At 44.5% G+C, this 71,621-nt stretch overlaps 2 protein-coding genes across 8 annotated transcripts in view; one reads left to right on the forward strand and one right to left on the reverse strand.

Annotated features, from left to right (window-relative positions):
• Nucleotides 1-7,134: 7,134 nt before the first annotated feature.
• plcb3 (phospholipase C, beta 3 (phosphatidylinositol-specific)) lies at nucleotides 7,135-46,567 on the forward strand. Of its 4 annotated transcripts, XR_011603582.1 has the most exons (36): nucleotides 7,135-7,668; nucleotides 16,944-16,967; nucleotides 18,149-18,235; nucleotides 31,297-31,365; nucleotides 33,255-33,392; nucleotides 33,670-33,749; nucleotides 33,834-33,887; nucleotides 34,160-34,232; nucleotides 35,599-35,699; nucleotides 35,891-36,057; nucleotides 36,950-37,096; nucleotides 37,216-37,373; nucleotides 37,581-37,663; nucleotides 37,761-37,845; nucleotides 38,548-38,695; nucleotides 38,848-38,949; nucleotides 39,039-39,112; nucleotides 39,200-39,296; nucleotides 39,547-39,631; nucleotides 39,851-39,975; nucleotides 40,241-40,395; nucleotides 40,483-40,644; nucleotides 40,734-40,833; nucleotides 41,011-41,115; nucleotides 41,572-41,666; nucleotides 41,837-41,978; nucleotides 42,436-42,477; nucleotides 42,666-42,775; nucleotides 42,907-43,016; nucleotides 43,202-43,361; nucleotides 43,677-43,753; nucleotides 43,973-44,062; nucleotides 44,161-44,218; nucleotides 44,497-44,583; nucleotides 45,117-46,463; nucleotides 46,546-46,567. XR_011603582.1 is itself a non-coding variant. In XM_070993574.1 (35 exons), the coding sequence occupies exons 1-35, from the start codon at nucleotides 7,570-7,572 to the stop codon at nucleotides 45,435-45,437; spliced, it is 3,810 nt and encodes a 1,269-aa protein (XP_070849675.1). In that variant the 5' UTR covers nucleotides 7,135-7,569; the 3' UTR covers nucleotides 45,438-46,469. The 4 variants fall into 4 exon arrangements, 3 of the variants coding, with proteins under 3 accessions (XP_070849675.1, XP_070849677.1, XP_070849676.1); XM_070993574.1 differs by lacking the exon at nucleotides 46,546-46,567 and having other exon boundaries at nucleotides 45,117-46,469; XM_070993576.1 differs by lacking the exons at nucleotides 42,436-42,477; nucleotides 46,546-46,567 and having other exon boundaries at nucleotides 45,117-46,469.
• A 14,908-nt stretch (nucleotides 46,568-61,475) lies between these two features.
• The window catches only part of LOC139351108 (sodium/calcium exchanger 1-like), a 104,679-nt gene continuing 94,533 nt past the window's right edge, over nucleotides 61,476-71,621 (reverse strand). For all 4 annotated transcript variants that reach the window (XM_070992795.1, XM_070992793.1, XM_070992794.1 and 1 more), the window contains exons 12-16: nucleotides 69,526-69,632; nucleotides 67,656-67,780; nucleotides 66,126-66,225; nucleotides 65,540-65,812; nucleotides 61,476-63,018 (exon numbers count right to left, since the gene is read on the reverse strand). In XM_070992795.1, the coding sequence (XP_070848896.1) occupies nucleotides 62,639-63,018; nucleotides 65,540-65,812; nucleotides 66,126-66,225; nucleotides 67,656-67,780; nucleotides 69,526-69,632 (985 nt within the window). In that variant the 3' untranslated portion in view covers nucleotides 61,476-62,638. The remainder of the gene's footprint in view (nucleotides 63,019-65,539; nucleotides 65,813-66,125; nucleotides 66,226-67,655; nucleotides 67,781-69,525; nucleotides 69,633-71,621) is intronic.

Here is a 71,621-nt window from a genome sequence, read left to right on the forward strand (position 1 = left end):
TGCAGCACTCTGTCCTCAGAGTATTTACACACATTTCCAGTTTGCCTGGGGCCCCAACTCCTTCAAATACCATTTGCATGCTGGTTTGACTATACCTCACAGCCGTTAAAATACCTTGTCTGGATTGTGTGAACTGCACACAGGACAAATTTTCACACCTAGATTTCACAGCTTGAGAAAAGATAGTTCACAATCTCCAAAAACGGTTACATACGTAATGTTTGTGAAATTGAGCTTTTCTGTTCTAAGATCACACGGGTTATTATAAGCAGCTAGTTTGGGATCAGTATTGGAATTCAAATTTTAGGTTTCATCCTTAAGCTCCAGCACACATAAGACCACTGTAGTTATTCCATTAACAGGAAACCAGTCCCATTTTTCACAGTCTGCCCATTGTGTTATAACAGCAGGGAACCCCACACCCCCACCAGGCTGCTTAATAACAAGAGTTTTAATAATAATAAGAGTGTGAAGTGAAGGGGGAGGTACAGCGAGGGAGAGTGAATTCATAGGGTCTGTCTCTCTCCCTCCTCTGAGTGAGTATGTGGGTGTTCACATCTGTCAACATGCTCATATTGGTGGATGAGTGTGCGTGTGTGTGTGTGTGTGTGTGTGTGTGTGTGTGTGTGTGTGTGTGTGTGTGTGTGTGTGTGTGTGTGTGTGTGTGTGTGTGTGTGTGTGTGTGTGTGTCTGTGGTACCGGCCCAAGCAGCCATTTCACAGACAACCATGGCAACAAGACATAAAAAATCTGAATTATTCAGTGAGCATGTCTGAAACTTACAGTTGAGTAAGCACAGACAGGCTAATACACACTCGCTCACACGCACACACACATACAGTGACCTAAACATTCAGGTGTGTTTGTATATAAAAACAGTCACACAACGCACAAAGTCACAGTTACACAAAAGCACATGGCACAGACTAATGTGTCGCCAGGTAAAAGAGTAAAATGCATACATAACGCCAGCTGAGTGGACTTGTAGGCCTCGTCGGTGACATTCGGGTCTTTCGGCTTCATGTCAGACAGACGCAGACCTCTGGAGAGGGAGGTCAGTGTAGTGTTAGCATGTAATATTCAAGCTGTGGTGGCCTCGGGGAGAGGGACAACGGTATGAGTATGCCGTGTGAGAAAATGTCATGTCATGAGCTCAAGTAATCTCACTAAGAAGCCCCAGCTTGCAAATGGCTGAGCTTATGAGATTCCATAGTGAATATCCTGGATTTAAGCGGTGTGGGAGACCTATAGGTGACACAGATCCTCTATGGCCTAACGCTGTACTTGTGTTGCTGTTTGACAAGCTGTTGTCCTGAGCCGTCCGTGTTGACACCGTCCCTATGTCCCTCTTCTTCTGTAATTTTGCCAACGCAAAACTTCAGAGCCCCTCAAAACCTTCACTGTAGTGCACCAAAAGGCATGGATTTCACTTCTCCACTTTATTTTTTTCAAAAGTGGGTTTTGAATGATAAAAAGGCCTCAGTGGTGGAAAAAGTATTCAGACGCTCTAAGAAGAGAAGGGGCAGTGACATAACAAGGAGTCCCGCTGAGACACTGACATGTTTTTTAATGTCATATAGTTGTCAAATAAATGTAGAGCAGCAAAAGGTACTAATCAAAGTAGCAGAAGAGGACAGGAAATGAATACAGTCAGAACATTACCAGAGGACACTCATTCTGGAGTCTGCTCCCGCTCTCACTTCCTCCTCTGTCATGTGACCGTACAGTATTTTCACCACATGCAGTAAAAAACACGGCTGCACACTGTAAACCGGCCTTTCACTTACTATTTATTGATGTGGTTACGCGGACTCCTGGAGCTTCATTTGAGGAACTGCGCTCAGACTCAGACATCTCCCCTTCGCTTCCAACAAGGAGCTGCGAGTTCAGTTAGATCCCCGTCATTTGTATTCACTGTGTGTGATAACAAATCTGTTTCTTGTTATTTGTCTTTTCCATAAGTAAGGCTGTGCTTCAAAGTCTTGCTTCACATACATGCATACATACATTTTACCTTGATTCACTTGTGCAAATACACTCACACTCCAGCAGGTTGCTGTGACTGACCAGTGTGCACACACACACAGATATTCACACAGTACTGCAGCAGAGGTGTGCTTCCCACACACACATTCCTAACTGTTGCACAATCCAGCCAGCACGCTGCAGCGGGGAGGGAAGGGCGGTGTTGCCTTGCAGCCACTAGATGGCAATATAGGATTATACTGCAGCCATGTGGAGCCTGGCCAGGTAACAGTGAAAATCTTGGGTTCCGTCCCCCATGTGGAGAATTTTGAGGCTTGACAGCTGGAGCTGGACTCATTTGGACAGAGTGGACTGTAATGAATGGAACGGTCGTAAAAGTAAACTTTAGTCCTCGGCCGTATCCATCTGCATTGTCTGTGAATGCCTCTTCTGGGGAAAAACAGTAATCAGCACTTCGCTCACACGCCCACATGAGTGCTTTTCTCCAAAACACAGCGACAATAACGGTGCAATGTTATGGAGACAGATGGGTCCGGTCTCCAGTGAACCATCGGCCACTTCAGGCCAAACTCTCACCAGCGTGCAGAGAGTAATCTCTAATCTGATCAAGGTTTTTTTTTTTTTTTTGTTACTGTTGACTGAGTCAGGCCTTTCTTATTAAAAGCAAAGAGTGTGTGCTGTGCATGCTTGTGTGTGTGTGTGTGTGAAGAGGGGGCAGTGTGTGGAGAGACAGTGAATATGCCTGTGTGTCTTTATACAATGTGTCTTTGTGAGTCCTTGGCTTTGCGTTGGAGAGAAAGTTCTGGCTGTTACGAGAGAGAGAGAAAGACAGAGCGAGAGAGGAGAGTGGTTGGGGGTCCTCTCCTTCTCCACAATGTCTTTTCCACATGTCTCTGCCCCTCGCTTTGTTCCATTTTTAACCTCTATTGTTCCCTGTTTATCACTTTTCATAACCCTCTTTATTAACAGGCCGTTATGAGTTCTCCTCTTTTTTCTGACAGCCTGCACTTACTCCAAACTCTTCCTCCTTCCCTTGTACCCCGTTTTCCTTTACTCCCTTCTTTTCATTCCAACACTTGCATCTCACTCTGTGAAACAGAGAATAGGAAAGATTAAATGTCTTGGCCTGCTTACTAACTGAACACAAAATCAAAAGTAAATGCCTGACAGTGATTAGATCTTGCATTCGTTCCAGTTACATTTCCCATGAATGCAAACTATCCCTTTCCTTCTCCTCCCTCTCCCCTCTGTCCACCTCTTTTCTCTCTCTATCTCTGTTATTAGGTGATACTTTTGCTCTGCTTGTTTGTCCTCTTGTGCTCCAGCTCCTCTCTTTGCTTCCTCTCTTGCTCTTTTGTGGTCCGATGAAGGACACCACAGCTGTGTGAGAAATGTTTATTTATATAGCACATCTCACTCTAGGCAAACAAAATGTGCTTTACATTAAAATGCAATCAGCAGCAAGTAACATGTGCAAAGCTAAGCAAGCAGGCTGCACTAGTGGGACACAGCAGTGCTTTGAGCTAAATGCTAATGTCAGTAAGAGAACATGCTCATAATGCTAGCATGCTGATGTTTGGCAGGCGTAATGTTTATCATGTTCTCAATCTTACTTTAGCATGTTAGCATGCTAACACTTGACCTGCTGGTGGCACTAGAGGAAAACTTAAGGGTTCACTTCAGTTGTTACAATTCATCCTGAGGAGGGCATTCATGTCTAAACCAAATTTCCTGGCAATCCATCCGGTGGTTCTGACTTTTGTGTCACCAAAACCAAAAATGTTAACTTGCTGATGGTGCTGCAGGAAAAGTCAGGGGGTCATTAAAGTCATTAGACCTCATCCTGTGGAAACCATGAATTTTAGTAGGAAAAACAAAGGTGCAACTCCATCAAGTGGACGCTTTGATTTTTCACAGTGAGAAGTGAGAAGTTTGGCCTCGAAGAGGTTCAACCTCTAAGGAGCCTGAATGTGTACCAAATGTCATGGCAAACTATCTATGGTTGTCAAAAATGTCCACCTTATGTGGGTCATTAGGATTAGGACCATGAGTGTCTACCACATTTCATGGCAATCCATCTAGTTGTCGAGGTATTTCAGTCTGGAACAGAAGTGTGGACTGACTGACCAAAGCTAAAAACAATACCTCATGCACTTTCCATGCAGCCAAAGTTGTGACAGATCTCATTTCATACTTGTTCTAGTGAGCAGGAGCAAAGCACCCTGACCAGAGGTAGATCTTTTTCTAGCCTGTGGTAGAAAACCACCTCCTGTGAATATGATTTGACTAGACAGCAGTCAGATATGAACAGGGAAGCCAAAACATTTAGTAGAAATATGAAGTTGACTCTAGAGAGAAAAACAGAAAAAAAAACAACTCTGCTCATCCACATTTACTCTTGTTACAGTGCAAAATATGTTGCTGCCTAAGCCCGTATCTATACAGACGAACAGCATGCACACTGTGTCCCGCTGACCAATGGGAGCTGGACACCTGTTGGAACGAGAGAGAGGAAAACACAAAGGTGGAGAGAGGGAGTTTTTCATCTCCTAAAGAGAGAATGTATTTGTAAAACCAGAGAGAGAGAAGGGGAGAGGGAGGAGGCGCTCTATTGACACCACAGGTGCCTGCACTTCAGAAAGCAGCGTTTGGCTAAACAGAAGTTTGTGTGTGTGAGAGACGAGAGATAGTCTGCATGAAAGTGTGTATGCACCACAGAAACACAATATCCCTGCTTATGCATGCGTGCTGCGCTGTTGAAAGAATGCATATGCATGTGTCCATTGTGTGGTTGTTTGTTGTCATTTGAGAGGTCAGGTGTGTGTGTGTGTGTGATGGTTCAAGATCAGATTAATCAACATGTCTACTTGGAACGAGTTACTGCTCGGATACACACACACACACACACACACACACACACACACACACACACACACACACACACACACACACACACACACACACACACACACACACACACAGCTCAGATATACAAAGAGACACAACCACCTCATAGCCAATCTGTCTAGCTGCTGAATTGTTAAACAATGTATCTTCCACTGGATGTGAGCACCTCTTCAGGGTCGTGTAACACTGCCGCCAGCCAGTTCTGCACACAAATATGGAATTGTGCGTTCATGATGGATTATTATGCTGGCTATGGTTTTGGTGAAGGAATAACACAGTGCCAGTCAGTCACTCAGTCAGTCACTCAGTCAGCAGGCTGCAGCATAGCAGACATTCCTGCCGGGTGTAGTTAGGGAGTTGGAGAATGGCAGCAGTTGCCAAAAAAATCTGTTGCTCCGTAGCGATTTTTTATGAGAAGTCCAAGTTGTAATGTTGCTTGGCAGCAGGATTTGGACGGGATTGGACTTCAACTGTGCAGCCTCCTTTCCTCCCTTGCTTCTTAAAACATGATACGCTGCCACTGATCTGGAGGAGGCAGGGGAAAGTTACCTGATGGCACTCAGCGGCTTGAATTACATTACTTCCAAATCCTCTAAATTATTTCCTGCTTACATAATGCAGATTTAATATCATCATTTGGAAAATATACCCTGAGTGACACAAACACTTAGCCCCTTTTGCTTCAAAATGATCTTGAAGATGATTATGTATTTCTACATTATACTTTTGCTGCCTGCAGTGAACTACAGGACATTACGTGTGCATGTGATATTGAACAGAAATGGACCTTAAATCCATTTAAATACTTTCTGTGTCATGGTTCCCAACCTTTTTGGCTTGTGGCCCCTTAAAGGAACAATTGACATTTCATATATTTAGTTGCTTGACAAGAGACAGATAAGAAGATCTATGCTGCTGAACACAAAGCAGGAGGCAGTTAGCGCAAAAAACAGACCTCTAAAGCTCTCTAATTAACACACTTATCTTGTCCCTTATGCTAAGCTAAGCTAACTGGATGCTGACTGTAGCTTCATGTCATCGTCTGTTCTTCGCAACAAAGTGAACAAGCAGACGTGGAAAGAACATTTACTCAATTTGGCCTACTGTTAAGTATAATTTTGAGGCGATTACTACTTTTTTTGTTTCTTCAAACTTCTGCTTCATCATATTTCAAAGAGAAATATTGTACTTTTTAATCCACTCCACTTCACATTTATTTGACATCTTAAATTACTGATGCTATTGAACTAACCACCACTTCTAGTCTTTAGGTTAAACTATGCTAATTAGCTTCATATTTAGCATGGTACAGACATGAGAGTTGTATTGATCTTGTAATTCTCTCATGAAGAAAGTCAGTCATCAAAGTATTCCTTTAAAACAAAGCTGCATTTTCTTGTGGCCCCTCATCACACGCTTTATGTGAACATTACAGAGAGTGAGTTTTCCTCACAGATTTCAGATCTGTTCTGCTGAAGGTTGTAATACTCACAGATTTTACACACCAAGCTCAGTATGGGCAGTAACATGTTGTCTGTGAAACAGCTGTATAATGTCCTCTGTGGCTCCAGAGGAGCTTTCCAAAGTGTTTTCAAAGCTCAGTTATGTCACCGGGGTTATCTTCTACTCCAAACAGAAAGCCTGTTTTACAAAGTGACAAAAGACAGGGATTTACAAGGAATGGAGGGTTTAATGAAAGGCACTTTAAAGTTGCACTGTGGGACGTGTGGGATCCAGCATTTTTTGGGGGCCTTGACTTGAGACTGAGGACCAGGATAGACAGGATATCTGAGCCTGTGCTGCTTTGATTGTGACGATTATTAACTTTATGGAGGAATGATGCAGCTTTAAGTTCTGGCAGACAGCATCTGGAGAGATTTGGATGAAGTGAGCATAAAACATGTAAACTTTTAGCAATGATCACCACCATTAAGATGATTAGTGTTATTTCAGAAAAGCATACACACCATGAGGTTCACATCAGTGCAGGCGTACTGTAAATTTTAGGACTCTCAGGCAGATCTGAATTAAAACACACCCCTTTTACCCCCACCCTCACTCATCTCTCATTCAACTCAGCGCTATCTGACGCCGTCCTTCTTCCTCTCCTCTCTGAATCGCCTCTTTTTTTCGCCACAGAAAACATGCGGGGAGGAGAGGAGGAGGAGAAAAGAAGAAACGCGTCGGAGGCGTCAAGAGAGAGAGGAAGCGGAGAAAGTTGGTAGAGGCGCGAGAGGAGAGGAGAGGAGAAGGGTCGAGCCGATGGGAGGAAGGAAGGAAAGGATCTTTCTGCGGGCTCAAGTGTGTGATTAAAGGATTCTGCGTAAAGAAACAAACACATGAATCAAAGGCGGTAATAAAGAGGAGCTGCAGGCGCGTCGCGGCGTGGACGCGGACAAGACAGCGCGCTCAAACAGCCAAGTTCTGTTCCTCTGTCTGGATTTTACTCCTCATGTTCCTCAGACTCTCCGTGAGGTTCAGCAACTTTTAAGGTCTGAAAAAAACTTTCCCTCCCCTCTCTCCCCCCTCACCCTCACCCCAAGTATCTGTCTCCCCGGAAAGAGAAGTAGAAGCTGGTGGAGGTGGAGGAAGGACGAGCGTTTTGTTCCTCCCGAGGAGTCCAGCTCGAAGTAGCCGGGGTTTAGGCGTTGGCACCCGGGCAGGGAGTCCCTCGCCATGGCCGGGGCCAAGCCGGGAGTCCACGCGCTGCAGCTCAAACCCGTGTCCGTCCACGAAACGCTGAAGAAGGGGGGCAAGTTCATCAAATGGGACGAGGTGAGACTGGTGTTTGACGTGGGTTTGGTTCGGGGCTGCTCTTGTGTGCGTCGCTGTTGAAGCAAAGTGAATCAGGTTGTTCAAGAAGTGCTCCTGATGTGATCGGCTCTGACTGAAAGACCAGACATGACACATGACAGCCTGTTTGTGACAGTGGGCCCAATGTTGCGAGGTGACACACGAGGCTGGCGTGAGTGTGTGTGTCGGACAGATAGAGCCACGGATCGTGTGTGTAAGTGGGGTGCAGGTGCGTGCATGACCCCTCAATCCAGCCGTGCACAGAAGCCCCACAATGATCTGCGAGTGTGTGTCAATCAGATACTCCGGTCGAAAATTCCCCCATAGTCGCCAGCAGGCAGCAGTGCTTGAATGTGTGTGTTGTGTTGAATTCCCGTCGAGCCGGTTTTGCTCGGGCTCAGGTTCAGTTCAGACGCCCTCTTTTCTCCACCTTTTGCTCCGATTTCTGTCTCTTCCTGTTTTTCCGCCAGCGCGTTAGAGGAGAGGGCACCTGTCTGAGTGAAGTCGCCTCAGGTTGAGGGTCTGAAGCTGCAAATCACACTGAAATGTCAGCTTTTACAATTCACTTAAAACTTGATGAACGTGTCCATTGTGTTTTTACTTTCGCCGAATCTTTAAATCATGTCAACAGAAAGGATTGAATTATTTTTTCCGCTCTATTTTTTTCTTCCGCGTATTTCTGCAGCGGCGTGTCTGGCAACCCTGACATGCGCCTGCCCGTGTCAATGACCGGAATAATTCTAATTGTGTGTGTGTGTGTGTGTGTGGGAGTTGTCTAAGACAGACTGCAGGGCCGCTCTGCAGTCTTCACCACAGAAAAAAGTAGGCGTGTGTGTCCATGTGTCTGAACGCCCATCAATGATTAACCGAGTTGCTGACTGATCCGCTCTTACTGTAGGCCTGTGTCTTCCATTTGGAGTCCACAATTACATGCAAGTGTGTGTGTGTGTGTTTGAGGATCATTGGGATCTAGCAATGAAAGGTCCATAGTTGCAGCAGGGCTGATATCATAAGTGTACTTTGCAAATATGAGATCAGGTGCGGCATTGATACGTGTGCATATACACACACACGCATGCATGCAAAGAAAAATGGACAACACACGGACACGCATCACACACATTGTAATGATGATGTGTGTGTGTGTGCCTGCCTGCATGTGTCTGGCCTCTGAAGAAGGGTCTTGTCACGCAAACAGTGGAGACCATGTCCTTTTGATTTCCTTTCTTTCTCTGCCTGTCTCTTTCACACACTAACTCACTGTCTCTGTTTCTCTCTCAAAGGGAATTCCCAGGAAATGGTATGCTGGTGATTAAGTGTGTGAACACTCCAAAACATGTGCATGCTTTCCCCTTGTCTATCTTTCATCCCCTCTTCCCCTCTGTTTGCTGTTTCCCACTAAAATCAACAAATGAATGATGTAGAATAAATGGAGAGAGAGCGAGGACACCCCGGCATGTGGCGGAGAGGAGAGAGGGAGAAGAAAAATGGCAGTATTTGGGGACAAGATGTCAAAAATGCTCCATTGTTAAACATCAGCATCACACATTGAGACCGTGGTTTAGATGGTGTGGATTCAAACCAGTTAGTTTTCTCAGATTAAGTCTCGAGAACTCAAGGAAAAAGAAATGTTTCAGGGTTTAATCAGAGCAAGTTATTCAGACAATTTTGGGATCCTGACTAATAAGATTCCATCAATTCTGATTGCATATGTTGCAAAAACCTGCAGAGTGCAGTTGAGGTCAGTTAGCGAGGTGGAAAGATGGTGTCATCCAGGTGGTGCTGAAACGATCACTTATATGATTGTCGGTAAATAGAAACCAAACTCTGAGCAGTTCTTAAATATCATTGATTGATCATAAACATTCAATCGGTGATAAAAGGAACAGTGAGTTGCAGCCCTGCAGTTATCCAGTCTTAATCCCATTTAATGAGACAGGCTTCACATCATCTAATAATCCTGTTTCCATTGTCACAAAACTTGTCCCAAACTTGTCAGAAACTCACTGAAGAAACCGCTTCCCTGTTTGGTCCCAAGAGGCAATCCAGCAAATATCTTGCCAAACGCACAATATTTAGGAGCATAAAGGCAATTCGAATTAAGCGTGACTCGATCTGGCTCTGTTGCACAGGAAACTAAGGAGACGCACCCCGAAAGGTGCTGCAGGAATAACTGAACTACCAGTAGCAACTGGTTTTGTTCCCACATCAAGTTGCTTGGAATATATTAAGGTTAATATTTAAGATTTATCGGTAACCTGGACATGATGAGAAGTCCGGCTCGAGTCTAATAAAAGAGCGCTCCCAAGGTAGAGCTCAGGAATAATGGTCTTCTGGGGACACATGGTTTATTTTAGTTTCTGTCTGGGTTCTAACAGGGAAGCTGACCAACAGGCCACTCTCCCAAAAACTTAGTGTATTCCTTTAAGGCCTTTGCAAAGTGAGAAAATAATTAGGACACACACACACACACACACACACACACACACACACACACACACACACACACACACAGTGCCCGAGGGCAGTGCAGTATGTTTACATGAAAACCCTTCTCCCACCCCCCTCCCCATCACTTTGTCCTCCCTCCACACGGCTCATTTCTTCTTCTTCTTCTGTCTTTTTTCCTCGCACCCCTTCATCCTCACTTTTTCTTTCTTTTTCTTTCCAATCCTGCACGCATTTGTCGCTGAGCTGCTGCTGTCGTCTACTGAAGGCCCATCAAGTGACACACACACACACACACACACACACACACACACACACACACACACACACACACACACACACACTGACTCATGGGAGGGGGTGGGGGGGTGGGGGTGGAGGAGGAATGCATTCCAAATTGACCATCTTTCTTCTGTGTTTCAGTTTGTGTACACACGTGTGTGTGTGTGCGGGAGAGTGTGTGTGTGGTTGTTTTGTTCTGGGTGTGTGTGTTTCACGTTGAATGACTTCCTGTTCGAGCTTGTTGTAAGGCTCCAGAGCCAAACCATTTTCCTCCCTCCCTCCCTCCTTCCCTCCGTCTGCTGGTGCTCCTCCCTCTGCAGCCCGGCCACAATTCAATTTAACTGAATTCCAACTGGAATTCAGTTAAAATTCCTCCCAAACAACCAATTAAACAAACAGAGACAGACAGCGTGTCTACAGAACAGCGCGGCTCATCGTGGAGCGCCTTGATGTGAATCTCAAAAGTACACCAAAGTCAAAGAAATGATCGTCTTTAGGCTGAACATCTGCCCCCTTTTGCAGGTTGCTCCCAGCTTTCATTCAGCTGGTTTCTATGTGCACCTGGTATTCAAATTCACTTCCACGGTGCCACTTCCCTCTACATCATGTGCCTCTGCATATATATTCTTTGAAAACAGGCGGTGTTTTGCTCAAACAAAGCCTTTATGCTAGGGTGCGAGCACTCCTTCGTGTTTTCCTTGCTCCCGTGGGAAAAGTGCACTGGTTTTGGAGTCGATTTGTTTATGTCCACATTGCACAATTAAGAAGTAAACCGAGGCTTATAAACAGAGTCACACGGGATCAGTAGTCGCCCATTAATTGGACAGAGTCTTGGGATCCTTTTTGAGATTAGAGGTTTTGGCTCCAGTTCCATATGGCTGTAACTGGAGCGACGCATGATGTGCCATAAAATGCTGCATTTCGAGGTTGCTTCCTGCAATCCTGGATTCTTTTGTCAGACCTTCCAGACCGCACCGCAGTTCACTTGGAGGAACTCAGACCTATAATACTGGCAACAGCTGAGGACGCCAAAGACACGTCACTGCAGCTGTTGTCCTCTGTGTTTATCAGTGCTGTGTTGTCAAACCAAACCGACTGCTGACACTTGTTGCCTGATCACAAATATCCTGACAAAGCATTTTTGGATTTCTTGTTTTCACCACCCTCATCTACTTTAAAGACGCCCTCTTCAGTGCCTGCATGCAGGATTTCTGAGTGATCCATGCATGAAAGCTGAAAACAGCCAAATGTAGTTCTGGACAACCTTAGAATGGGGTTTGGATGATTTTCAGCACCCCTGAGTCGATTTAAAACTAAATGCTGCAGGTGCTAACGCAGGTTGTAAAAGGAACCGTTCAGTGCAGCAGCGGCTTAGCTTAGCATAAGGAGAAAGGCTCATTTCACAGCAACAATAACTCCCTTTCTTCAAGCATATGCATGGTCAATTGAAGACAAATCTCCCTATTTATTCCTTTATATCTTGTCTCCTGGACATCAGACTCTGACGTGTGTTTTTTTTCTAAAGCAGATACACATTTTCTCAGCTGTTTTTGTGATGGACGGACTGTTTTGACTGACGTAGTAATAGTTTTCCACAAAAATGTCTACTTTTTTCCCCCAAATTTCTCCCCACCTCCACCGTCCACATGACTGTGCATTTCCTTCAACTATTGCTAAAAAAACGTGATTCAAACCATCAGTTGAACCTTGTTACAAAGTTCCTTCCTGTATGTTTGGTCCCCTGCCTGTTGGGACTCGTCGAGCAGCTCCTTTTCATCCTCTGCTTGGCTTTGGCTGATTTCTTAGTAAACACTTTATATCATGCCGTGGAATGTTTTTACGGTGCCACAGCACTGATAAAACAATACCCAGGGCAGTGGCCTCGAATGATCCTTGCTCTCCTGAAGGGAGATGAATAAGAAAGATATTTTCAGAGCATCCTAACTGCATTATGTTGCGTCAGCCTTCACCGCCTCACTGGCTTTGTGATGTGTTGAAAGTCCTAACACAAGGCGAGATGGTTTCATAACGGCTTTGAAGGCATTTTACACCTGAGATGTTACAATATTCCAAACTTTAGAAACATCTGTTTTGTAAGCAGAGGCGTCGCGTCATCCCGACCTTATTATGGCGTCCGCTTTAGTGCCAGCCGCTTTCAGAAAGTGGATGTTTGAGTGCATCAGGCAGATGAACGGAAGCTACAAATTGTCATTATGTCATTATGAGATAGCGATGGGGCAAATGTTTAGGAGATGGAGAAAGAGGAGGAGGAAACGCAGGCTTGTGTGAAGGTCTACGCCATGCTGAGAAACACTGCTGACATCCTGACAGAGTGGTGAGAAACAAGGGAGGGAGGGAGGGAGGGAGGGAGGGAGGGAGGGAGGGAGGGAGGTGGAAGGTCAACCACAGCCACATGTGAAGTGTGGGGTGGACATCTGGATGGCTCCATCTCTTCTCCTGCTCTTTCGCTCTGTTCAGACCTTTACCTCCACCCACGATGCGTGCAACCTCGCTGTGTGTTTGTATCTCGCGTGTGATCTCTTCCCCATTCATTCTTCTCATCTTCCCATCAATCTCTCTTCCTCCTTCCATTAGTCTCCGTCTGCTTCCTGTCCTCTTGGTTTTCGTTTCCTCTCCGTCCACTTCTGTCTTTCTATCTGGCCTTCACTTTTGATCTCTTCCTGAAAATGTTTGGCTGTGAATTGTCTGCGTCTCAAGGCTTTGACAACGCTGCAGCATCTCGGCAGAGTTGCTACAGGTCTTGTTTCTCATCACACGCTGAGTCGCTTTTTGTCGCTCTCGTGTGAAAACCATGAATCTCCAAAACTTTCTGTGAAAAGCTGGAAAAAGAGGATGAAGCTTATTCATGCAGCCCTACCACAGCAGTGGCTGTGGAGGACTTCAGTGCGGGAGAATTTGATCCTGCTGACTCGGGGAGGAGGACGAGGAGGAGGAATCTGAGAAGAAATCTTGCCACTTTATTTAGCTTGATGAAACCTGTATACACTGGGGTACTGTTCAGTAGCTAGAACATGGCACTACAACTGACTGCCAGGGTTTGTGGTTCATTTCCTGAGTAGATGTTGGATCAGATGAGGATTAAATGACCCCTGTGGGGAAAATAGGTGGAGCAGCACCTGTGGTAATAGGGCATAAAGAGAGTGCTGAGAGTAGTCCAATAAAATCACACTTGCAAAGAGCCTGACCCTCAAATGCATGTTTTCAGAAATAAATCTACCATGACACTAAATATTAACTTGACTGACCTGCACGTTTATATTCTGTTCTATAGCTTATTTTCCCTCCCTGGCCTCACCCCTCCCTCTTCCCTCTGCTCTCTGGTGGGTCCAAAGGTTACCTACTGTCATCAACTTTTGCCATGTTGCCAAAGCAGCGGCTCAAACACACTCGCACTAAGTGCACAATGACCCTCTTTCTCACACACTCCCGGAAGCTGTCGCTGAACACACACACACACACACACACACACACACACACACACACACACACACACACACACACACACACACACACACACACACACACAGCGCAGCAGACCAAAGGTGCACTCGGAGCAGCCACTTTTATCAGTTTCTCTCTAATGGCTTTCGCCTGACTTGCACTGTGCAACACACACATGCATTTATTTAGACAGTATGTAGGCAGAATGGTATTACATGAGAGGTAGAAAAGGTGTGTGTTTGTCTTACTGCATGTGTATTCCCTTAGAGATCGTGATTTGTCAAGAGGGGCTCATTAGCTGGTGTTCATGTAAGACCTCAGACTCAGAGGGTGGTCCATACACTTTGTGTGTGTGTGCGTTTGACATTACAGTCAGTTAATGAAGGTGTTCGTCAGAGGGTCAGGGCATCTGGAGGGGGTCTGGAGAAGTAGAAGTTGGCTTCAGTCAATTAAGGAGGAAAAAAGGAATCAAAGTGTCGGAGAGAGCGTGAACTGAAGGGACGACTGGCGCAGAGAGAGGTAGACGTGACGGAAGGAAAAGAAAGGAGGGAAGCAAGGCTTTAGAGGGTTTCTACATCTGGTGGATAATTAGGGAGTGGGGTGAGGTGCAATTATAAACCTACCACCCACTCAGACAGAAAACACACCATAGGGTGCATGTTTGTGGTAAACAAGGTGTGCATGTGTGTGTGCAGGGCATGCACTAATGATTAGGATGCTAGGGCACTTTTATAGAGCAGTCACAGTGACCTTGAACAGGAAACCATGGACTGAGGCAATAAATGATGTTCAGAGATATACAGTTTATAATGATATAAAACAAGGGAAAGCAGCAAATCCTCACAAAAATCCCATCTTTTTAAGCTGCGACTGAGAATGTGTGCGATTTAAACAGGGATCGAAGGATCGTGTGGAGAGATTGGATGAATTGTGAAAGAGAAGTCAGAGAGGAGTGTGACAGATAAGCATGTATGTAGAGGCAGCGCTCGAAAGCAACTGCCAGGTATGTAAATCTCAGCTGGCGTGACACGCAAATATATCAGACGACACTGGTGTGTGTGTGTGTGTGCATGCTCAGCCTCTTGTCAGTGTGGCTTGAAGCTATGTGGGAGATGCTGTTATAATTGCTGGTCACATGAGCCCATAGATCACATTCCTATGGGTCAGTGAGTGGATGTGCGTTTGTGTGTCTGCTCCCAATGGAATTCCCCATCTACTGCGTGTCGGTAGCTGGACATATATCCAGTTGAAGTGTTGTCAAGAGAGAAAGAAAGAAATTGGAAGAAGAGTATGAATGATGACAAAAACTGAGAAAACTGATTTATAAGGAATAGACCCTGTGTCTGAATGAAAACACTGACAAACGTCCACTGATCTGTTGGTATTAAAGGGTGGTCCTGCAGCATTTCTGCAGCTATTGAGTTATTAAAAGTCATATCGTCACACTGTAATGCAACAATACATATGTGATGACCTCTTTCGTCAATATCAAATGCACTAGAACAGTGTTTCTCAACTGGTGGGTGCTGTTTTCAGCGGGTTGTGGGCCTTTGCCTGGGCAAAAAAAAAAAAAAAGTTAGGAAAAAAATCCTGTGCTTTTATTTTGAAGGGGATTTTTTATGCAGCAGAGTGCCGTCTATTCATGCCGGGGCTTGTCATTAAGGGGTGATGCTGGGTCCAGAAACCAGACCAGTTGAGAACCACTGCACTGGAACACAAGTGTTGAATCTCAAGTGAGTCCTGACGCACTGACCGGCTATTTATCCAAGACCAAACATGCGGTATGAATGGGTCAAACTGGTGTTGAAAACCTATTTGTTACACACACACACACACACACACACACACACACACACACACACACACACACAGTTAACTCAGGTTTTATGTGTTAAAGTCATACTTCTTCCTCCTCTGTTTGTTTCAGCTGACTTCATGATCATGATGGATGCTCTTCTCTCCCCTGTTCTACTGTACATAGTTCGTTTACATTGAATAAGTGTGTGCAAGGGCACCGTATGCTCAGTTCTACTCAAGGAAGAATTGCTCTCTGCAGAATAGTCATGCCTTTCGTGATGTATTCATCCAACATGACAACGATCTGTTTTTTATAGATTGTAATGTGGCCTAGCGGGGGATATGGAGCTTGAAACAGCTGTAAAAATGTAACACGAGGTTTCTTATACTGCTCCACTTACAAGCTGTCAACACCGTTTTTAGATTTAAATCAGTTGAATGGTTGGATGGAAACTTCGCTACCTTGGTGGGTCCTTAATCTCTCTGACTTTGGAAGTGGAGCGGAGCATTTTCTAAAATGGATTAAAGTTGAATTTATCAGAGGAGCATGCACAATGTGCAAACACTGATCTCATTTGCCTCTGTGGCCCAAGCCAGGCATTATGATTTGCAGGAGATGCATTTAACAGGAGGCATGTTTGTCTCATAAGGATGGAGGGTTGTCAGCACTGTTTGCAGACTGTACCGTCTTCACCTTCTGTTATCTCTGAAAATCAATCAGAGCAAATGAAAGGTAAACAAGCAGAAGCTGCACGATGACGGCTGCAGACTGCAAGTTAAAGCAAGTGTTCAGCAAAAGAGAGCATCTGACATCAGGTCACAGCCTTGAGATGGTAATCACAGCATAAAATTGGAGTTGTACAGTTTTCCTCTGGTCCCAGTGAGTAAACACAGGTCACAAGTTCAGCCTCTTATAGCCCGGAGTCAGCTTCACTTTTGAGGTTAAACTCAAAGTTAAGCTGTCATTCTGTTACTACATACAGAGCGAAGCATCTCCTTGTATTAAAGCACTTTCCTAATCGCCTAAGTCTGATTTAGGGAGGCCCACTTTACAATTTACTGGTGCTTATTAAGGTCTCATGATGTGGTTGGATTTCATGCTCCTGACCTTTTTGTTTCTCTTTCTCTTCTGACCTTCACCCTTTCTTCTAATCCCACCGTCCATCTTACTCTTTCTGAAACTCCCCTCTCTCTCCTCCTCTCTGCTCTTTCGGTCCTCATCCCAATCTAAACATCTACCTCTCCTTCTAACTCCCTGTCTCCGTTAGCCGACCTTGGAGCCTAAACTCAAGGTATGTTTAGTTCAAAATGTGCTAAGAATGTGCATTTCCTGGCAGTGGGACAGGAGTCAGAGCTACGGAGACTTCTGTAAGGAATAGTTTAGAGTAGTTTTGTTGTGGTCAAGACGTAAACACCAAGCCTCACTAATGAACACGCTCTAGCTCATGTGCTTGCGCTGGGTGGGGTTATGCGCCAGACTCTTTCTTGGCCGGTGCAGCGACTCCTGAAATCATCATCAGTCATTTTTTTTCTTTTTCTGCCAGTGTCAACCTCCATGCTAAGCTAAGCTAACCTCATGGGAACGTTCTCTGTTGGTTGCCGGGCAGATCTTTCTCTCTGCCTCATCTGACGCAGGCGATGATGCCGATATCGATGCTGATGATGACATGTGTGCATGAGTCATCGGTCACTGCAAAAAAAAAAACAAACAATCTGGATCATCATCATTGTTTCCCAGGATGTCTGGATGGTATGTTTGTGTGCTGGGCCAGAGTGCGACCGCTGACCGCTGTAATTACAGAGCCAGTAGCTGCATGTGTGTACGTGCGTGGTCGTGGCAATCTTGCGCACGACTCCATAATGATGACGCTAATGACATGTTGATGTAGGCTTCCTGCGGCATCATTATGCTGCACATGAACGAGATCGTCATGCTGGCCAAACTGCGTGGTTTCCAGCGTCGAAACAGCTGTCGCACAACGCAAGCAAACAATATCCCTGTCTGTCTGTCTGTCCACAATCCCATAATGGCAAGAAACCATAAAACAGCAGGTACAGCCGCTGCAGCCATAAACAGCTATTTCATATCGCACAGCCTTCATATATTGCGGTGAGACTTGCGTAAAGTAGAGATAGGAGCTGCTGCATGGCTCTCCGATACACCAGAAGTTGTTTTCTTAAATACAGCAAAGTAGGTCACAGGGCCCCGCAAGGACCCCGCTGGACATAGCAAGAAGACGAGTGGTATACAAGGTGACCGGCAGAACGGAGCCCGTGCCTCATTTAGACTCCACTTTCAATAGAACAGTGTTATCATGACCATTAGAACTGATGGTCCTCTCAGAGCTTGAAGTACACCTTCTCTCTACTTGCAGCCATGTGGAGTGTGTTAGTGTGTGTGTGTCTGAAGGAGAGGTGGATATTGTTGTTGCATGCTCATCCCTCTAACTTCTCTATTTCTGTTGTCGTCTAGGAGCCCAACAGCGGGCCCCCCACCCTGGTAACCCTGAAAGTTGACCCAGATGGATTCTTCCTCTACTGGACCGGAGGGTCCAACCTGGTGAGACTCGCACACACACACACACACACACACACACACACACACACACACACACACACACACACACACACACACACACACACACACACACACACACACACACACACACACACACAGGATGGTCTCAAAGTAGGCCAGATGGACTGTTGCTGTCCTCACAAAAACACACATGATCAAATATAAATATGCCACGCTCAAGCAGCCCATAATGGATTTTTAATGCGCCAACACGAAGGCCGAAGTGGACGCTTATTTGTTTACTTTAACTCTGCCACTGCACTCCTTTGTCTTGCGCTCCGCTGTCTTCCTCGTGTGCTGTCTCTTGCTCCTCTCTCTTTGTGCCTCTTTGTCTCTTATCGTGGTTTTTAGCCGGTCCTTATCTGTCCATTAGCCCACACAAAATGGCTTTCATCAATTTGTCCCATTCTTGTTTGCCTCCTCTTTCCCTCGTTCCTCAGTGTCCCTGATGTCTTTGTGGTCTTCATCCTTTTAGCCCTGCATCACTTTCACTCCATCCATCTGCACTTCCCAACAATCCCCCCCCCATCTCCCCTCCCTTCCATATATTTGGTGGCCGTGCTTAAGCCATTAGTTGAGTAATATTGGATTTGAGGCATTTAGCCGACACAATGAGACAGAAACAACAGGCGGTGAATCAACAGGATGTAGAGATTTTGATTGTGGTCGTGTAGTGCAGATATATTAACGGTGTTCTATTTGAATCTTCATTTTAATATCAAATGAGGCTGATTCTCATCTTGAGAAAGATTTTCATAAACAAATTCCACACGCACAGCAACCTCTCTGCTTTCATCTGTAGCTCTTATCTCGCTGTCATTCGGCCATTCATGTGTCCATCTCCTGCGTGTATATATGAAGTATCTGTGCGATGCTGGCCGGGTCAGAACAATTTGCGAGGCCTCTTGGATCAAATGACACTTCAGAGCAGCTAAATGAACTCCCCCCTGTCTCCCCCACCTCTTTCTATGTTTTTCCTCCTCTCTCTCACACACACACACACACTGTCCCCCCTTTTATTTCTGGCTGTCTGTTTATCCAATCGGCATGTATGGAATGACCTGTTGATAGCCAATATTATCACTGTATTATGTCTGCATGTTTTGGAGTGTGTGTGTGTGCGTACCTGTGTGTGTGTGTGTGTGTGTGTGTGTGTGTGTGTGTGTGTGTGTGTGTGTGTGTGTGTGTGTGTGTGTGTGGGGATATCTGGGCCAGAGCACACGTCACCCCGTCTTGTCTGCACGTGTGTCAGCATGTGTCCATGCACTCGCATAACAGACAGATGCTTTAAATACTCGTTTCATCCCGGCGACTCGCTAGCTCCTGCACATGCGCGTGTCCATGTGTTATTGAGATAATAGGCCGCTTGTCGCCTGAGGTGCAACTGTGACACTGTTCAGCGAAGAGTCACGCCGTCCGTCATTAATTCTTCTCATCGGGACGGCGAAGCCGCCCTGCGCAGAGACTGCAAACAGCCTTATAAAGACGCTCGTGTTTTAAGATCAGCCTTTTCCTGTTCCCTGTGAACGCCGTCGCACAAACGCAGCTGAAACATCTCCCGAGCCGCCCGTGATGTGTTTGCTTACTCGGATCCAGCCATGCAAATGATTCATTTTCATGCGGCTGTGTCAGATTTTATCTTCAAACTAAAATAAGTCAAAGCAACTTCCGGCTGCTTCGCTGGAAACACGCGCCGTGCCAGTGCCACCTCATTTGGCTCATGAGCCACAATGTTTGGCTTTTCTTTCATTACTTACTTACTGCTTTTCGTCTTTGTTGTTGTTGGCACGACTGGGCTGGATTGCGGTTCCTGTTCTTAGTTCAGTAGCGGGAATGCTGCTCGGTATTGGCCACAGCCACAAAAAAATGATATAGAACCGAAAACACCCAGACCACCCAGGCCAAATGCAGGGATATGTGGGTATTTGGACTTGGACTGGCAGTAATGATAGTTCATTTTCATTATTTGAATGTCCAGAAAGTTTCATATTGCTGCTTTAAAGTTTTTTTCTTTTTGAACATAGATTAGTGTGTGGCCCGTTTCTTCAGGTCAAACGAAGCGTCTCTTCGCTGTGAACACAAGCACACCTTCATGTATAGATATGGACTGTGGCTTTGCAGAAGTCCTGTTTCAAAGTTGCGTCGTGGCTCCCCTGGAGATTTCCAACCGGAGCTGGAAAGAAAGAGGACACTGCAACACTTATTAATGAGAACAGTTAAATACGCTTTTACACAGATGACAAGAGTATTCTGGATGGAACCCATTTCTCTGAATAGAGGTACCCAAAATATTTGATCTCCAGTGCAGTTTTTATTTTTGCTGCTCTGCTTTTATTACTTTTGATGTCGGGTTTTCGGCCATAGACGTCCAGGTTTTATTTAAGGATTCTTTCCGCTCGGAGGTGATGGAGCTGTGTCTGCTCCGTGAAACGCAGGGTACCCATGGTCAGTGAGTGGAACTGGATCGGCCCCACTTAAAGTCATTTTTAGAATCCCAGCAAAGTCATGCAAGGATGTCCAAAAGTCTACAACCCAAAAATGTCACAAGCACTTTTTTTGCTCCACTTCAGGAGAGGATAGGAAGTTCAGTTTTCTTTGTGAAGGTGGAAGGGATGCAGCACTGACATCCATTTTCTTTAGGAAAGGCACAAATATGCATAAAAGCTCAGCCCCTGTGGATTTGAGGACTTTTTTTTAGCCCCAAATGTAACCACAGTTATTGAGGAAACCACATTGTTTTGATGAGGTAATGTAGGGGATCAGAATGATGTCATGTCCACAACTGCAGTTCAGCATAATTTCAGAGTAATGATATTATACATCTAAAATTCAGCCCTGTGAGATCTGCTTTGTGCCTTTGCTGCCAGATAAACGTATTGTCAGTGGAAACCTGTGATGACGGCTTGAAAATGCTGTCATCAATTTCTGCTTTGTCACACGATAAACAAGCCAGAGGGCCAAATAAAAGGAATTGTGCCTCTCTGAAGATGCTCTTACAGTAGATGTCTTAAGCGCCCAACGCTCATCTTCCCAGATCTCAACAGTGAGCAAGCTGATTGGTTGGTCCGACTCCGGTCGAGATCCCTGTGCATGTCCCCCAGCCCGGAGAAGCACCTTCCCCCATCGTTCGTCCTCTTTTCACCTTTTCTGTCACACTTGTTTCACAACATGTCCTCTTTAAAATCTGCTCTATCTCATCCCTCTTTTGTATACCCACCTGAGTCCATATCCTCTCGCCTCCTCCCCAGGTGTTCCTCCTCATCCCGTCCTCCTTCTCTCCTCCTCCTCCTCCTCACTTCTGTTTCGTGTCACCGTCCTCACAGGCCTCACTTTGTTTAGCATGTTCCTTTAAATAACTCTATACTTTTTCCAGTGTTTCATTTGTCTCTGTCTCTTTCCTGACACCTTTGCTTTGGCGCGGCGTCCCCCTCCTTTTCTCGAGAACAGTATTCTTCCTGCTCAACGGGTATTTTCTTTTTCCATCCTTCTATACTAATCTTTGACATCTCTCTCTTCCTCTCAACCCCGTCCTTCATCCTTTTGTCTCAGTTAGCTCACTCTCTCCGTCTTTGTGTAATGTTCAGTTCGGCTTACGAGACCTCTGACATGTGTGCGTATGTGTGTGCTCAAGGCCCAGAATTTCCCATAATGCTTGAGTCATGGCCGATAACAACCAACTGTTGCTGACAGACACACACACACACACACACACACACACACACACACACACACACACACACACACACAGTGGCTTGGCAGTGAAACGAGACACACCCCACCATGCACCAGTCTGTTTTTCTTTCCCTTTCACTCACTCGCTGTCCTGTATTTCTTTATGTCTTTCCATCCCAGACTCTTAAAATCTCCCCACTGTTTGCATTTAGAGATAAAATTGTCATTAACATGATCAGTAGCAATTTTTTACATCAAAGAGTTCCCTTCATGTAGCTGGAGGACATCTAAATAAAGGGAACTCTTTGATTTATCACGGTTGTTATTCCTTGGGTGTTCTGCAGGCATAAATCGGGGAGGGTACACGGGTTGAATTTTATAAAAATATTTAAAAGTAATGATAGCAGGACTGGGTAGCATAACACACAGGCCTCGCCAGATGTTGGTGTAGCATGGTTGATGCTGTTTGATCTAGGAGAGATGCACTCCCACACTGCTAATTCATACAGTCCAAAGGAAAGTTTGTTCCAAGTGGCCACTTTAATTAAACAGCGCATATTTCCCCAGTTTCCAAACTTCAGGAGTTCAGAATAAACTTGCTTTAGATGGCAGAAGGAGCTGCAGCAGTATTCCCTCCATAAGCAGTTTTTTAATGCCTGCCTGTCTAGAAAAAAACAACAGTAAAATCTATAATTTCCTTTGTTTGGGACCTGTCAAAACCCCTTCAATGATCTCTAAGGGCCCATGCTGCCCAGTTTGGAAACCAGCTCCCAGTATATCCTCAGTGCTGGTTGGTGAGTCGAGTCTGGCTGAGGCTAAAAGCTGAACGCAAAGCGCATGCCAGTGGCTGAGGGTTACACAAGATCACATGCACATCCCAAATCCACACATCTGTTAGAACATATGCTCACAGCCTCCTGCTAATCTTGCCGTGTATGTCTTTTTTTTCTCGTCTTCTGGCCAAACTCTCCTCCGCCTCCTCTTTACACTTGCAACCTAAATTAGAGGTTTTAGGCATTTAACAGATTGTCGGAGGTAAAATAACAGAAAGGTTGAGACAGATGGAAGGGTGTGGTGAATAAAGGGTTCTCCTCAGAGCTTGAGATGGAGCTAAAACTAGAGCCGTCGATCATTTCACACTGACGTGTTGATTAAAGAAACTGGCCTTTGTGGAGAGAGAAGCTCCAGTGGCGACCGAGAGTCTTGAAAATGTGCATAAAAACCGCTCGTGCATCATTTTCCACACGTTGAAGCATTTTGCAGTGACTTTTGGTCACCATCTTCATCTTTTCCTTTAGTTTGTCACCCAGGCTGCAGCCCTCTGAGCGCAGTGTTGTGGATCTTGCTGTTAGACTTGACAGCATAATATTTTGGCCTGTTTGAGCTCCATGTGCTGAGGAACCCTTGAGCACTGAGGAGTAAAAGAAAGAAGATGTTCTTAAGGGTATAACCTACACTCAGTCACAACATTAGGTTCATTTTGTCACCGGGCCTGTCCTGCAGATTGTAGTGCTACTGCGTGGCTACAGCGCGTAAAGCCTGCTCTCCCACTGCACAGCCTGACCAGACCAGCTGTGATTAATGGCACCTCGTTTGCCTGTTTAAGAACATTTCTGCGATCATTTTCCACTCTGTTGTTGCCAGCGCAGACGATTTGTTAGCTAAATTGCGGGACCGTTTGATTTAGCGCAGCCTCACCTGCCACAGCGGGATGAGTTGAGATGCACCTGGCACGGCGGCTAATCCTCCCCCCTCCCTCCTCCTGCCCTCCTCTGTTTTACTTTGGCTACCTCTTCCTTCTCACTTCTGCTGCTGGATCTCACCCTGTTTCTACACAGCTAATCCACCTTCAATTTGTCTTCCACCCCCTGCTTTTACTTCCCTGTGCCTCTCTGTCCCGGGGCAGCTGGTAGCCATCAGAGAGATGAGGCAAAAGCTGTTGCTCTAATATAAACTGAAGGATGACATTTCCTCCTTCTCTGCTCTCCATCTTTTCTTGCTCTTTATGTTCCACCGCTCCGTTTTCTCTCCCTCTCTCCCTTCCTCTTCATCTCATCCATGCCTTTTCTCACGTGGTCCCCTCCTACCAGTTATTGCTCCTTAATTTGTTGCAACAACACTTCTAATCTCCCTCATTCTCTCTCTTGGCGTGAGAAAGTGGGCAGGAAGTTACTCAGACATGGAGATGGGGGTTCTGGGGAATTTCGTTGCCCTCTCTTCCCACTCCTCCACATTTCCCCTTTTCCCCGAATTCCCCTCTCTCTCTCTCTCTCTCTCTCTCTCTCTCTCTCTCTCTCTCTCTCCCTCTCTCTCTGCCCCTCCGTTCTTCCTCCTGCCTTTCCTTCCCACCTCCCTCTTTGAGCTGTGTAGGTCACATCAATCACACCTGGGCATTTAGACATCTGCCCCCAGGGACGTAATTGAGTTGCCACAGAACTCCAATTGAGCTTGTAATGGTGTGGAATTGATTTCACATACTTTGACCAGATTGAGGAACACACACAGCAACCACAAACACTTATTCTAGTGTGTCAGGTGTTACCTGTGATGGGAATTTAACCAACACCCCCAGGGGGGGCGGCTGCTCCAGTCTCACCACATACTTACTGGAGGTGCCAAAGTGATTTCAGCCGTGTCAGTCCAATGTGAGGAAAAGTCTGCATCATCATTTGTTAAGAATCTAGGTGGAAAAAACATCAGTTTGTGGTATTACGCGGGGTCATGTGTGGGACTATTTCTTGACAAAATGGCTTCCTGGACTGATTTTGTTACTGTTGACCAGAGGCAAGCTAGCCGTTCCCCCCTGTTTCAAGTTAACCATCAGATTCCTGTAGCTTTGTACTGAACAGACCTGAGAGTGGTATCAGTCTTCTCATCTAACTCTCAGCAAAAAAAACAACAAGTTGAACTATTCCTTTAATGGAGAAAGCGTCAGCTGACACCGTCAAATTCCTTGTTTCGTCCAACCAGTGCCAAATTAATCAATATACAGTTTCAAAATGATGATAATAAAACACAGAAAAGCCACCACTGATGCTGGTTTTGTGTGTGTGTGTGTGTGCGTGTGTGCCTGCGTGTGTGTAAATGAGCCTGCTGAATTGTTGTTAGGATGATTGTTGGCAGGTATAAGTAGAAATCTAATAGAGATTATCTTCCTGGCTCAAGTCAAACATCCAGAAGGAATTAACTTGGAACAAGGGGTTTACATAACACACACACACACACACACACGCACATACATGCGTGCAGGGGGTCATTTTTACACACACGCACGCACACGCTTGTTGAGCGGTTGGCAGGGGAAGTTGAGTATGTCAGTTGATAATGTGACCTCTTCCTCTCTCTTTCTCCTCTCTTCTGGTTTCTTTACTTCACTCGGTCACATGCTGTATTTTTTGTTGACATTATCTGTTTCTGCACATGGCAGAGCTCTCGTCATTTTCACTTTCTCTCTCTTGCACACACACCATAGACATTCATTTCTTCACTGCATGAAGAAGTTAGGCGGTATCGATTCCATTGTCTGCGCAGATGTTTCCTCCAAAATGTGTATTTCTGTGTGAGGATTTGTCCACGACGTAGCACCTTGCTAATCTCCCTGCTTAGCTAATGAAACTGCCACCGTGTGCGTATGAGCGGCTTAGAAATTCAACTGTGAAGGATAATTCTGGTTTATTACAACTTGAGTCTTATTTCAAGGAAAAACCCGGAAAGTGAATAAAAGAGTTAGACGACCTGTTTAAAACATCCATCACAGCTCGCAGTGAACCCTCTGGTTCAGCTTTGACCCGCTGCTTGTCGTAATTTTCCTGTGCAGTGAGGGATTATTACAAACATGTGCGCCCTGTCGGACTTTGTTATGGCAATGTCGGCGTGTTTCCACATCTCAGCTCTATCATAACTGAGATAATGTCTAAATCTGCAAAGATGAGACAGAAGTTATTGCTAAACCAAACTAAAGTAGGCTTATGTGCTTTCTTCCTGAGGGATAGATGAGTAGATCTGTGCCACTCTCACGTCTGTACGCTTAGCATGAAGCTGCAGCCTGCAGAAAATTAGCATAGCTTAGCATAAAGACAGAGAAACAGGGAGAAACAGCTAGTCGGGCTCAGTCCAAAAGTTGGGTTTCTCATTGATCTCACCTCTCACCTCCTCCGGTGTCTCTATCCCTTTCCTCTCCACACTTGTGGGTTTATAAAAGATAATAAGATAAGATAATCCATACTCTATTGATCACCACACAGCATTCCATGCATCGGTGAGCACAGCAACACACACAACATACACATGTCATGCTTAAGGTGAAAATATTATTTCTCCACATTTGCCCATCCTTCGTCCGTCCTTCCTCCGCGATAGACCAGGAGCGGTGGGCTGCCAGCCGACAGCGGCGCCCGGGGACCCAGTTCCTTGTCACCGTTGGTCAGGTGGTGATCTTCTTGCATGTTTTTAGTGGGGGTTTTTTAAGGAGGAACATGCAAACTCCACACAGAAAGTATGAAGTAACATTACTGACAATTAACGTTTGCTGCTTCTTGTCTTCATGCTAAGCTAAGCTAATTGCTTTCTTGCGCCAGCTTTTCATTTAGTGGACAAATATATAGAATTTGTCATCTAAGAAAGTGTGTGCGTGCGTGCGTGCGTGCGTGCGTGCGTGCGTGCGTGCGTGCGTGCGTGCGTGCGTGCGTGCGTGCGTGCGTGCGCGTGCATGTGTTCACCCCCACTGATCTATGTGTTTATATTTTGTGAAAGATTTATGATTGCTTGCAACTATTTTCGTTTCGTGTGAGTTTTTGATTGTGTGTGTGTATGCGTGTATGTGTGTGTTCGACCCAGTTCTGCCTGTATTTATTTGCGCTTTGAGACATTTGGTATTTAGTGTTGTTTATGTGTGTTTTCGTTTTATTGATGTTGAACTTTGTTTTTGCTTTTGCTCTCATAAATGATGTTTTTCCTTCCTCGTACATTTGGGCTTCATTTCCCTCTCATGTTTTATTGCCTCTTTGTTCTCTTTCCATCCTTCCAGCACTTCTCCTTCTTCTTCTTCTTCTCTGTGTAGATTCTAATATTTCACTGATTACAAACCGCTCCGGGTCGGTCTATCAGCTAAGTGGCTAAAATGTTTACTCTCTTTATTTTCGCCTTCTCCAGACCACAGAAATATGAAACAGCTAAGTGAGGAGAACAGAGCGAGAAACAGATAAAGAAGGGAGTGATAGTGGAGGAGGGGTTTTATCTCTTTGATATACGGAGGAAATATTACGGGATGACACAGAGAAAGAGTTACAGAGCTGTCTCATGCTTCACAGGGGTTTTAAGTGTTCCTCGCTGTCTCTTTCTCCAAACACCTTGCCAACTCTCCTGTCGTGGCCATAAAACAGTTTGAAAGTCTCTTTGTTCTACTTCTCCGACGTTCCCCTGTCCTTTAAAGTCTTCTTCTGTCAAGCCTACATCTCCTCTGCCCCGCACTGATTGGCCGCTTGGGCCGCAGCCAAGCGGTAGAGGGTGGAGGCGTAAGCTGTCCTGGCACTGTGCGCGTTGGTGTGTATGTGTGTGTGTTCAGGAGGATCAGTTTCCTACATGCCGTCATCATGTGCCATTTGATAGGAGCCGTGATTGGTCATTCGAGACATATTTAGCCGCGGTGATCTTTCACAACGTGCACGCAGGCGCGTCACAGGAAAGGAGCGGCCATCTCTTGATTGTTTAGTTGCCCTTTCATATTTTTCTGATCTTAAGAAAATGAATTGGGGAGAGTGGCAGGGAAGGAGGGAGGAGGGGAAGTGAAAAGTCAATCTACAGAGTCAAGGAAGGAAAGGAATAAGCAGACAAAGGCCGAATCAAATCACATTAACATTTACTGTACTTGTATTTAGAGCCTAAATATAGACTAACCTACTAACTATTGTTCCATCAAAGCCTCCGATGCACGCAGCTGCAGCACAGCACAGAGGAGACCATGAGGGTACTGTGAAAGAAATTCTCATTTTATTGAAGCAATAGTTTGACACTGTGGCAAGCACTTATTTACTAAAGGGTCAGAGGTGAAGATCAATAGCACTCACATCAGTCCAAGTGATATCAGGCTACCGCTAGCTTAGCGTAAAGACTGGAAACAGAGGCGTACAGCTAGCCTGGCTGCCTGACAGCAACACAATCTGCCTCATGGCACCTCTCAAGCTCATTCACATGTTTTGTATTGCTTATTTGCATGCAAAAAGACAAGTTGTGGTTTTATTTTGGGCTGTTTCTATACTGTTTCTCGGCCAGGTGCAGTGACTTTTTGGAGGAAGGAAACCTCCAGTTGTCTTTTTTATACTTGAGGAGAGCTCCTGAGGTGTTGGTAGGAAGATTTTGTTACCATTAGACAGAACCCAGTTATCTGTTTCCATCACATTCAGTGCTTCTGTGGTCCATAGCAGGAAAAAATCAATCTAATCTTAAACATTCAACAGTAATGGTGTCAGTAGAGCTTCCTGAGGTCAAAAAATGATTTTACATAATGTGAGCCAGCAGGCAGAGTGACACTTCACGCAGCAGTTCAGTCAATTAAGGGAACTTAATAGTATTGTTTTTCATCTTAACAGTACAGTACAAAAGGTATTTTTGCCCGTGGCCCACCACTGATTTTCAGTGTTGGCCCTCTAAGGGAAGAAATTTGGGCACCTCTGCTCTAAACCAGACAAATAGACCAGACCGCTCCGCCGCAGCACATGCTTCGCTTTGAAGAAAGGGTGCCACTCAGTTGTTCCCAGTCAGCTGTGTGCAAGTAATCATCAGCTGAGTGCAACAAGTTCACACTGTTCTTTAGAAGTGATGTGGGAGTGCATCCTGGGAAATGTAGGAAATCACCGTTTGAGGCAGAAGTGCATGAGGCAGGCTCGGGGAAAGTTCTTCAGTCCACCAAAAACAGTAAATTAAAGTAAATTGTAGCACTTTATCACAACATGACTCCTGGAAAACTCTCACCCAGACTCATTTGGAGCAATAACGAGCCCACAGCCAAGCCTGAAGTGATAAATGGCGTGAGCTGTGTTCGGTCTTAGCAGTGAGAGATGAATGGAGCGCTACAGCTGCCTCGACTAGCTAAATATTACACACTGAAACACACAGATACACACACGCTAACTGAGCAGAAGGCCGGAATATGTTAGGAATGTCCTCTCAGAGATGACCGACCTTCACACGTACACACTCGCCACGCTGTGCGCTTGGATGCACAGCTATGTGCAAAAAACACACACATTTCACGTCGCGTTCACGCACTTTTTCTGATCACATGCTGCCACAGTTGTACTCCTCTGTACTTGCTCACACTCCTGTGTCACACGCATCTGATGTGCGCTGACTCACAGGCCTTTTCCATGCACACATGCACACACACTCACACACTCACATACACCCTGTCTTGCTCAACAGGTTAGGGTGTTTCACAAGTTGAGACCTGCATGTTGAGGACATGCTTGTCTGTATATTGCTGAGAGTGTGTGTGCTTGAGTGTGTGTGTTTTACATTACTAGCCAGTGAGAAAATGCTAACTGTCAAAGAAACACACATGCACACAGGCGGCAGACAAAGTTGTAGTCTCATTACTGTGGTCTCCAAGGAGTCACCATGGCAGTAGCAGAATGAAACCACGGCCTGTGGGACAGTAGAGTGTGTGTGTGTGTGTGTGTGTGTGTGTGTGTGTGTGTGTGTGTGTGTGTGTGTGTGTGTGTGTGTGTGTGTGTGTGTGTGTGTGTGTGTGTGTGTGTGTGTGTGTGTGTGTGTGTGTGTGTGTGTGTGTGTGTGTGTGTGTCCTACAGACCCAGAAGCGGTTTATTCCCCCAGGAAGTGAGTTATTCTCCACAGGCCAATCAGAGGACAAAGTCTGAGACAGAGTTTAATCCAGTTGGTCCAACACTTCTGACCTTTATTACTCGCAGCCAATCCCAGAGGAGCAGACAGCCTGCAAGGCGATGACATCACAGCCAGGGTGAAGTAATGAAAGAAGGAATGAGGAAAACATGAGTTTCAGTATTTGAGCTTAGGATAGTGACTTTATGAGTTTGTCTTTGTTGTTATTTTTGCAAAGGAAAACAGGAAACAGTCACAGATTCAGATGAGAGTAACAAGAAGAGAGACACAAACATTTGATGGTTTTCCATTAATGAGACGTCTCAGGATAGAGCAGAAAAGGTGCACTTAATTTCCAAAAGCCACGCAGAGATGGGGAGAAAGATGAGGAGAAAAGAAAGATGCAAGATGAGTGACACAGATGGAGTAAGCTTGCGGAATGAGCACAGGCCTAAACAAATATTTACAGTGTGTCCTCCTCAGTGTTTATGGCAGGGTTTATGACCTCACTCTCCTCCTCCTGTCCATCCCTTGCCATTTTGGTCTCTTGCTTCATCTTCACCTCACAGACCACACTGTCCTCTCTGGTTATTATGGAGTACAACTCTGTTTCTGTCTTCTCTCTCTCCCTCTCTCTCTCTCTCTCTCTCTCTCTCTGTTTTTCCTGTTTGCATGTGCATACATGCATAAATATGTGTATATGTGCTGCAGCATCAGGCATGCATGTGTAGAGTTCTTCAAAAGGTCTTTCTAAATACCACCTATTTGTCTCACACAAACACACACAGAGTTCATATGTCAGCGGCTGTGTTTTATGTCTAGAGCAACGCGGGAGTTTGTTAAAAGATAGCCGCTAGATACGCCACTGTGGTCTGTAAACATACTTGCCCCTGTTATCGGTTTAAGTGCATTTCCTGTTCACTCGTTTCGTAAACGTTTCATTAATTATCCGACCTCTGACCTGAAGGAAACAGCCTCCAATTCAGTCTCATGCAAACAATCTCACAACGAGACAGAGAGTCTGCAGCTGTAGGCTATGCAGCGCTGCTTTGAGCTAAATGCTAACATTATGCTCACAATGCCAACAAGCTGCAAGCTTAGTTCAATGTGTCAGCATGCTAACATTAGCTGATTAGCACTTGTCACAGAGTACAGCTGAGGCTGGCGGGATTTTTTTTTAGTTTTGTAGGTTTGGTTAAAATTTCATCAAGTGATGGCAGCATATGGAAAGTTAAGGGATCGCAGAAATTGACTGCAGTTCTTCCTGAGGGACACATCAAAGTCTGCACAAACTTTCATGGCAAAACATCCTCTAGTTATTGAGATACTCCAGCCTGGATGAAAGTGGTGGATGCACCAACAGATCAACATTACCACCCCTGGAACAGCAACGCTAACATGGCCAAAAGATGATGTCCATAGCATTTTTAAAAAGCAGATGAATAATATACCAGTTAGGTAGCAATTAGGCATCCTGATGCTCATGTTGATTTTCTGTCTTGCACACACTCACCAAATGACTGTCTGTCTTGTAGGAGGTGGAGATTCTGGACATGAGCACCATCAGGGACACCAGAACAGGAAAATACGCCAAACAACCAAAGGTTGGTAATGTGTGTGTGTGTTTGTATACTTTCCTGTCTCTGCTATCAATAGCAGCTGTCATGTATGGCAGAGGCCCTGCTGCTGTGGTTTGACCCATGCCACTGCTGGTCTGTGGTCTTGTGAATGTACCCTCGTGTGCCCTTGCGCTGAGCTCTCCTCATCTGGACTACTTAAATGGTTCAAATGTGAGCGAGACAGACAAAGAAGCTGTCACCTCCTGCTGCTGATGACTCCGTCCTGTGGCCAGAAATGAGATGCTCAAGTACGACTGTCACCAAAAGATGTGTGTGCGTGTCCACTGCATGCGTGTGTTTCCTCTCTTAGCTGATGGTGCAAAGGTGACAGAGCGCTAATGAGGCTGCTGACAGATGGACCATCAGACAGGAAGTGATATAACCAGCGACTGTTGATGAGGAAGTCATTGTGTAAGAATGTAGATCTGGCCGACCGAGACACTGATATATTAGTGGTAAACAGTTCAAACATATGGATGTGCTGACAGGCTAAGACTGATGGCTGCGCTGCATCACTGGTCGATATGTTGCAGCATTTTACATTATTACTTTAAATAAATCTGCAAGTGAAGTAATGAACATTAAAATTTGGTTCTGCTTTTAATCAGTGACATTTAGGGATGTTGTGTAAAAAGTGAATTTTGTGGTGGTTATGTGGTAACGATGTGCCCTGAAGACTGCTGAGTAATGTCAAGATGTGGTTTTAAGAACAGGAATGATCAAAAGTCAGGTTTGCCCAGGTTTTGAGATATCTGTCTCTGTGATGTCTGCCTTCACCTCACAGCATTGTAAAATAGATTTCAAAGCTTCTATATTCAATATTTATATATTAATGATGTGTCAGATGACTGTGTAATGCAAACGTCACACTTGATGCATTTTAGTGTCTTTTAACTCGGCTGTACTTCCTGCAACTGTCCCGTTCTCCCTCATCTGTGTCGTTTACAGCTGCACCAGGCAGCTGATTTAAGCCAAAGAAGCTGTGATAAACCACCTGTACGCTACGTGCCCAACATTTAACAGCACACAGACACAGGTAGTGACTGGCTGGTGAACATGGTGGAGCATTTAGAAGCTAAAGAGCCAGATATTTTTCTCAGAGTTACTGGAGACTGAGCTCAAAGGACAGTGAACGCTAGCCTTAGGAACACGACTCCACATGAGGCTAATGTTGCTCCGTATGTGCTGGATGTGTAAATAAGTTTGCCACATGAGCTTTATAAGAGGATAATATATCAATGTTGTATTTACAGCTTGTTGGCCAAAAATGTTCAACAGCATTTATATCTAGAGGCATTGTTCCTGCTGGTCTGGAACATCACAGAACACTGTCAACTGTTTTATGAGGACTATTTCTTTGATAGAAAGTAGTTCCAAAGAAAAGCGTTAATAGCGAGGTCTGTGGATTGTCTTAACGAACATGTTGACATTGTTTTTTTTTTAATTTGAAGGAACTGGTCCTTTAAACTCTCACTCGCTGCTTAATGACAATGTACATTTTGTGCGCCGCTTCTCCTCATAAACAGTCATCCGACTTAATTTGTTTAATTGAAATGAAAGAGAAACATGATAGAGAGGGAGCAATGGAGAGAGTGTCTGATGGAGAGACAGTGAGAGTTGGAGAGAGTCGTGGTGGAGAAAGAGTGGTCTAAAGAGGAGGAAAGAGTTGTTTGGTTAATTGGATCAGAGCGCTGCACCACATGCATCACATTTACTGTTCTCAGGAGACAGAGGGACGGACAAGGAGTGGGAAGGACGGAGAGTTTGTATGCGCAAGTCAAACTAGTGTCGTGGCCAATTCATTTGAGCTGTACGCATGTCCAAAGAACAAAACTCCTAAAGTGTGTGTGCGTGCGTGTGTGTGTTTGTGTCAGGACCCGAAGCTGCGAGAGGTGCTGGGCTTTGGAAAGGGGGACAACGTTGAAGGGAAGCTGGTGACCGTCGTCCATGGCAACGACCTGGTCAACACCTCCTTCCTCAACTTCCAGGCTATGCAGGAAGACACAGCTAAGGTAGCCGTGGTCACCACCATCCCATAACCTGTTCACTTGTACTCGCTTAATATATCTTCCTTCCTCCCTTCCTTCCCCTTGTCGCCTTCTTTCCTCAGGCCATGTGCTGATTACTCACTTTATGATGTTGACACAGAGGCATGGGTGTGTGTGCGTGTGTGTGTTTGTGTCGTACATTGTATACAGAAACGCTCTCTCTTGGTTTTAACATCAGACGAACAGTCAAACATCCCCGTGCTTTCGTCTCATTCTTGTCTGTGTGCGTGTGTGTTTCCAGATTTGGACAGATGAGCTGTTCACTTTGGCCACAAACATACTTTCCCAGAATGCATCGCGGAACACCTTCCTCTTCAAAGCGTAAGACGTGTGTTTTATCTGGACGTGAGGCATCGGTAGAGTTTAGACGAGCGTGCTTAAAGCCTCTCTCTCTGTCTGTTTCAGGTACACGAGGTTAAAGCTGCAGGTGAACCAGGATGGGAAGATTCCTGTGAAGAAGTGAGAAACACTCATATCAACCACTTTCTGAAGAATTTGCAGACGCCCCTGCCCTCCACTTCTTCTTTCCTTTCCTCTTCTCTGTCTCCCACTTCCTCTCTCGTCTCTTCTCTGCTCGCTGTGGACATTTGGTCTCATAACTCACATGCATCTAATCCTCCCAGACGTTGCTTTTTAGTCTTTTTATTCTCACACTGACAACAATACACTTCAAGAGGTGAAGAAACCCTTTGAACAGAGGCTGATATCTCTTCAAACTCTCTGTCTTTCAGTATCCTCAAGATGTTTTCAGATAAAAAGAGAGTGGAGACGGCTCTGGAGCAGTGTGGCCTCGTCAATAACAGGGTAATCATCACAAGCAATCACTGACCACAGTGCTGCACTCAAGATATGTGTGCTTTTCATCGTCTCATACATGATAATAGCTGCAACTCAGTTTCTCACCCTGGGGTGCTGCATAGCATTCTTTGCATGCCTTTGCAGTGAAAGGAGGGCAAAAAAGGCTGTAGGGCTACAAGAAAGGAGTTATAGATTATGCAATTTATAATTTAACGGCAACAAGAGTCACAAGCTCTTAAGTTACGTTTTTTTCTAAGGATCAAACAAACCAGATATAATTTGTGTTCAGTAGTCAGCTTTAGAGATACTGGTAGGTGGGTTTAGTTCCAAAGAAAGGCTTTCCAGTCTTTGTGCTAAGCTAAGCTACCCAGCTGCTGGCTGCACCTTCACATTTACTGTACATGACAGCAGTATCGATCTTCTCTAACTTTCAGCAAGAATGTAAATAAATGTATTTTCCAAAATGTCAGACCATCCCTTTAAGGGCACATGTAGCCTTTGAGATTGCTTAAAAACTAGTTACCAAACTAGAGAAGCTGAAATTGTTAACTAACAGTAATGATTAAATCCTTTGCATAGTTTGCTAAATCTAACAAAACATTTTAAATAATTGACCAACCAAGCTAAACATGGACAGTTCAGCTGCAGGAGAAAATATTTTAACATGATCAGCTTTCACATTAAATTGTGGCTTCTTATAGTAAATGTATGAATTGCTCAGACGGCAACTCTTCTCACCTCGGGCAACCATTTTCCCTAAAAGAGTCAGTTTGGAATCACGGGATTTGGTTTCCTAGAAAGAGTTACAAAACTAAAATACTCAATACACATTCATTCTTACAAACCTCAAAGTCCAGTGAAACTATTGGTCATGAGCTTTTATCTTTTTTGTTGTATCTATTTGTATTTGCGTGTGTTTGTTTGCGTGAAAGCAGCAGGCCTGTGGTTTGGTAGGTAAAACAAGCTTTCTTGTGTTATTAGTCAGTGCAATCTTTCCTGAAAATCAGTTTGGAGTCACAAGACGTTCCTCTTTGAATAAGAGTTGAGATTGTGCAACCTGCACCGTCAGCATTTCTCCTCGTGTTGCTGTGCTCTGGTGCCTCCTGCTGGTCAAACCGAAGAACACACAAAGTGGGAGAAGCCTGAGGAGGATCTGAGCCACAACTGTCAGTGTGATCAGTGTCATTTGATGCCTCATGATGCATATTTATGCTACTAATGCTTCAAAGTTTAGCATGAGTATGTCCTATGTTTTTAAGTGGGAGCAGGTCAGGTGTCAGTGTGTTGCTGAGAGGCTGACTGACTGGATCAAAGTGTCTGTGAAAGCACCAAGCCCATATCTTTCTACACAATCCTCTCTGTTCTCTTCCAGTCCGAGGGACTCAAGCCAGATGATTTCACGTGGGAGGCCTTCCAGAAGTTTCTCGACAGCCTCTGTCTCCGGCCTGAGATACAAAGCATCTTTGAAGAAAGGTATGTGACACATAGATAACGCTATCACAAACATATGCTGTGATTTTTCATTGTGTTTATTCTCTCTTGACAGTATGAAAGTAAATCCCCGGCCTCAATCCTTTCGTGATGATGCTCTTGTTATATTTTTGTGGTTCCCAGTAATACTCACAACCTGTAGCTGAGAGAAACTTCTCTTCTCTTTGCTCCAGCGGCTCCAAGAGGAAGCCATTCATCTCTTTGGACCAGTTGATGGACTTCATCAACCGCAGGCAGCGAGACTCCAGACTGAACGAGGTGCTGTACCCCCCGCTGAAAAGAGAGCAGGTCCGACAGATCATGGAGAAATACGAGACCAACACCAGCCAACTGGAGAGAGGTCAGTCGCATTCAGATGCTTCTACCCAGAGCAGCTCGACACATGTGATCTTCATTTGTGAGATTCTTTGATGAAATAATGCAGTGAACCGTTGCGGTGAATGTAAATTGGCCCTAGTTCTTTTATCTTTGATGTGTTCCACATAGATCACCTAAGGAACTGACCAAGAGCTGTTTCAGCTCCTGGATCAAATAACAGCACCTTAGGAGATTCATAAATCATATTGTTTTGCTAGATAACAAGAGTCGAGTATACACGCAGCTCTGTCTTCTTGTAGATTGTATCTGTTTATCCCAAAGCGAGGTTTATCAGCTGCAGCAGAGCTGGGATAATAACAGGTTTATCGGTATGATTGATTTCCTAAAGTTTTCTCACAGCAAAGTGGAGCAGCGTGGTTGTTGTCCATGTACTGGCTGAGGCCGGATCCATTTCCCTCCTGTAAAACATCCAGAACGCTGGAATCATTTGCACATTCATTGAATTGTGCTTTGCTGTGGTCATGAGTGGATAAACTGTACAAAACAGGCTTGGCCCCTGTGAGCCCCTCTGTTAGGACACTGTTAAGCCAAAATCGGTAAGATGATCCTCTATCCAGCCCACAGTGTTCAGGACTAACCTGGAGCTCCCTCTAAAGTCTGCTCGTCTGTCCTAAAACATGAGTCACTTTACTGCTACAGCACATGACGTGCATTTAGTGTTGCATCCTCCATTCCTTGCTCGTTCAGTCAAATCAATTATTCTGATTGCTACCACCAGATGGATGCTGGTCCATCCACTTAAACTGACTCTCAAAAACAAGTTAACACACTCTCTCTCTCTCTCTCTCTCTCTCTCTCTCTCTCTCTCTCTCTCTCTCTCTCTCTCTCTCTCTCTCTCTCTCTCTCTCACACAGACCAGATCAGTTTGCAGGCTTTTGCTCGCTATCTGGGAGGAGAGGAAAACAGCATCGCACCTCCAGAGAGGCTTGACATCATCGACGACATGAACCAACCGCTGTCTCACTACTTCATCAACTCCTCACACAACACGTACCTCACAGGTAAAAAAAAAAAAAAAAAAAAAAAAAACACCCTTCCAGAGCACACACGGTACCTCACACCTACAAGGTTTAGGCTTTTGGCGTCTTTTAAAGTTAATCCTTTGCATTTCCGTCCTCAGTGGGTCAGCTGACCGGCCTGTCATCAGTGGAGATGTACAGGCAGGTGCTGCTGACTGGCTGTCGCTGTGTAGAGCTGGACTGCTGGAAGGGCCGGCCGCAAGATGAGGAGCCCTACATCACCCACGGATTCACCATGACCACTGAGATCCCCTTTAAGGTGGTAGCCACTGCTTTCTGTTATTTTGTTCTGCATTCAGACACCCTGGATCACCCCCTTGAAGTTGTTGTTTGCTTTAATTGGGACACTTTGGTTAGGTTGAGCTCTCATGTGAGCATTTTTACAAGGTGCTTGTTTTACAGTGTACTTTGAAATTTCATTCGATGGATCTCCTTTTTAATGTTCTCGTTCTCTCCCGGACTGTAGGAGGTGATTGAGGCCATAGCAGAGAGTGCTTTCAAGACCTCGCCGTACCCCGTCATCCTGTCCTTTGAAAACCACGTGGATTCGTGAGTCTTGCTCAAAGCTTTTATTGTAATCCTCGCTCATAAACAAGTGCTGTTTTGATGAATTTGAGAAGCTAACGTGTGTCTCCTGTTCCGTCAGGGCCAAGCAGCAGGCCAAAATGGCAGAGTACTGCAGGACCATATTTGGAGACGCCCTGCTCATTGATCCACTGGAGAAATATCCGGTAAAACTGAAATCTCCAGCCGGACCTGACATGAACGTTTTGCACCTAATTTTCAATATAAAGTACAGAATACACACACTGTTATTTCCTCAAGGAAAATTTTAAAACACACTACTGTCCTTTCATTGCAGAGTCATGGTATTAATCAACCATCTACAATGACCAAGCAGCTTGTGACATGTACATCACCTCATGATCGTAATCGTTTTGTAAAATCACAGCTTGTGACGCGGTGCTTTCCACCTCATAAACTTCTACGTGACATTTTTCCCAGTGCACACACCCAAATTCTTTAACTCCAAAATGTGCATGACCTTTACCCCAAAGCAAGATCTTCCAGTTTTAAGAGTGCACAGTTGTTGCTTTAGAGTGATTTTAGGGCTGCTGAACAGTTATAAAACACTTAGCCTGACTCTTGTGACATTGCACCATTAAACTTGGATAATACGTTGCAGCTGCCAGGCTACACAACTACTATGACCTTGCTCAGGGCGCCTCATGATTACTCTCAAGTTGCTCATCTCAGATACAAATTTAAGGGACGTGTGTGCTATCTTTTATCCCTTGATCTGTCCAAACGTCTTCTGCGTCTGGATTAACTGCTGACCCAGCCCTGCTCACCATATTTAAATCTTAAAGAGTTAACTCATCCAGCGGTGAGTTTTTCTCATCTTCACCGTTGCGTCTTTTGTGTGGCTTTAGCTTGAGCCCGGCCAGCCGCTGCCCTCGCCGCAGGAGATGCTGGGAAAGATTCTCATTAAAAACAAGAAGAAGCACCACCACCACCGGCCCTCCAGTGGCGGCAGCATACGGCGCAGAGAGCAGGAGGAGCAGTCGTCGCCCAATAACGGTGAGCGCAGACGTGCGTGTCCTGCAGTGGCATCTTGGGCCAAGATGGCTTATTGCTGACATAGATTTGACACATACGCTTAAAGTGAGGGTGATGGAGGCCTTTTTATTACTCAGCAAACTGAAGCCGGTCATTTGCTGTTTTCTGTGTAGACTGTCCTTTGAATGACAGTGATGGAAGTCAGCTCCTGTCTAACGGGGAGGAGAAGCTGGCCGAGAGGATGATCAAAGAATTGGAGCCTCGCAAGTCTTTAGGTGGGTTGAAGAAGAATGGAATGAGCCTTTTGAAGGTCTGCCAGTGTGTGTACATTTTGCATTAGTTGTTTTGAATTACGTCCTACCAGGAGGTGAAGGAGAGAGCGAGGAGGATGAGGAGGACGAAACAGCGACAGAGCCGAAAAAGCCGAACTCGGACGAGGTAAGAGCCATCAGGAAGGGGACTGACGGGGAGCGTTTGACTGACTGATAGGCTGATTGATGGATTGGTGGTATCTGCCTCCCTCAGGGCACAGCCAGCAGTGAGGTGAACGCTACGGAGGAGATGTCGACGCTCGTCAACTACATCGAACCCGTCAAATTCAAGAGCTTCGAGGTGGCGACGAGTAAGTGTGTGTGAGTGATGAGGAGAGAGACGGACAGGAAGATGCAGGGAGTTTGTGCACAGAGAAGGCATGAGGTGAAAGAGTGTGTGTGTGAGGGTGGTGGACAAGCCTCGTTACTTCTAAGCACCTCTCTTATGTAGCTCATTAGGCAGAAAGGCCAGCTGTGTGGTCTCATTTGTGGTTAATGATCAGTCACGTCGCACAGACCCGCCGCACATTGATTATCTTAATCTCTTCCTGTACCCACCAGAGAGAAGGAAGTTCTTTGAGATGTCGTCGTTCGTGGAAACAAAAGGCATGGACACCCTGAAGAGCTCCCCCATTGAGTTTGTCGAGTATCCTTGGAGGCCTGTCATTCCTTAAAAACTTATTTGGTGTGTGTTTTAACTCATCACGAGGGTGGAAAGAAGTGATTGAGGGAAAAGCCTTTGTCTTGATACACATAAAAAGTGATGTTTGCCTTTTATCTGCTGTAGTTTAACAGCATGTAACAAACGGCCGGTGCACGTATTTGCCAAGCATGCAGCGTCTGGTTCTTAACAGCACTCCTCCAGGTACAATAAGAATCAGCTGAGCCGAATCTACCCGAAAGGAACAAGAGTGGACAGCTCCAACTACATGCCTCAGCTCTTCTGGAATGTCGGCTGCCAGATGGTGGCGCTAAACTTCCAGACCCTCGGTGAGTCCTGTTATTTCTGCCTTGGGCATGTAAGCTCAGAGCAATTCGTAACAAGCTCTGCGTTTTTAAGCTTTCAGCGCAATTCCAAGAAATATAAATAAGGTCTTAAAGGTCTTCCTGTGGCTGGCAGACACCGGGTGTAGATGCTTTATAAATAATTCAAGACTCAGGGAGGTCAAGTCAAAGCATCTTGGTCTTTATCCCTCTAAATCCCTCCTTTCCCATCTCTTCTCACTCTTTCTCATCCCTCATTCCTCTCCACCAGACCTCCCTATGCAGCTCAACATGGGTGTGTTTGAGTACAACGGCCGCAGCGGCTACCTGCTGAAGCCTGAGTTCATGAGGAGGACGGACAAACACTTCGACCCTTTCACAGAAAACATCGTGGACGGGATAGTTGCCAATACTGTCAAAATTAAGGTGCGGGCGAAAGGTGTCATCATTTCACATTAAATGTCTTTGTACGACTTGTTGAGTTAAATGTGTGTAATTTAAACATCCTTCCAGATAATCTCAGGCCAGTTCCTGACAGATAAAAAGGTGGGCGTGTACGTGGAAGTGGACATATTTGGACTTCCTGCTGATACAAAGAGGAAGTACAGAACCAAAACATCCAATGGGAACTCCCTGGACCCCGTGTGGGATGATGAAATGTTCGTGTTTAATAAGGTAACAAGTCTTCCTCTCACCCTTCATTGTCCTTTCTTAACTCTCACACGCTGTCTAAACGTCTCCTGTCAATGCCCGTCTCTCTCCAGGTGGTCCTCCCCACGCTGGCCTCTCTGAGGATAGCGGTGTTCGAAGAAAACGGCAAGTTTATTGGACACCGGATCCTCCCTGTGTCTGCCATTAGACCCGGTCAGTACACACACACAAACGTGCATAAACGCACTCTCGTAATGTCGCGCATTGAAAGAACGTCCTGCATATGGCTGCACTCGGTGGAAACATCATTCATTTACACTCTGCTGGGCCTTTTATTGTCCACCAGCACCAGTGCACGGCAGTCATTTATTTGCTCTTCCTTCCTTCTAGGCTACCACTACATCAACCTGAAGAATGAGCTAAACCAGCCCCTGCTCCTGCCCTCGCTGCTGGTTTACACTGAAGCTCAGGACTACATCCCTAATGAGCACCAGGGTAAGAGCACCACATTAACAACAGCACCCTCCACCACACAACCCACCCGAGCCACTTGACTTTACTCAGATGACTCACATTCAATTTTCCATGTTGAAGCAATTGGAGAAATACCACTACTACTATTTCAACTATTTATCCACTACATTTACATCATTACTTCAACTATTTATCCGCTACATTTACGTCATTACTTCAACTATTTATCCGCTACATTTACGTCATTACTTCAACTATTTATCCGCTACATTTACGTCATTACTTCAGCTGTTTACCTGTTAATTTTACCTCATGATTCCAGCTGGTTATCCACTTCATTTAGCTCATTATTTCAACTGTTTATCCATTACTTTTACCTAATCAACTGTTCACCATTAAGACATGGTAAGGCACTTAAGGCACTTTGTCTTGTGTGTGTGTGTGCGTGCGTGCGTGCGTGTGTGTGTGTGTTCTTAGAGTATGCTGAGGCTCTGACCAACCCCATTAAGCACATCAGCCAATTGCACAAGAGAGAGACACAGCTGGCTGTTCTCCTAGAGGACAACAGTGAGGTAAGACATGTTGGACGATAACAAGCAGCTAAAATCACGTTATGTGTGTGTGGATGCAAAGACACAGAAATTCCCCAAACCCCCCTGATTTTTAAAAAAAATATCTGTTGATGATTGGCCTGTGGTCTGTCACTCACTCACGTTCATCCATTTGTTGCTTTTTGCTCCAGCATGTCACCAACCAGCCCAAAGAGGGAGAGACCAGGAAAGACAGCGAAGTCCTTCAGGGGGGTCGACTCCCCTCCCCCTTCCATGACCTCCCCCCCAGCTCATTGGATGTTGCCCCTGACATCATCAAATTACCTGCCCCAGGTAGAATGCTGTCTTAATGTCTTCATGTAGCACGCCTGTCAATGATCTGCATGTATCTTCGTTTGGTATTAATTTCCAACATATTAATAAGTTGCTCCCATGTGTATTTGCTTCAGCCTGCTAACGTTAGCTCACGTAACATGTCCATGTGTGTCTTCACTGCTCAGATATCTATTGTAATATATTCACAAGATCTTTTCACGTCTCCAGAAAACCGGAGAATTCATGCATCTCCCAAAATGTCAACTTTTCATGAATTACAGCTGTTGAAAATGTTTATTAGCTCATCCCATTTATTCCATTAATGAAAAACATTGTCGTTTACCTTGTGTGTTAAACTCAGTAATGCCATGCTCATTGTTTTATTCATTTGTGCTGCTTTACACCCGGTTCATTCTCCCATTGTCCATTTCACACACACTGTCTCTGTGCTTTCTTTGTGTGTGTGTGTGTGTAGCGCAAAGTCAGAAAGAAGACCTCATAGCCACTGTTCTGGCAGGTAAGATCACAGTCCAGCATGTTCATTTACACACAGAAATGAGGGAAATCATCTGTGTGTCACATAGAGTGGTGTGTAGGATATTTAATGAGCATTTTTTAAGTTAAGGATAAGACAGGAATGGTTAGTTTTCAGCAAGACTTCCATTGGGGATTGGCCATAATTCCCTTTTTGTCTGTTTGTCTCAGACATCCAGGCCCAGTCTATAGAGGAGCTGAAGCAGCAGAAGAGCTATTTGAAGCTGGTCAAGAAACAGAGCAAAGAACTCAAAGAGCTACATAAGAAACACCTCAAGAAGGTAAACATATGGGAATGGACACGCTCATATGTTCTGCTTATGCTGTGCATAAATTCTGTATTGAAAATGGATGTGAGAAGTCCATGGTGCATGCAGAAAAATCATGTCCCTTTGCTCGTGTGTCTTTGCAGGTGTGGAATCTGAGTAAGGAGCAGAAGAGTCGGAGTAGCCAGATTCAGTCTGACACCCAGAGGAGACGCAGCCAGATGGAGAAACACCTCAAACGTAGCATCAAGAAAAAGTAAGGATGGATGGATGAACAGTGGACAAGATCTGAAGAAGTATCAGTAAATGAGGGAGGGAGGTGGAAAATATGTGATGCAGATGACCAGAGTTTCTCTTAGCATTTGTGGTCGCGGCAGACTAAACTTGATCTCATTGTGTGTGTGTGTCATTGTGTATGTGTGTGTGCGTGTGCGTGCTCAGCGAGCCCCCGGAGCCGGTGCAGCGTGAGCTGACAGCGTTGGATCAGGAGATCGAGAAGCAGACGGTCCAGCTGAGGGAGTGGCAGATGCAAGAGCTGCTGAAGCTCCGACGGCAGCTTCACACACTGGAGCGAGAGAAGCAACAAACACACCTGCAAGAGGTAAGGACACACACACACACACACACACACACACACACACACACACACACACACACACACACACACACACACACACACACACACACACACACACACATACCTATGTATGAAAAGTGTCAACGCCTTCCTCGGGTCTTTGCATACTCAAGGTGACACGCTTAGAGTAACACTGTGTCCCTGCTGTGAATTCTTAAATATACAAACGCCCGCGCACGGAGTTCATCATTAGTTGACCTCTGCGGAACTTTGTGGCACTTCCGTACATCTGCACCGTGATTCGCTGACAGGTCGTCCTCTGCTGCGGTGTGTTTTTAGGCCTTCCAGAAGTTAAAGGAGACGGCCCATGAATGCCAAGCAGCTCAGCTGAAGAAGCTCAGGGAGACGTGCGAGAAGTAAGTGCAGCCGCCTCACCTTGCACCCAATAACCAAAGGACACAGAAGTTGCTGCTTTTACTGAGGTTATGGTGTAATGAGGTGTTAGTTTTTGCCAAATCCATAGTGTAGATTGGCTTTTGTCCCTTTTCGCACCATGTGGTTTGATTCCAGGAAGCTAGCTCGGCCTTACTCGCCTTTGTTCGGTCTGTAATATCACTCTGTAATTGCATCTGCAGGGAGAAGAAAGAGCTGCAGAAAATCCTGGACAGGAAGCGACAAAACAGCATCAGCGAAGCCAAGAGCCGCGACAAAGACAAGGCGGAAACGTGAGAAACTCCTTTCTGTTATTTGTCTCGAATTACAGATATTTATTGGACATATGGACTGTCGGACCTTATTTTGACACAGTGATTCCTCTCTGCAGGGAGCTGAATGAGATCAACAGGAAACATATTCAAGATTCGGTCGCCTTAATCCGCGGGGTAATTACACCCTCTAGCGCACACACACACACGCACACACACACACACACACACACACACACACACACACACACACACACACACACTCATTACCTACTTTATAGTACACTTTTCTGCCATTGGCATCAACTTTACTCCACTTCTCTCGCACATCATCTTCTTTCCTCCCATATTTGTCTAATTTTGCCTCCTAATCCACGTTGGGATCCTTGCTTTCCTTTTCTTTTTTCCCTGGTTTCTCTTAAAATCTGTATCTCCCATCTATTCCTACTTCCCAGCTGGAGGAGGCTCAGACCAGGAGGCAGGACAAACTTATGCTGAGGCAGCGGGAGGTGCTGCAACACATAGACGAGGAGCTGCCGCTGGTGAGCAAGAAGCACACTGACTCACTTGCACATTGAAGTGCTGCCATTTAACCCATTCGACAGCAGAGACACTTTTTGTTGTACTCCTGTCTTCCCAACAAAGGCAAAACACAGTAAAATCACACATGCTGTGAAAAAAAAAACAACTAGATGGCAGTGGCAGCGAGATGAGACGATTGACTCGTCTCAGGAGCCAGGAAGTGCTTAGCTTAGCTTAGCTTAGCATAGAGACTAGAAGCGGGGGGAAACTGCTAGCCGAGCCCTGTCCAGTGTTCAAAAACCTGCCACTCTAACATGAGCCGTGTTTGTGTAATGTGTACACACAAACAGAAATTTAAAAAGGAAAGTTTTGTGGTTTTAAAGACATTTTGGTTACAGCATTTAAATCCTCACTGGTTCGCTCCGTATAATGATGACAGTGGTATCGATCTTTTCATCCAACACTCAGCATGAAAGTGAATTTCCCAAAGTCTCAGTCTATTACTTTGACACTTGAACATCCTTTTAATATTTTCCTGGTATTTCTTATCCAGCTTCAGGCTCAGTTGGAGAGGGAACTGGAGGAGGAGTATAAGCAACTACCGGAGGAAATCTGCCAGCACCTTCAGCTGGAGCTCCAAAACAAAGGTCTCCGAAAGGACGCCCTGTTCTCTTCCTTGTCCAATCACAGCAGCCCCAGCCCCAGCTCCGGCTCGGGCCCGCCCTCCAACTGCTCCACGCCCTCTTACCCATCAACGCCCAATCGGAGTACCAGTCGGAGCAGGAGCATGGACAATAGCACTGCCTCATTGGCTGACTCCACTTCCTCGTCCATCACTCCCGTCCTGTCAGAGGCGGAGATGTCGTTCACTTAAACTTATTGTAAAAAGGAAAATAGATGCATTCAACTGGGGTCTATAATGATTATAATGCGGGATAGTATTGATATTAATTATTAACTAATTTTATTCCTTTTTTTTATGACAGACTGTTTTGTTCTTGTCTACAGAGCTATATTATTTTTTATTTTGCTGTTTTAGTCAGATGACACATCATGCTTTTTGTTGGACGATTTCAGAAGAATCATAACCAAACTTTTTTCTCTTTTTTTTTTTTTCCATTTTCTTGTCCTGTTGTCTTGCTTTTAATGTCATATGTTTTCTTTTCCATCATTCCCCTTTTTTTGTCTGGTCAGTAAGCTTTGCTGTGGTTCTGCCACATCACGAGCTTTATGTTCACACTGTTCACCTTCAGCCTCTTTTTTGACACTTTAAAAATGGCCTCCAGACACACAGTTGGCCCAATGACTACCATACTGGAAGAAACATTTAATTCTCACTGCAATTTTTTAGTTTGTTTGTAGTAACATTTGACCAATGAGATTGCTGCATTGTGGCCTCATTTCCTACAAATAGATGGGCAATTATTATATGTAACAATGAGTGCTACAAACAAATATCAAAACCACACATCTTATCTGCTTTTGCAAGTAAGATCAAGATTAGAGACATATTTGCAAGAATTGAGCATCAAGAGGGAATATAAAGGAAAAGAGGGCTGAATTTTCATCCTGACAGTTCAGACTTAAAAACTAGTGTTATAGTTGTAATGGCAGCAGCTGACCAGCAGGTGGTGCTGCAGCCTTAACTGTTATGTCAAATTGGGGGTTTGCGCTTTCCAATCAGCCAGCCTGATTATCCTATTATACTGTACCGCGACACACACATACACACACACAGTCTCACTCACCTGTCTCAGCAGGATTTGCAGAGTCATTGGGATAAAGTCTGTGGCCTTTGACCTCCAATCAAAATCCAGCCAAGGTTGAATTGTGGGGCGGTCAGCAGACATCCATCTGGCCAGAAACGCGTGTGTGTGTGTGTGTGTGTGTGTGTGTGTGTGTGTGTGTGTGTGTGTGTGTGTGTGTGTGTGTGTGTGTGTGTGTGTGTGTGTGTGTGTGTGTGTGTTTGAGAGAGCGGGTAGAGAGGAGAGGGTTTAAATTATGTAACACTCACTTTCACACACACATGCTTGACTGTATTTTTAAGTGAGGGATCTATGATGAGGCTTTGTGGCCACACACTGTGGTATGCCTACACACACACACAGCTTATTGGTTCAGAGGCCAAAAGTCTCTAAAAATCCTCCCCCCATCCAATCAATCTACCCCCACTGTACACACGCACACTGATACACACACTTAAGGGAAAAACTTTAATAATTTTACAAATATTGGAGATTACTAAACTAAACTCTGCAGGGGTGTGTGTGTGTGTGTGTGTGTGTGTGTGTGTGTGTGTGTGTGTGTGTGTGTGTGTGTGTGTGTGTGTGTGTGTGTGTGTGTGTGTGTGTGTGTGTGTGTGTGTGTGTGTGTGTGTGTGTGTGTGTGTGTGTGTGTGGCCAGAAGTTAATCTCTTGATGAGACATCTGCTTCTCGGGACAGTAATATCTCCTACTAAATGGAAAGAGCCTGCTTTGTGTGTGTGTGTGTGTGTGTGGATGCATATAGTTTGCCACTTTTGCAGCTTGGAGAAAGACATTATACAGTCTGCTTAAATGGCAACACCACCGCAGGAGAGCCTTTGGATGACGACTTAAAGCTGCTCTGTGACAGTTTAATGTAAAAACGCGCTCATATTTTTAATCTGAATCAGAAATGAGGCAAACACATGAGAGCATTTCATCCCCTTCTAATTGAAACACTGTAGGTTTGCTCAATTCGACAAATTACTGTTGGATTAGTGTTGGAGAATGTGTCAAGGAGTCCTGTCGCAGCTCAGAAAGTGACCACTTAGGCAAAAGCTGAAGTCAGTTTTGTGATGCTTTAATTTCTCTGAAGCCTCAGAATTCAGAGAGTTCTCCCTTATTGCCATTAAGGGCCTCATCACAGTGAAAACAACCAGAATTGTCAGCGGACAGACGAGCACCCATTGAAATGCCCCACATGGGTCCCTCATTGTGTTCGATACTTGATTCAGTCTGAACAGTCAGTGTAGAGATTGTGGTGCAGGAAACGAAACGGTACTTTAAGTTAAAATTCAGTGTTTTTGTCCTTGCTCTTTATTTTCAGCCATTGCAGGAGTTGTCTTTTTGTTTTTTTTACAGTTGCTTTTTCCTCTCAGGTCCACTCTGAGGGGTCACATGATGGCACTCTGTGTATATGTTTATGTGAATTTTACTACTGACCACAAGTGCTGAAGAGGGATGGAGGTCAGGAGAGGCTGAGGGGAGACTGGCGGTGAAGTAAATTTAGGCTTTTTCTCAAAGAAAAGATTGTTTTTAGATGAGATCGGGGGGGGGGGAGTCCTGCCTCACCCTCGCCCACCTCCCTCCTTCAGCGAGCACTGGCTGCCTGTCTGTCTGATTATTCGCCCTCACACACACTTTGTAAACTGTCATCCATTTAAATGGAAATTTTAACAACTTTTTCTTTTGTGGTTTTTATTGATGGAAGAAAAGAGATCTGTATTTATTCACTCAGTTAACAATTTAGAGAGTGTAAAAGGTTTTCATGCATTAAGCCTCCATTACAAATTCAGTGTGCATGACTCGTGTTGGACGCTGTAAAGCCACTGGGAGCCAATAACGGTTATGAAATTGTTGGTTAAACTTATCGGTCGTTAGTAGGACAGCAACAACAACATACATCTGCTGGGATCAGCACTTCCCTTAAATGAACACTCTGACCTTTTGATCTGTGATCATTTAACAGTCCAGCATTGCCGGGCTGTTCACCTCTGGCTGTCCTGCACTCAGTGAGCCGCACTGCACTGCACTACGCTACGTAAATGTTTCTGCTCCGCGATCTCACTCTGGACACTAATGTATACAGTGTGAGGACTGACTTTATTCAGGGGAGACAGAGGTGAAGCTGCCAGCAGTCTGCTTAAGTTGAGACATCCCTCGCATGCTGTCTGCTTTTAGGGTCCAAGCCATTCCAAGTCCAGTGGCGAGTATTCAAAGTAACATTTGTAGGATTTGTACGTGACTTCCAGGCATGCAGAGGTGGTCCCGCTTCAGCCCCTTTCATGCGAGACTCTTCAGGTTTAAACTCTCTGTTTTCGTTGCTTGTTGAAAACCTTTTGTTCCTGTGACAATCAATACAACCACTTTCCAATGATTGCTACTTTTCATGTCAACAGTAGTTGTTTATTTTTTATGAGAGTCGGCAGAAGAGCCGTTGGGCACATTTTGACAATGACACATGAAACGTTTTTTCTTTGCACTTTGAGCTTTTTTTTATTATTATTATTTGGAGCGTTTGCGTTTCGAAAAGCTTTTTTTATGCTCTTTGTTAAAAGTCACCGCAGAAATAAGAATGAAACATTCTTTTAACCACTTAAAACCTGTCAATACCTGACCTTAGTTTACCACGTGACAAATTGTATAACTGAATTGTCACCAAACATGTTAAATTCTTAGAAATCTGGCAAAGTCACTCATAAAACTGAGGTTTTTGGGTGGAAGTCAAATATAATAGTTGCACCTACAGTAGAGTTATCTACTGTAACTGTTCCCACAGGTGCTCTGTGTGACAAAAAGACTAATACAAGACAGGAATATGATAAATATGTGTATTATATGTCTAATATATAACATTCTAAAATTAAAAATAATGTACCAAACTGTAATATATTATATATATATGGAAAATACCACAAACCACTTCAGATATTTAAAATGTGTGTTTTTTTTCTAAGTCTATTGACCTGTAGACTGACTCTACTGAAAAACGCATGTTGTTGGTTCTAGATAGCTGCCAGTGGCTTTAAATTTAGACGTACAGGGTCTTTGAAGTTCAGGAAAGACGAAAGATGATGAAACAGTTTACAGGTGGAACCGCTGGATTCACTTACATGAAGTGTGTCGACAAAAGGTACTTTGCGCTGGGAGGTACAGATGATGCGTTCAGGGACTACCTGGCATTTTGACTTATATGACTAGACTTGACAGCCAGCTGTTTTCATCAAAAGAGTTCTAATAATCCTATTTATCTGTGATTACCCAGCATTGCTTACATACTACATGCTAACTCATTAGCATGTGTCCTGTACACATAGTGTTGCCTGCCGGTCACAGGGTTAAAAAAGAGTCAGTACTCTTGTCAGATTTTGTGCAAAATGGGTCCCAAGAAGCCAGTATAATCCCTTAAAACAAAATGATGAGGCAACATATTCGGATATCAGATTTTGAATCAGGATCTTTACTGATCACCGGCAGCACAGAGAGGAGTGCAGTCATGCTAGCGCCGTTAGCTAGTTTCCTTCCCACCAGAACGGAGCCTGGGGGTTGTTTCTTGTCAGCCGTGAGCTTTAACCTCTGTTATTTCCTTGAAAACACTCATTTAAACAGACACGCGCAATATCATACTCTGACACAAACACGGCAGCGTACCATTAGACACCGCGCTCACTTCAGCAGCACACTCACAAACCCTCCTTGACTTTACTCTTATTAGACATTTGGTGTGACTAGGCTCCCTCAGGCCCACCCTGAGGCCTCTGGCTGTCATCTCTTCTCTCCCTCTTTTTTCCCTGCCTCTTTCTACCCCTCTGTCCCATTTCCACTCCTTCACTTTCACCCAGTAATGAGACCATCTTTTACTTTGGGATTAGCCAAAATGATTGAAAGCAGTAGCTGTGTTTGTGCACTACAGATAGCATGCAATATACATTAGACGAGATATGTAGTGAGATGTGTTGACACTGTATGTGTAGTGTATATGACTGTTGGATATAAAGGGAATACTATACAAGGATCCAGGTGTAATATTTTATTGTTCCTTCATGATTAATATAAAGTATATGGCTGAACATTCAGTAATAAACTCCAGGCTTCCTGTTAAAGAGCTGAACCTCTGCTGTTTTCTTTGTCTTTTCTGCTCTTTTCCACCTCTAAAGATCTGCACAACACCTCCATCTCTGCTTTCTTTATCATGGATGTGGTCGTTTGTGTCTCAGAGTAATTTCTTTTCCCAAGCATTTCAGGCTTTCTGGGTACTTACCTCCTATCCATTTGTCATGAAAATTGTCTATTATTTAACATTTTTTTTGCCGAGTAATGTATTTTGAGGTTATTGAGTATGACAGACTTGGTTTTAGCGCCCGGCTTTGTCCTCACACCCTCTTTAATTCAGACAGTGTTTGCAGAAAGTAGAGTGAGTGAACTGTCGGAGAAGATGGTTTTTTGTATCCTGCTTGCTCAAGTACCATTGAGCCAGAAATTGATCTTGTGAAAGGTGTGAATAGGAACACAATTGTACATCACATAAAAACTAGCACAGCTGTAGCCAGCCTTTTGAAAAGACTGAGGCCAAGATGAAATTTACCATCCATCCATTATCTATACCGCCTATCCCTTTTGGGGTTGCGGGGGGCTGGAGCCTATCCCAGCTACAATGGGCGAGAGGCGGGGTACACCCTGAACCGGTCGCCAGCCGATTGCAGGGCCACATGTAAGGACAAACAAACATTCACACTCACACAATTTAGTCATCAATTAACCTAATGAGCATGTTTTTGGTCTGTGGGAGGAAGCCGGAGTACCCAGAGAGAACCCACGCATGCACAGGAAGAACATGCAAACTTCACACAGAAAGGCCCCGTCTGACCCGGGGATCGAACTGGCAACCTTCTTGCTGTGAGGCACGCGCACTACCTGCTGCGCCACCGTGCAGCCTGAAATATACCACACCTCTTAATTATTTAGGGTTTTTGTCTTTGATTTATCAAGTTGGCACTATTATTTTCTGCAAGTTTTATTTAAAATAAGCAGCTCTTCCAAGAAAGTTCCTCCAGAAATGAACAAATCTGAATTCAACCAACTAAACTCTAATTAATTAGTATTATTATTATGAAATTATGATGGTTACAGCTATAAAACAATAATGCTTTTAGTATGAAGGTCTTGCTCACTGCATGATTGAGAGATGCCTCAAAGACATGCATTTATTAAATACAGTGTACACAATAGAGAAAGTTGCAGAAACTGTCCAGCATGTGAGGACTCTTGAGCAGTGGACACCATCATCGTGCCATTAGCTATACAGGAATGTCCCCTAGAACGTCCCGGGAGAGTCTAGACCTGGACTGGGGAACCTTTCTCCTCTCAGGAGCCTCTTCAATTTTTATGAACTCCTTTAAGGGCCCTGCTAAATTATTGAGCACATATATCACACTAACCTTTAACACCATGGATGGAACTGCTTCTCTTTGATGAGGCGTCTAATGTCAGATGGCAGTGACGATGAGGAGGAGGATGGTGTTACTCGCAGCTGGTTTTCCAGGTTTGGGTCCGTCAGTGTTGACCAGAATTAAGTCTTTAAGAGTAGCTTTGAGCTACATCCTGGAAGGATGTATTAGTTTCATGTTATTGTCTTTTATTGCAGAAAATGGGTGCAGCAGTGAGGAGCAGCGGAGCTGAAGATCTGGATGGATGTGAGAGGGATTCATGATGGACTCACTGAAGAGCGGATGAAACTGGAGGTGGATGATTTCTTGATTAAGAAAACTCACAGTGGACTGGAGGGAGTGAGGGGAGGTCATTGGTGTGTGTGTGTGTGTGTGTGTGTGTGTGTGTGTGTGTGTGTGTGTGTGTGTGTGTGTGTGTGTGTGTGTGTGTGTGTGTGTGTGTTCCCTCCATGCTGATCTGTAGCTGGTGGGTAGCTTTGTGTCCTCAATCGATATGATGATGATGACACACACGCTGCAGAAGTGACCTGAGTAAACACACACCCTTTACTCTGCAAAGAAAGGAAGTGACGCTGCCGTTAGCGCCGCACTGGCAGCTTCATCCTCACACTCTTCCTCCTCCTCTTTCCCTCTCCTGCCTCCTCTCATCCCTCGCTGTTGCTCGGCGGGGTCGGAGAGGTTAGTTCCAGAATATAATCCATCACGGATCGCTGATTACCTGCAGCGAAATCCTCAGCCTGAGAGGAGGCAATTGGTTTGGGAGATTATGCACGTTGTGTCCGGACTCAGTAATGCGTGCTGATTATCACCTGCGTCATTTCCAAACATCCACGACCTCATGGAGAAATGATCACGTCGCCGGTGAAATCTCCTCCACCTGCTTCCTGTTCCACTAAATCATCCTTCTCTCTTGAATCATCTTCCTAAATTCACCCACTTCACTTCTTCTTCTCCTCTTTCTCCCCCTCTCCAGACTCTTCCTGCATCTGGTTTTTCCTGATATAACAAAATTCTTCTTCTTTTTGCCACTTATCCAAACAATCCTCCTCCAAACTTTAATCCCACCAAAAAGCATTTTCTCATCATTTCTCCTCTCATCCCTCTTTCCTGCTTTTTCTTTTCCCTCTCTCTCATTCCCTCCCAAACTGCTTTATCCCTCCTGTTTGCTGCATCCACCACTGTCTGCTCTTTGATTACATCTGTTTCTTTTCATCCCTCCCTCTCTGCCGTTTTATCCCCCTCATCCTCTCACCCCAGTCTGTCTCTCTCTCTGTCCACTGCTGATTCTTTTTATCCTTTCACGATTCTCTGAACTGAGCAGGACATCCTCTTTCGGTCTCTAGGCATCGTCCCTTCTCTCACTGAATTTGCCTGTGTCACTGCTCTTTTTCCTGCCTTAGAGCAAGAAATGTTAAATACATGTCAAATGTTTGATCCCCTCTCTGACAAGCTAACTAAGCTAAGCTAAACTAAACTACTCAAACTGAGAAAATGGTCCATCTAGCTTTTCTATGAACTCATCTACTGTAAAAAAACTTTGATAAAACACATCTTTGTGTGCTGCACCTTCGCTTTCTTTTAAAAAGACTGAAACAGAACTCGATGCTTTCCTGTTCTGGTGAGAGGCAGCATTTTGTTCGGTGAATGCTAATACGAAGTTGTTTATTTTAAAACAGCGGAGCCAATTAACCAACTAAGAAGTGTCAAAATCAGTTTATGCACGGAGGCAAACATTGGGACCCAGGAGAGGTGAGACAATCAATGTAGCGTGTCACTTCCTGTCTCCTTCCTCATCCCACAGGATAAATCTGTGTCAGCACTAACTCCATCGCTCCTTTTTTCATGCTTCAATTTGTTTACTGCTTTCTCTCTCTGTCCGTCTCATATTCTGCTCACATTTCCAGCCTCCCCTCTGTCTGCCTTTCTTTCTGCCTTCTCCTCATACACTTTCTGTCTCCATCTGCATCCATCCTCCTCCTTCTTGTTCCTCCTCCTCCCCTCCTCCGTCTCCCCCCTCTGGACTGCTGTGTTTACTCTTCGTCTCGTTCTCCTCCAGTGGAGGATGGAGACGTGTCTCGCCGTCGCGGTTAGCACAGGGTGGCTGTGGGAATAACAGCTGCCACTTGGTTGTTCAGAAACTGACAGAGAAGAACGAGAGAGGGATCAAGAACGCAGCGCAGTAAAAGCATGCAAAACATGAGCTGCTGCAAACTTTGGATTTGTTTTTCCTTAATTAGGTCAGCCTTAGAAAGTGGATGTGATGAACACACACACACACACACACACACACACACACACACACACACACACACACACACACACACACACACACACGCACACACACACCTGGAGAGAAAGTGACTGCACTCTCACCCTCCCTCCCTTATCCATCATCTTGATTCCCAAAGCGTGTTAGATCAAATCAGCGAACCACACCGGAGCTGCTTATTGGCCAACGGAGCAACACAGTGGTTGTGCTGGTCAGGTCCCAGGTGTGTGTGTGAGTGTTTAATCTCCAGTAACCACTCCCCTCTGGCCAGTGCTATAAATATGATGGTGTTCTTTCTCATGTCGCCAGGTTAGATAACAGCTACCAAAAAAAAAAAAAAAAAAAAGCAGAGGTGAATACTGAGATAATTAAGAGTTTAGGCAGTTCATTGAAATGAATGTAAAAAGTAACGTACAAGCAAGTTTGCACGCTGACCTCATCCCACCCTACCTTTAGAGTGATATGATGACATGATAATGTTTTATTTAAACCAGTTTAGCACATGTTTTGGGGTTCCTTCTGTCCTGAAGAACTTTGAACTTTGATAACAGATACAGGCACAGATTAGCACATGTGGGCTTACAGTTGTCATTTCACCATCATGTCTTCATGGCTATTTTTATACATGAGGTGTAGACTTTATGCATTTCTCACCTATATTCGCTATAAGAGACACAATATAAGTGTAGTGTGGGGCTGTTTTAGGACTACAGTGACATATTATCTCCTTGTAAAGACAAATATCTACAATTGTACGCATCAAGCAGCCACGTAGCAACATTAGCTTAAGTCCAATAAGTGCAATAAGTCCAAAACTAATGTACAGCAGGTGGTCAGCACAATACTTCATTAGGCTAACAGGGACTTTGTATGTATTTGCATCTGGAGGCGTTGTAATCAAGAGTTACACACAGTTTCCTGCTCAAAGATTGACATTTAGCCACATGAACCCCTGACGCTTTGATTGGTCAGGTCAGGTCAGGTCAGGTCAGAGCCCCTGCCGCCACAATCCCACAGCTACTTAACGGCCTCATTGTTTGCTTGATTGGACAGGCCCAAATGATTCATGCCATTCAGGATGCTGATTTGACCTTTTCAGCGAGAAAATGTTTGGGAATTGGCTTTGAAGTGGATAGTCTCAGTCAGGATTTTTAATGGGTTATATGTTGACTTTAGGTGTGAATAGAAGAGAATGATGTTTTTGATGCCAACTTTTTGTTCAATCTTTTCTGAACTTTTTTGGGTCTCTGCTCATTATCTTGTTTTTTGTTCACACAGCTGGCACCATGTTCCACCTGAAGACTGGAAAGTGAATGACAACGCAGTTCTGTTCACAACCTGCGTATCCAGGCTCCTCTAATCAGGTATGTGTCACCCTGTTGTCAAAACTGTTGATGCGTTGCTGACAAAAAAAGATCTAAGAGAGCCAGACATCAGAATATCCTGTTTTGCCAAATATTTGCTTATCCCTTAGAGATCTCCTCTGATCCTTTCCTCAGATAAATTATGACTTCTAATTGTCGGGCTGTGGTAGGCAGACAAACACAAACTCAGGCTCAGGGAAACGTGCGTTCTTATAGCGCATTTGAAGTGGAAATGACTCTAACTGAGCTCGTTATCAAGTGAGTGATCATCTCTGTGTCCTTCATCGTGTGACCTCTTTTTATTCTGTCAAGTGGTAATTTTCCCAACAGCCCAATGGAGGAAGATGAAAGTGGAAATATTTCCATATCATGCAATACTGCTTATTTGCTGGAGGATGAAGCTGTCTCATCAGCATGCTGACATTAGCTCAACGCATTGCTAGCAGCCTCACAGAGCTGCTAGCATGGCTGTAGACTCTTGTTTGCAGACAGGCAAACAGGCTCCATAAGAAAGACCACTACCACCACCTCTGAACTGCTTTTTGCTTGGTTAAGGGTTGAGGGACCATCCACAGGTTTTAGTATGAAATTGCCACTTGTAATTTTTCCAGGGTCGTCTGGCAGAGCTGAGCAGGATATTTTGTGCTGATTTGACAAATTCAGACTAGGGAAGTCTCGCATTAGCTTCAGCTGAACATCCGACGGCATTTTTGCAAGGATGCGAGTCACTTTTAAACCTGTTCAGGAGTGCCTGCAGATAAAAATGTTACGCAGGGCTTTGACCAATTTACCAGCCAGTTAATCGTTTCAGTCCAAATATGACTGCAGTCCATTTGCTCGTTGCTCATCATTTAGTGAAATCAGCATCTTCACTTTGAAAAACAGACTCAAACTGAATTGATGTCACTCCCCCTCCATCAGTGGAAAAGACACAGACTCTTCTGAGCATTTGCAAGTCAAGTTTTATTTCATCTTTGAGAAAAGAAAAAAAAAAGAAAAGAAAAGTTTGGTCTTTGTAAACATCTATATCGTTTTTCATGTCATTTTCAGCGTTTAAAAATACTTTACTCTTTACTACAACATTTCCAACATCAACACTGTATTCAGAATGAGTTTAATTCATGCATCGACACACTCATGGACGGAATGATATGAAGAAAAGAACGCGCCCAGTCACACTCACACACACTCACTCACACACACACACACACACAATAAAAAGGATAAGAGCACACTCATTGTAATTTCTTACTATGCTAATTTGCTGCTCTACTCTCTGAGGGCTTTTTAAAAAAAAAAAAACGAAACAAATCACCAAAAAAACACAAAACAATGGAAACAAATGAAACGAAAAGTACAATAATATAATAACAATAAAATACGTGAAAAAAAAAGAAAAACACCAGATATTTCTATCAAAAGCACTTCGTGACCTCATAAACACGGCTGCATGATGTATGAATAAAATGAAGAAAGTGATAAAATATATAAATATTTATAAGGTAGAGAGCAATAGAGTGGCTAATAGTAGAGAGAGGGAGAAAAGAGGTACAAAATCAGAAGCACTGATAAATAGATAGTGGCTGATTAACACACATTAAAACTCACTCACTCACTCACTCACTCACTCACTCACTCACTCACTCACTCACTCACTCACTCACGGCATGTGTCCAAATCTGACCTGTGGCAAAGTACAATAATGCTGTTTATGGAAATACTGGACCTTTACTATTTTTGTATTCACAAACCAAATCCTTCACATTATATATCCAATGTTTGTCAAAGCATACAATCAGCTTTGAAGAGGTGACTCGGGGGGGGGGGGCCGTTATTTAACAGGAAAACCAGAGGACACACAGTGAAAAACATGGAGGTTCTGGAAAGGATAATGTAAATATGACAGCAGCTTATTACGCCGCCAGCCTCCAGGTTTACCACGATAGAATAACTTAACAAATAATCATTAAATCACAAACTCAGATACTGATACTGGTAGTGATGTCCGTAAACACCCCTAATACACATACTAACACACACACACGCACGCACCACACATCAATCTAGCAATCATATACTTCAATGCTTACAGAGAGAAGGAAAGAAATACATTTCAGCTTTCATCTCAGATCACCATTGTAGTCATTTTCTACTTAAGCTGAAGTGTAACATTAGCGGGAAATACGTGTGTGTTATCACACATTTTCCATTCATAGACTGCAGAGACTCAGTAATGCCAAAAGCTCCTGAGCACAGCTAGCATTTATGCATGTGTGTGCATACTTGATTCCCTTATTGATCTGTGTACAGTACATGTATATAAATTAACACTGATGTCTGCACATGAGTGCGTGTCTGCAACTAGTCATCAGCCAATCAGAGGATGTGGAGTCAGCAACCTTAATCCTTAATTTATGACAGTTCCTCCTATACGGCACACACAAACACACATACATACATACACACATTGCATGTCTTCAAGCAAGCTACCACCATCTATTCCCAGTCTTGATTAACAGCTTGATCTATAACAATCCCGATTGCAAACCAGTTGGGAGGCTGTGTAAAACATAAATAAAACAGAATGTGATCACTTGCTGATCTTTTTCAACTTATGCTCAATTGAAAACAGTACAAAGTGCGTTTCACACCGCATCCCAACTTTTCTTGGAATCGGAGTTGTGTATATATTCAGAATTTTTCCACAGGTGCACACACACACCTGGCGAGGGACAGTACCTGGTACAATCTGCCTGCTTCCTCTCTCTCTCTCTCTCTCTCTCACACACACACACACACACACACACACACACACACACACACACACACACACACACACACACACACACACACACACACACACACACACACACACACACACAGGAGGGAATCCAATTTCCAGGCTTTTTTACTGTGGGTCAGGTTGGCGTTCTAATTCATTAATCTAGTGTATGGGCTTCAGCCAGGGACACACAGGGCGAGCCCTTATAAGGAGATTACAACACCAACCGACACACAGTAACACACTCAAACAAAGGCACGAATACACACACAGATCTACACACAATGGGTGCACATGCAAACAATGGGAGGCACGAGGAACATAAAAGAGACACGTGTTGGAAAAAAAAGGAGCATTTGATCAGTAATATATATGTTGAAATTCATGAATGAGACACTGTAGTCACATTCACTAAAAGAAGGGCAAGTTGACAAAGTGAGAAACATCAAAAGAGGATGACACACACACACACACACACACTGTCTCACACACACTGGCAACAGTCAAGAAGACAACGGCTTACAGATAGATGGTCGCTAAGCAACAGGCAAGATACTAAAAATACACTTGCATTTCTTCACTTAGAAAGCATGCACGCACACACACACACACACAGACGCGCAGAGACACACTCCGCTGTGCTCCTGCAAGGCTTATCAACCTTTTAAAACATTTCTAAATCCGTCCCGGTATTCTTGTGTTCCTGTGGCGTCAGCAGCACTATAATCTGGCCCACTCATTCTTAAAACTAGAAACTGTTACAGAAGCTTAAGTCATTGAGAAGCACAGTTGCATCCCGCCATCTCAGCGGGCCGTGAGCCACGCCAACGTGCCGGGCACGCCAAAACCGGCAACCGGCCGATGACCTGCTCTGTGGTGGGTTGCGCGCTATAGAAGTGACCGAATGCCATGAGACAGTCACAGGATCTGGATGGTTAGTCAGCTAGGGATGACAATGTCGGTTGGTCAGGCCACCACTTTGGTCTACAATGAATGAATGAATCTTCAGCTATTGGACAGATCAAATTTAGCACAAACATTCATGTTGCCAGGATGTTGATAAGCCTTGTCCATCTCGGGCCACCATGAGCTTCACATTTGTGTTTTTGAGTGAAATGGTTCAACAACCTTTGAATGCACCGCCATGACACTTGGTACTGACATTCATATTCCCCACAGGATTATCTGTAATCACTTTAAGTGTTCCTGTCACTCTTCCTCTAGTGCCGCCCCATGGTGAAAATTTCGGTTTGTCCAATCCTTTGGTTTATGTCCAAATATGTGCAAAACTGATGACATTCCCGTCAGTGCTAATCAGCAAATGTTAGCATGCTAAACTAAGATCATGACCATCGTAAACATCATAGCTGCCAAACATCACTATGGTAGCATTGACATTATTAGCATGTTAACACGTTGGCGTTAGCATTTAGCTGAAAATACTGTAGTGCCTAAACAGTAGCTTCAATGAGCTGCTAGCATGGCTGTCAATTCTTAGTTTTGCTAGTCTTAATATATTCCAATTTTATTAGCAGCCAAGATATTTTACTTTGAAATACAGTGAGAGCATCGTGGCAGGTGGCCAAACGCCTTCCATCAATGAACCCTGGCTGAGCTTCCCTCAAATCAGCTGATAGTGTCACTCCAAGCTGGAAAGCAGTTACTCACTGATGATTTTCTACCACTGACGTTTGGAATATTTCACTTTTTTTCCTTTCCAGCTGCCTGAAGGTGTGGCATTTAAAATGTCACATTTGAGGGAGAGGGGCAACCCACGCGGGCATTTTCACCACAACAGATCAATGCCCCTCTGCTCCAGAATTGCCACTTATCTCCCATTTGTACAAGCGCTGACCTTAGCCAGGCTGCACCGGCTGGTGTTTGTTTAGCCTGGTCACGACTGAGCTGGCTTTGTGAAGCCTGCATTTACTTTGGGTCGGGAGCAGCGGGTAATTTGTCCATATTCAACAAGGCGGATGGTGGGCAGGTAAATTGTTGTTTTCGCTTCCATTTTCTTTTAGTGAACAGGGGATAAAACAAAAAGCTAAATTATTGTTGTCTCTGAGGATTTTCTTTGAAGTTTAGAAACAGCGTTGCGGGCAGCGTTTTTCACCGAGCTGTTCCTTCTATCCTGGCGAATACATTTAATAATCATCTCCACTGACAAGCCATATGCCATCCCTTCTGTCCAGCTGCAGTGCAGCCCCCTGGGCAGGGCAGGGTATCAACACAGATACAACGCAAACCTGGATCTGACAGACAAACGATAACAGAATGAGTTTCATATGTCACGTGTCGTAATATTCTCGTTTTAAGCTATCCTTTCACTTCCACACCATGTCTGAGTCAACGAACGTCTCACAAAACAAAACAAACAGCACAGCTTTTGACACATACAGCCATAAATAATACCAATGGTTAAGCACATTTAGTGGTGGTGTGAACACCTTTGTGAAGTGAAACCTTTGTTGAACTGGCTTGACAGCTCGTGGGACTCGTACAATGCCTGGAAGGTAAATCTGCACGCTGAGAATGAGCGGTGATCTGTGACGCGGTTCTTCTATTACATCTTTGGACAAAGAAACCTTCCTGATGTTATAGCTGCTGCAGAACAATTTCGCAATATTTCCCTCAGACGACTCAACTGTCTGCGAGTCATCTCCGCTTTTGCGTTCACCATCAGCCATGCAGCCTTCTTCTGGCTTCTCGGGCTCATGGGTCTTCCTTCTCTGGGGTTTTTCCTTACAAAGAGGGGGACTTCACACAAATTACAGATCAGTGTTTTCTCACACACATCAATAAAAGTTTCTTATATCATCATGTACAATTAGAAACACTGGGTATGGTCATAGTTTTGATTTGTCATCAACAACACCGTCAACGCCATCCTCTTCTTAGTCGCAACCAATGAGCTCCTTCTGATTGGTACCTTTGTCTTACTCGTTGATGTCTCTTGGTGTTACATAATGTCCTGCTGGGCGCCGGCTCTGCTTGCTCACGTGTTTGTTTCCCCGCCGTTTAATGCGACTTTAGAGTGTAAACAGTGTATCTCACAATGTGTAGTGCACAATGCTTCTTCATTGCAAGAAAGACAACTATTACTAGGTGGACTGCTGCCTGTTGGTCCTCCAGGCTTTTGTTTCTGATCTTCACTCTTTTGTTTCTCCATCCCACATGAGTTCTTCCAGGTGCTAATCCAGCATCTCGATCATCTGTACATCCCATCTTTCAAACCACCTGCTTCAACTTTATATATCTGCACTTCTCCGTACACTATATTTATACATCTTTTTTCTTTTTTTGTTTTTACAATTGCACGGTAACAACATCAACACGTGACGCCATTGAAAAGTTTAGAAAAAAAAGGGGGGGGAGGGTATCCCTTCGCGGGATGAACGAGGCTGCTGATTGGCGTAGGAGGAGAGGGACTTGGGATTGGCTCAATCAGAAAGAGGGTTGGTTGGTGGCGACTACAGCGTTTCATTATCACAACTTTGAGACGATTCCTACAGGGGAGGTCAGAGTAAGGCAAGAGGGAGGGAGTGTGCGCAGTCTGTGGAGTGTCTGTGGGGAAGGGGAGTGGACGGCTTCTGTTGTAGGATGGAAGGAAGATTTCGCACAGTGTATTCATGAAGAGAAGGAAAAAAAAGATCAAGAAAAAAAGAGGTTGTCAGTTTTCATATTGCCTGTCCGCCCTGCAAGTTAGTGAGTGGTCCTCCTCTGCAGATTCACCTGAGGGCCCCAAAGTGTGTGTTTGTGTGTGTGTACAGTTGGGGGAAGAAGGTTGAAAGTAATAAGTCACTGATAGTATTAGAGTTCAGTGGGTGTAGCAGGAGGCTCCACCGAAGACGGAGGGAGCGAGAGAGAGAGAGAGAGAGAGTGAGGAGGGGTGTAGAATATTTCTGCCCATCTATTCTTCTTCTTTTACTTTTTTTATGTGTCATCTTTTCTCTCCATTCCCTTTTTACAGACTTTCCTCAGTTTGGTTGCCTCCAGCTTCCTCTCCCACTTCTCCCCTTCAGCCTTCTCCTTCATTTTTCCCTTCAGATGCTGGCTAACAGCTCGTCTTCTCCCCTGCTGGTTTGGCAGTATACTGGAAGAATATTAGCCTTTTATTAACTATCAGACAGTGCTGTCCACTGGTGGAAAAAAGTGCTCTTTAAAACCTACATTGCAATGTTTTTCATTAATGCTTCATGTTAAATAATTCTTAATTTAGAGGCTTTATGTATCCTGCAAATGTCTTCATCTCTGGATCAATGGCAGGTCTGCTTTAATGAAAGAGCTCCTAATTAAGAGCTCCTAACTCTCCATTTCTATAACTTTAATTGGAGAGTTTCATAATGCTGACAGAAATAAAAGCAACGAGAAAAAAGGACATAATTGGTTTGGATTAGCCATCTCTCCTCCTTTCCTCCCTCTCTCTCTTCATATTGGCAGTGGGTCTCTCTCCCTCCCCTCTACTCTCCATTTAAAACACTGGTAAATGGCAGTAGGCCTCCAACGAAGCCAGCAGGATGTAAATCAGCCACAGTGTGACGAACAGCAGCGACGTGATCACCTTGCAAGTCCGCGGCCCGCCCAGCTCGCCGCCGGCCACCGCCGCCCGCCGCCGGTACAGCAGCGTGGTCACACACACCACAGCCAGGATGGTGAAGAGGGTGACGGAGAAGGCCAGGTTTCCCGGGTCCACCTTGAACGACTTGCCCTTGGAGCGCCAGGCAATGGCGGCGATGGTCCACGCCACGCCGATGCCGAGGAAGACGTTGACGGCGTTGGAGCCGGTGACGTTGCCGATGGAAGCGTCAGCGTACTGGTCCTGGATGGCGGCGACCTTGCTGGCGAATGTGTCTGGATGGGAAAGACCATAAAGTTTATTTTAGCCTTCATCGTCAGCAGGAAGCACAAAACCAAAGAATCAAATCATGTAAAGCCACAGTTGAAAGCTGAAAAGAACTTTTGATGTTCTTTTCTTAATGTCTTTCTCAAGAAACAACCTCAAGGTATCATTGAGTGTGAAACCACCCACGTACACGATGAGACAAACATTTCAAAATGATTTATATGAGGTTCAAGTTTATCGGAAAAGTCTTGACTGCTTTCCATGCTGCACATTGTTTTGCCGGAGTCGCATTAGTCAGAATCCTCTTTCTCTTGGTTTACGTTATTTTTCATCTACTGTACATTGTGGAAATGAAATCTCTGAATTGGGCTTGGATTCATAGCTCCATTCTGTAATGCACAGTTGTATACTGGCAGCAGCCTAAGCGAGAACAGATGTAATAAATGCTGTAAAATGCTGTAGGTGTACATGAGTGGAGCTCCGTGGAGCTGAGCATTTGAGAAGAAATTGGGTGAAAAGCGCAGAGACTCTACAACTGAGCTGGCAGGGACCACCGGGGAACCAGCTGCCAGTTATTGTACGCCTGTCTTGGCTTATTTCTATTTTTGGACGGGCTGGTGAGATGAGCCTCAATTCTCATTTGAATGTCAGTGAGATTTGTTGAAATTCATTTCCCAACATGAAAAAAGTAAACCAAACTGTGTTGGTGGGGGTGAATGGAGCTCCTGTTGGTAACAGAGGACACAAAGAGAAATGAAAAGTTTGTCTGTTTACACAAGGGCGCATGAGATTGGATGGATTTGAATGTGAGTCATGCGCATTATTGCCTTCACACACTGTTCTAACTAACGCTGACAGCACGAGAAGATCATACCCAAAATTAGAAAACCATTGCATTGTCCAAAAATGACATCCCAATCACAAACGTTAGCTGCTTCCAGTGGCCTGAAAATGGCTTTGACGTGAAGGATATGTCCTTTAATAACTGCACAGGGCAGAAATAACCAAGCCAAAAACGACTGAACACAATGTCAGACTTAATAATGAGCGAAACAAATGGCAGTTCACTCAGCCTGTCAGGCTAAACACAGCGTTACTGTTACTGTTATTGATAATGCACAGGACACATTGTCAATAGCTGTCACATTTCTGCAGTAGAGAGCAGTTCCAAACAAAACTAATCATGTGCCTTCATTGTACTGGGGTGGTGGCAGAAATTCAGGTGGACTGACCCTTTAACCATCACGTTCATGCGAAGATAAACTCAAGGTAGTGCTGCACCGGTGTGTTAGATCAAGACTTTAAACTAATGAGAATCTCTGCAGGACCCATTCAGCCCAAATGCAAATATCAAACACTGCTTAAATGGCTCACAAGGTTGTAAATGAGCTCCCTAAACCTCTTAAACAGCCACAAACATTCAGTAGTTCACAGCTTTCAGACCGAGCCTCCGATCAGCATTTACCCTCTAATTGCCTGAATCTGCAAATCTGGTGTATATTGGCTGGAAAATCCTCCAGTGTGTCTCCAATGTAATAATGCGAAAATGCTCTTAGAAGGAGGGACGGGTGCAAGTCAGAAGGTGGGAAAAGAGAATGTCTCTAACAAGCTTTAAGGGGCTCAAATACACACACGCACAGGAGAACACATGGGAGCACACACTCCCGGTGGAAGTTATAATGACCTGAGGGACTTAACGCACGCAAACTTGCATCACCTCAGCAGAGCGAATGCATTTTCACCCACACACACCTGGGCGCCACAGCACACACAGGTCAGAATGATGGATGATACAATAGTGAAAACATAACAACCAATAAGAGGAGGGGGGGAGGGGAGTGAGGTAACACCAAGTCAGGAAAATAAATTGGCTGGGATGGGGCATAAGAGAAAGGTGAGGTAGGATATGAGGGGTGAGAGGGAAGAACATATAGACAGGGAGAAGAAAGAGGGGGCGTGGGAGAAAAGGATGAAGAATGAGAGAGATGAGAGCAGGAAAACAGCAGAAGAAAATGAACATCAACATCTTATGACAGGGAACACACACTGATAATGGATATCAAATCTGTGTCTACAGCTTCCAAATCCAATGCACAAGGTAATATGGCTGCTGAAGGAATTGATTCAAACACTGCTTCCCAGAGACCTCGCCGCAAGTCATCAAAGTTACCGCCTGGAAGAGTGGCAAAGCAGCTATTTCTATAAATCATACACAGGGGCAACAATAAAAAGAGCTGAAGAGAAGAATGAGGAAGGGAATTGAATTAAAGCCCCGGGACAATGCATCTCCTCCAGGCGGAGACGAGCTCAGGCTGAAGGCTGTGATGGAGCCGGCGTTTTACAATTCAATTTTGATCTCCAGCCTGGTTACTGTGGGCGGCTGTTATTAAAATCAGATAGAGTTTGTTTGTTTGTCCGTCATATCTGAAATTTGGGGAAACTGTGCATCTCATTTTGTGAGTTTTTTATCTAACAGAAAGGAAGTATGCACCATGATGGAAACATAAACTCCCAAGAACTCCAACTCACCTGGCACCGACGTTCCCAGCGCCACGAACACCACAGCCGTCACCGAGTCCTTCAGTCCTATCGTGCAGCCAAAGTGTGATGCCAGATCGCCGGTGACCGCCGTCAGGACGCCGATCAGTGATATGGAGACAATGAAGCAGGCCCAGCCATTCCAGTACTCCGTGGGCGGGACGAAGGCGAACAGAACCTTCCAGAAGACGGTAAGGAAGTGCATGATGTAGTCGAAGCATGATGGCAGCCGCTCCTCGCCGCTCTCCTCCTCGTCATCGTCCCCTTTGGGTGCAGAGGGTGACGAGTTGAGGGAAGAGACAGGCAGAGAGGAAGACAGAGTTGAAAGAAGGAGCAAGAGAAAGGTGAGTGGGCAAAAACTAGCATCACTCCTGGCATTATGCTAAGCTAAGCTAAACGGCTGCAGGCTGTGGCTTCTGACTATAAACATATTGAAATAAATGCACAAAAAGGCTGATGCAAACTTTTAAGAAATGTCATCCTTTATCTTTTCAAAATGAAGTCACGAAAAATGTCGAGCAAAACCACCGTTCATAAATCAAAACCATGCTCTATGTCCCGCGTGTGTGTGTGTTACCTGCGCTGACAGTAACGGCACTGACAAACTGCTCCCTCCAGCTGCTGCTTCCCACCACCAAGGCCAGGTTTGTCTTCTTGATCAACTTATCTACTGTACTCTACACACACACACACACACACACACACACACACACACACACACACACACACATATATAAAAGCAAAATGCAAGAGCATACAAGCAGAGGAGGAAAGACAGAACCCTCAAGTTGTTATTCACTCACAGCCACACAGAAAGAGAAAAAGGCTTTTTTCAGACCTTTCAATTAGCTCCAACTTTACAAAGATACCATTCAAAAGTAAGTACTTCGTAACAGCGAGAATGCGAGGTATAGGATGTGCTAATTAACACGATGCTGTGAAATTGGCTGTGATGCTCCCACTGAAATCTAGGAAAAACCTGCAGGCATCCCGGCGGAGTTTCTGTTTAAAGCAATGAGGAAGGGGAATAATAAAAGATGTTGATGCAAAACAGCTCGCGGCGGCTATAGAGCATTGCACCCGCAGTCATTACCATAACGGGGCCGACAGGGTTTTGTGGCAGTCAAATCCTGCAGTATCTGACAAGTAAAACACAACATTGAAATGCAGAAAATGTACTGTATATTAGCAAAGAGAGAAATCTGCAATTCCAGTACGGGTGACAATTAAAGCTGTTCCGATTGATAGAATATGACACTGGACCCAGACACCATTATAATATTTCATTATGGTACAGAAGTAGATGAAAGAGCAGGCATTGCATGCACATGCAAAATAAAGAGTGAGAAAGACAGATAACCTTGTCAGCCCGCCAGATAAGCTCATTTACTGCGCTCTGCACACACAGGCACACATACGAACAGACACAAATGGACAAATGAGGCGAATGAGATGTGCGACAAAAGTACACAGTATGATTGGTTGCATTTGAAGACAAAATCAAAATCACAGATTAGAGGCAAAATCAGGTGGCAGAATACAAATAAAGTGACACACACATGGGAGGGCGGGATGAAAGCTGAACATGAGACAGACACGTTTTGTTAGTGTGCTGCTCACAGGAAAATAATTACCTGAGGTAAAAGGACAAGCTGATCAGATCTGAGAAGGTATATTTGCTCGATGACTAATGTATTTTCTAATTTGCTGGATGATTAGTCTGTCAGCAACTTTTAATGCCTGTTTTGTACTGAAAAAAGATGACAGCTCACTCTGAATAAATCATTTGTTTTCTGCTATCAAAATGACAAGCATCACATTAGAGAGTCCATTGCATGCTATCAGAATGAATAATTCATCCCGTGGACCGGGGCAGCTGACACTCACTTTAAATCGTTTGAGATCGAATTTGCATTTTGAGTCAGTTTTCTTTTTAGGTGATGTTTAACACAGCTGGCTTGACGGCTTCCGAACTGGCAGTTATCGTTATTTCAGCGAGACTTAAAATCGAAATGATTCGCTGCTGATTTATTCTGAGGGAGCTCCTGAATTCCAAAATGAAAGGGAACACTTTGACACAGGCATAACGACAAACTAACACACTAACCTTGAACTCGTAGGACTCCTCTATGACCACCTCTACTTGTGTGTGTTCACCCAGACTGGGACAGCCCATCTTGGCCACCTCTTCCTCCTCTGCTCCCACCAACGGCTTGTTCTCATTGGAGTCACCTAGGAGACCACATCGATGAATGGGTCAGCAGGCCGGTAGGGTTGGTGTGACTGCATCATTTGCACTCAAATCATTATACATGAACAAACACTGTCTGTCTCTACAAGGCCTTGCTATCAGCAGTGGTTATGCATGCAGCCTTTGCATGGCATTTGAACTCAAATCATGTATCATCTCATTTTTCCATTTGTCAGCAGCATAAATAGATTTAATTTTGCTCTGTGATCACTTTAAGAATGTGCACAAGTCTATAATGTAAATGCTAATATTCAAACACTGATGTGCCACATGGGAAATCCAGGCTATCAAGCATCCCATGTCATTACAAATATGAATACCCACAAGGAATTTATATTTCCTCTGATGAAACAACCTTTCTATCCCTCCATTACCATATGTCTCACCATGCTTCCCTCCATTGATGCACGTCTCCTCATTGACTGTGCGCACACACACACAGCGGCACACAGTCATTGAGTGAGCTGTTATCACTGCAGACCTGCTATAATTGAAAAGCAGTGTACAGTATGTGATACAGCGTGTGTGTGGCCGCGTGTGTGTATGTGTGGAAATGTCAGTCCACTTGCGACGTGACAGTGTTATAAAACCAATTCTATTTCTCGTGTAATGAAACACACCCCAGGCTGTTGGCTCTGCCTGACATCTCGAGTGTGGACCCTTACTCCAACAGGAAGTGTCTGTCAGCGTGTCTACACAGGTGAGGTAGCGTGAGTGACATGTTAGCCTCGACTGCGGGCCAGAAGAGGTAAAACTATCCAATAATTGACTAGAAAAAGCAAAGATTAAAGATCACTCTGTGTAGCTAATATATGTTTCTGTCCTATTAATGTTTTCCCCTGTGGCCACTTGTAGGGGTCCCGAACCGAGGTTGAGAACCAGTGTGTTAGATGTTTTCCTGTTAATGACACATAATGCAAAGACTCTGCTGCAGAGAAAGAAAGAAAGAAGACAGAAAAGGTGTGAAGTTAAGCTCAATGAGACAAAGAAAATGTCTCTTTAGAGTGAAATGACAGAAGGAAAGTTACTCCACATTTCTTTCAGTCTTTTCTTTCGTCTTGTGAACTTTCAAACTCCACTTGAACAGCAACGTTAAAGCAGAACAAGCCGCAGGGGCCACTTATTGACTTTCAGCGCTGGTTCCCTTTAGCCTTGAGTTACCTGCCAGGGATTAGCTGTCCACCTGCTGTAATGAGCCTTTTCAACTAAAGCTTCCTTCATTCTTAAAAAGCTGAAAGTCTTAGGTGTTTTTGATTTGTGGATTTCAGAGCTCTCAGATAACTGTGTGGACTCAGAAAGTAGGAGATGACAGGGCAGAGCTAGTGAGGAACCTGATGAAAACTGTTCATCAGGGCAGGAATGAAGTGTATGTTGAGCTGCAGAATTATTTGCAAATATGACCACAGTGCTATAGTGCAGTTCAGACACACAAATATACAAGCTTCCTGGCTACTTATATACTCCATATGGTGACTTATTTAGTGCAATTATTCCGGCTTTTCTGCTAACTGTGTGATCTGAAATGATAGTTCAAAGTGAAATGTTTCCCCAGTTAATCTGAGCTTAGATTGGAGGTTTCAATGCAGGTGTCACCCTGTTTATAAGAGATGGGGGTGCGGGAAGCCTGAAACTCCGGTGGTGGTTCAATAAAGATTCTGTCAGTCACTCTTTCCTTGTTCTTCTTCCCTCTCCTGGCTTGTCTCTGAACAGACACACAGACACTCACCGTGTTTCTGGCCTATCTCCAACAGAACGGGCTCTCCCAGCTCAATGGTGAAGGCCTTGTTCTTCTCATACTCTTCATCATCAATAATCTTCACCTCGATGATCTTCCTGTTAAAAAGCAAAGACAAAGATTAGACTTAGCAAGTGTATTAAGTGGAAGTCTCATCCCGGTCAGGCTGTAAGCAGACAGGAGGTCATTCCTCCTGCTCTGACACAAAACAGCTGCATGGATAAAGAATGCTAAGTGATCCTCATTAACATCAAAACTGCAATATTAGCTAATATTCACTAACACATAAGATACATCACAAAAGATGAAAATTCAGTTTACTCATGCAGAAAATGAGGAGGAGCCTCCACAAGAATGAAGGTTGAAGCCAAGCTGATGTTGCTCAGTGGGACACTATGAGGCTAGCTAGACAACGCTTTTCTCCAGCTGACAGGGATGTGGTGAGCGGTTCAGCCACAGCTGAGACATTTTCAATTAGGAGCACCCAGGGGAAAGCCTTAAAATGCAGCGCAAAGAGTTTTGACGGGACGAGTACTGAAACCAGAACTTTACAAACTGAAGAAGAACAAAAAAACCTGTGGAGAAAAAAATAGTGTGTGTGCATGTGAGCAGTGTCTTATTAGATTGGATAGATCGGTCAATGTATTTAGAGACAGAGTTGTGGAGATCTTTAGTCTCCTCTCCTTTTTCCTGTTGTGCTCCTTTGTTTATTATGTTTGCTATTCATTAAATTGTTAAACTTTCTTCCGCCTTCTGTCACTCATAGCACACACATAGATCTTTCATTCAACTAAGCCAAAGTGCTTTTGGGTCCTAAACCCAACCACATGCAGGATGTGAACCGTGCTCTTAAGTCTAAAAAATGTTGCCACATTATCCAGGCAGAAATGACGTATATATATAAATGTTTAAAGGAGGCAGGTTTGCACTGTAGAGCTGCACTGACGGTGTAGAAAGTATTTCACTGCTGTGTGATTGGTTGTTCTGTTACACAGCAGTGAATTGGCATTGACTGATAATATCTGCATGAATAAGTGAAACCTCCAAATTAGAGAATCCATGCTAATTGTACAACATCCTTAATTTTAAACTGTCCCGTTTATTAGTTTTTGTCCTACGGAAATCTCATCAATTTGGCCTCTTTCTGGTCTGTTTCACTCACAGTATATAATCTTCATCTCCACAACACATCTGCATCTGACGGGCAGAGAGGACGAGAGAGTGTTCATTTCCACCTGGTTGTGTCTGTCATCATATGCTTCACTGTCAGCCATGTTGACTCTGACACCACAAATAGGCCTCGGTTCAGCACAGAAAAACGGGAGGGAGGAGAGGACTGTGAACGAGTGATGGAGGTGTGCAGAAGTGGAAGTGCATTGTTTTCATTGGTGAGCTGTCACAGCAACAGTGGATAAAACTGGCTGGATTTTCTATTTCCAGCATCACATCAGGCTGAGCCACCAACTCTCAGCAACGTTGGAAAGATATGAAAATACTGTTTAGTCAGATGTGAAACAAGAGGAAAAACACCTCCAACTACATACAAATCTGTTTAGTAGAGGGCAAGCGGGAAGAAAGAGGGAGCAGAAAATGTTTATTTATCTTATATTTCATATCTTAGAGCTGATTTTTTTTCTCTCTAATCATTTCCAGTCATCTGTCTGTAGCAATATTTTCACTTACAATAATCTTCAATACTGATTTCCATATAAAATTAACCAAACAAATGACAATTCAAAACACTCCATAGCTTAGCATTGCTAACTAGCTACAGGCCTATGGAGCTTGTGTTGCTAACTAGCTTATGGCCAAGGAGCATTTTTGCTTATCATACTAACAAAACTAGGATTAACTAGCTCCACTGCAATACAACAAACTTTATTTCATGTACAGTACATAATCTGTCTCCGATACAGTTTTAAAAAAAGGCTGAAGTCGGTGTTTTTATCCAATACTTTGAGCTAATGTTAGCTAAAATAGCTAGCTAGCTTACAGCTGATAAATGCTGCCAGAGACAGTTGTCATTTCATCAGTTGTCACCTCAAAATGAGAAATGCTTTTGTCTACTTCTGTCTGAAGTAAAGGGC

This window comes from Chaetodon trifascialis, chromosome 23, assembly GCF_039877785.1.
Source record: "Chaetodon trifascialis isolate fChaTrf1 chromosome 23, fChaTrf1.hap1, whole genome shotgun sequence".
NCBI lineage: Eukaryota > Metazoa > Chordata > Actinopteri > Chaetodontiformes > Chaetodontidae > Chaetodon > Chaetodon trifascialis.

Excerpts from the sequence above, each read along its gene's own strand:
- plcb3 (XM_070993574.1), top strand. The coding sequence starts at position 7,570 with ATGGCCGGGGCCAAGCCGGGAGTCCACGCGCTGCAGCTCAAACCCGTG. Across the intron at positions 37,374-37,580 it reads CCACTGAGATCCCCTTTAAG|GAGGTGATTGAGGCCATAGC; the intron begins GTGGTAGCCACT and ends CCCGGACTGTAG. Across the intron at positions 43,362-43,676 it reads AACAAACACACCTGCAAGAG|GCCTTCCAGAAGTTAAAGGA; the intron begins GTAAGGACACAC and ends GTGTGTTTTTAG.